This window comes from Bidens hawaiensis, unplaced genomic scaffold, assembly GCF_021521415.1.
Source record: "Bidens hawaiensis isolate Kalapana, Puna unplaced genomic scaffold, B.hawaiensis_p1.1 tig00061224_1, whole genome shotgun sequence".
Classification (NCBI taxonomy): domain Eukaryota; kingdom Viridiplantae; phylum Streptophyta; class Magnoliopsida; order Asterales; family Asteraceae; genus Bidens; species Bidens hawaiensis.
The window spans coordinates 1-54,471 of record NW_027501024.1 but is presented as its reverse complement, the minus strand read 5'-3'; the positions used below and the strand labels follow the sequence as shown (position 1 = coordinate 54,471).

The 54,471-nt window shown below is 35.9% G+C and overlaps 5 protein-coding genes across 5 annotated transcripts; 1 reads left to right on the top strand and 4 right to left on the bottom strand.

The window, feature by feature from the left end:
* Positions 1 to 18,853: 18,853 nt before the first annotated feature.
* On the bottom strand, positions 18,854 to 22,900 carry LOC143603315 (membrane-bound O-acyltransferase gup1-like). The gene is made up of 19 exons (XM_077080143.1): positions 22,882 to 22,900; positions 22,679 to 22,734; positions 22,387 to 22,568; positions 22,192 to 22,240; positions 21,996 to 22,099; positions 21,861 to 21,925; positions 21,153 to 21,223; positions 21,018 to 21,077; positions 20,815 to 20,928; positions 20,583 to 20,707; positions 20,437 to 20,488; positions 20,216 to 20,278; positions 19,998 to 20,107; positions 19,824 to 19,916; positions 19,660 to 19,741; positions 19,508 to 19,585; positions 19,323 to 19,398; positions 19,196 to 19,245; positions 18,854 to 19,075 (listed from the first exon to the last, which is right to left on the bottom strand). The coding sequence occupies exons 1-19, from the start codon at positions 22,898 to 22,900 to the stop codon at positions 19,028 to 19,030; spliced, it is 1,497 nt and encodes a 498-aa protein (XP_076936258.1). The 3' UTR covers positions 18,854 to 19,027.
* Positions 22,901 to 25,511: 2,611 nt separating this feature from the next.
* On the top strand, positions 25,512 to 28,204 carry LOC143603311 (magnesium-chelatase subunit ChlI, chloroplastic-like). Its single transcript, XM_077080138.1, has 3 exons — positions 25,512 to 25,624; positions 26,279 to 26,391; positions 27,093 to 28,204. Exons 1-3 carry the CDS (start codon positions 25,519 to 25,521, stop codon positions 28,140 to 28,142), a joined length of 1,269 nt encoding a protein of 422 aa, XP_076936253.1. The 5' UTR covers positions 25,512 to 25,518; the 3' UTR covers positions 28,143 to 28,204.
* A 46-nt stretch (positions 28,205 to 28,250) lies between these two features.
* On the bottom strand, positions 28,251 to 30,121 carry LOC143603312 (nudix hydrolase 22, chloroplastic-like). The gene is made up of 4 exons (XM_077080140.1): positions 29,858 to 30,121; positions 29,642 to 29,784; positions 29,164 to 29,283; positions 28,251 to 28,466 (listed from the first exon to the last, which is right to left on the bottom strand). Exons 1-4 carry the CDS (start codon positions 30,072 to 30,074, stop codon positions 28,257 to 28,259), a joined length of 690 nt encoding a protein of 229 aa, XP_076936255.1. The 5' UTR covers positions 30,075 to 30,121; the 3' UTR covers positions 28,251 to 28,256.
* An 11,376-nt stretch (positions 30,122 to 41,497) lies between these two features.
* LOC143603314 (uncharacterized) lies at positions 41,498 to 46,585 on the bottom strand. The gene is made up of 10 exons (XM_077080142.1): positions 46,125 to 46,585; positions 45,954 to 46,032; positions 45,093 to 45,187; positions 44,888 to 44,992; positions 44,700 to 44,779; positions 43,264 to 43,354; positions 43,086 to 43,193; positions 42,886 to 42,972; positions 42,742 to 42,810; positions 41,498 to 41,879 (listed from the first exon to the last, which is right to left on the bottom strand). The coding sequence occupies exons 1-10, from the start codon at positions 46,377 to 46,379 to the stop codon at positions 41,739 to 41,741; spliced, it is 1,110 nt and encodes a 369-aa protein (XP_076936257.1). The 5' UTR covers positions 46,380 to 46,585; the 3' UTR covers positions 41,498 to 41,738.
* A 5,478-nt stretch (positions 46,586 to 52,063) lies between these two features.
* LOC143603313 (protein IQ-DOMAIN 10-like) lies at positions 52,064 to 53,734 on the bottom strand. The gene is made up of 5 exons (XM_077080141.1): positions 53,644 to 53,734; positions 53,401 to 53,549; positions 53,000 to 53,234; positions 52,624 to 52,737; positions 52,064 to 52,538 (listed from the first exon to the last, which is right to left on the bottom strand). Exons 1-5 carry the CDS (start codon positions 53,716 to 53,718, stop codon positions 52,233 to 52,235), a joined length of 879 nt encoding a protein of 292 aa, XP_076936256.1. The 5' UTR covers positions 53,719 to 53,734; the 3' UTR covers positions 52,064 to 52,232.
* Between the last annotated feature and the right edge of the window lie 737 nt (positions 53,735 to 54,471).

Below are 54,471 nucleotides of genomic sequence, written 5' to 3'. Positions count from 1 at the left end.
TCAAGCCTCTCGAGTTAACAATGATTATTGTTGGTTCCTCTTTCCAAAGTAGGGTTTGTTCGCCAATCAAGCCAATAATAATCATGTCGCCGGTGCCTTTGATGAAAAGGAAGGGCTTCGTAATAATCAAGAGGTTGAAAAATATGGCATTAACATTAAAGAAAAATGCCACAAATAATCAAGTATCCGTCGTGTTTGATGACAACGCAAACCAAGGAGTTACGTCAACATTAAAGAAAATGCTGATAATAATTTGATGACGAAAATCAAGAATTTCATCACCATGTTGTTAATACCCCCCCCCCCCCCCCCCAAGCTTTTAATCCAAAAGCCATTCATAAAGGGAACCTCATTAACCAAGAAGGTCAACACAATGCTGTTAATGGCGACATGAAACAAAACGTGCATTCGGTCGCTAATAATCAACAGGAATGTAGCACCCCGGCTTAAGCGGAAACGCCCGAGTGTAACATACAGATTTTCGAAAAACACATGTGACAATATTATCATTAAATCATTCAAATCTCAAGTTCACAAGTTGTTCAAAAAAACAATTACAAAAGAAAGTTATAAAACAAACATCAACTTTGTTTATTATTTAGATAACCTAAATTCCAATGTCTTCATCCATGTCATCCTCTAATAATGGTGCATGTAGCATATTTATTGTAACATCCTACTTTTGATAACAATAAATAAAAGAATTTTGTTACTTAATGGTGTGTTATTATTCAGTTGAGTTAAATAATAATAATAATAATAGAGTGTGGGCTTGGACAATAAAAGATGGAATAATGGATGGTTATGGGCCTTTTGGTCCATAGGCTTAAGGGTATATATAAGCCCCCTTAAACCTTCCTAAAACCCTAAAATCCTCATTTCCACCAACTTTGCCTCCCCGCACACTCAAAAACACACATAGACACTTCTCTTCCATTACGGATCAGATTGAATCCAAACCAAGAAGGGTTTGTGTTAGATCTTCTTCATACAAGCAAGAAACACGTCCAAAATAATGTGTTGAATCAAAACCGTAGCTAGAAGTGAACCAAATAGGTACGTTTTAGATTAAAGGTTAAGTATTTGAGGAAGGTTTGCCCTATGATTTGATACTAAGGAAAACCGGGCCTTATTATGTAAGAAAAATGTAAACTTGAGCGTAATGTAAGGCCCCGTTACCGGTGCCTCACATTTGGACGTTGGATTTACTCATAAACACAGTTCTAACCATCAGAGTTAATTAAAACATTCGCGGAATAGTAAAACTTCAACCAAAATATATTACTTAGCATTCAAATCTCATCAAAATAAACATTCGAAGTAGTTTAAACATAAAACATTGTCTTTAAAATAACATAACACTTCCTTGAGATGCCAGTATCTTCAATTCCATGCCATGTGTTCCCCTCAAGCGAGCTGCCTCATCCTACTCACCTGCGTGCATACTAAAAGTCAGCTACGCTGAGTGAGTTCTAGTTAATCATACGACATACCATTCATGATTCCATACTTTCGTACATACTTCTTACTTTCATACTTTCGGTTATAATATACTTACTTACCTTATACTTTCTTCCTTTCCTATTCATACATTACGTTTTAAAGAGCATTATGCCCTATATCCTTCGCATATATTATTAGGGTATGCAACCCTTTAACCTTCGCATATATTATTAGGGTATGCAACCCTTTTAACCTTCGCATATATTATTAGGGTATGCAACCCTTTAACCTTCGCAGAGTTTGGGAGAGTCTGCAACCCTTTAACCTTCGCATATATTATTAGGGTATGCAACCCTCTAACCCTCTAACCTTCGTAGAGTTTAGAAGAGTCTGCAATCCTTTAACCTTCGCATATATTATTAGGGTATGCAACCCTTTAACCTTTCCATACCTTTCATTATCATCTCCATTATCACATCCATACATTTAATATCATGCATATCATAGTCGTACATACTTCCTTATTCACATACACATATCATACATACTACATTATACTTTCCTTAACAATACGTGCAATACCCGAAGGTCGTTCACGTACTGTCAAGCATACATTAATAACTATCAATATCATGCATACTACATTATACTTTTCCTAACAATACGTGCAATACCCGAAGGTCGTTTACGTACTGTCAAGCATACATTAATAACTATCAATATCATGCATACTACATTATACTTTTCTTAACAATACGTGCAATACCCGAAGGTCGTTCACGTACTTTCAAGCATACATTCATAACTATCACATTCGTCGTTAAGGCATACACTTACCATTTAAGGTAAGTGTATTAACATTCACATTGAGTATGCACACAGCCCCGAAAACATAACAAGGAAATGTGGCTAGAAACTCACCTGGATCCTGTTGCGTTCACCGTTAATTGTTATCCCTTCTTTAATTGAGCCCGGCTAACTTTTAAATATATATCTGTTAATTAACTGTATATTTATCTAAGTTGGTATTTTAATTAACCAACACTTTTCTAAGTTGGGCTTGTTGTCTAATTAATACACATGGGCTATCTAGTTAGATCAGGCTATTGATCACTCTAGCTTTTGGGCCTAGCCAGGCCCACAAACCACAACACTTCCCGAGTGGCCGAGAAATCTCGGGTGAGAACCCATGTGTTGACCGAGAACCCTTGGGTTAACAGAGAACACAAGGTCATCGAAGTCTCTAATTGACCGAGAACTCTTGGTCACCGAGAACTCCAATTGACCGAAAACTCATGTTGACCGAGTTCTCGCGTTGACCGAGAACCCATATGGAGGCTGAGGTCCGGGAACCCTTGTCTGATGCTTTCAGCACATATTTTCCTATCTTTAATTCCATTTTAGCTCAGTAACGGTTAATCGATCCATGATTACCCTTTTAATCACCTAAACCCCAAACCTCCTTAACCGTTTTACGCTCGTTATCAACCCATCATAAAGACTTAACCCTTTTCTAGCATAAAGCTTTAACCTTTATGGCTAAAATGTTCAAAACTAGATCTAGGGTTTATTTAAACGAGCCGTTCATAACCATGAGTTCGTTAAGTCCATTTTAATCTTCAAGTTTGCAACTTTACGATTTATATACACCCGATCTATCATCCTACTAATTTTCATGTAAATCCGTTCATGAAAAGTAAGTCTTTTTAACAAAAACGTACCTTTGAGGTTTTTGTATGAAATCACTCGAGATGCTCAAAACCATATCAAACGAACTCTGATTTGAGTGATTCAAGCCGCCACGGAACCATCTCGTCCCGATCTACAAACCCATCAGCTCACCTTCGCCAGAAACTGCCGCTACAGTCGCCGGAACAGCTGAACAGTTGTCGGAATCTTCACTTTTGAGCTGCTATGGTTTTGCTGATAAAATCGGACTTCCCGACATCTGATCGAAGATCTAATCGGTGGAAATCTTCATTTATATACCATGAACACTCTGTTAAAATTTGAGACCGATCCGACAGCTAGATCTCTGGGAACGTTGTGTCTTTGTAGGTGGTTTTCTCAAAAACGGGAATTGGGTTAAGTGTGTGTTTTGATGGTGTAGGCTATGGTGTAGAGATGTATGAAAATAGAAAGGATTAGGGTTTTAAGGGGTATTTATACTCCCTTAAGTCCATGGACCTTAGGCTCATCTTTCCTTTTTGGTCCATATTTAATTACATCTAATTAGCCTACTTATCCTTCCATCTTTATTTCTTTACTATTTTTCTAATAACCCAAGTAAACTTTTCGGTCTTAAATAAATAATATATAATTATTTATTCTTAGAAATTTTGGGATGTTACACGTAAACAAGTTGTTTGGAATGAAACGGGACAAACGGGTAACGTTTGGACCGGGTTAGTGCAAGGAAACAATGTGGTTAACGTCCTAGGCTCGTTTCTTATGCAAGACATGCAAAACAAGTCGAAAAGAAAGGCTGGATAGTGAAGGGAATAAAACCATATCCGAACAAAAAAAACAAGTAAACGAATCAAATGGACTAAGTAATCGAATCGAATTGGTAATTCGATTCGGTTAGAATTGCGATTCGATTAGAATGGTCATTCGATTAGAATGGTCACTCTATTAGAATGGTCACTCGATTAGAATGGTCATTCGATTAGAATTGTCATTCGATTAGAACTATCACTCGATTAGAATGGTCATTCGATTAGAACTGACATTCGATTAGAATTGTGACTCGATTAGATTGGTTCAAACTTCAGTTTTCTAATGTATTTTTAGTAATCGAATCGAATTGATAATTCGATTCGATTATAATTGCAATTAGATTAGAATGGTCACTTAATTAGAATGGTCATTCGATTAGAATGGGCATTCAATAAGAACTGACATTCGATTAGAATTGTGACTCGATTAGATTGGTTCAAACTTCAGTTTTCTGATGGATTTTTAGTAAAGACCTATTAACAAAGATAATTTTTTCCCAGGGGCTCTGCCCCTTGGACCCCACTAGGGGCTGCCGCCTCTAGAACTCTGTTACCAGGGGCGCTGCCCCCGGAACCCGTTAGCTAAGGGCTACACTAACCTAGAAGCACAAGACATAGTTATAGGTAGTTAATTAATATTTATAATTATTACACAGTTAGCCATGCACAGCTAAGGGTATTACAATTAACTCTGAGAAGCACAGGATACAGGTGAGTTTATAGCCCCATTTCCATGTTTTGTTTTCGGGGTTGTGTGCATACTCGATGTGATTAGTAAATACACATACCTTAAGTGGTAAGTGTATGTTATGTGATTGTATGATGAATGATGTATGAATGATATAGAAAAGTGTGTATGTAATTATATGAATGATAGTATGAAGAAATACATGTATGAAGGTATGATTAAATGGAAAGGAGGGACCGGACCCTTATAATATTTGAGAGGATAGGACCAGACTCTTATAATATCTGAGAGGATAGGACCAGACCCTTATAATATATGTGACGTTATAGGGCGAAAGGCTCTCTAAAACGTATTGTATGTATGTAAAGCAAAATAAAATATGAAACTATGAAAGTTAGAATGAATGTATATACTTATGTATTTACAAAATAAAGTAAAGCAGGTTATGTAAATAGTATATGAATGTATTGTATGTTGCTTGACTAATTAGAACTCACTCAGCGTAGCTGACTATTAGTATACAAGTAGGTGAATAGGTTAAGGCGGCTAGCTTGAAGACATATGGCATTGGACTGAAGAGGCTGGCATCTTTAGAAGAATGTTATGATGTTTAAATATGACCTTTTAAATTATGATAAAGACAAGAGTTGATTGTTATGAAAATATTTAAATGATTATGTAATATATGGTTGAAGTCTTATAATCCGCAAAACGTTTTATTTCACACTGATATTTAGAACTGTGTTTATGAGTAAATCCAACGTCCAAGTATAAAATAATGTCAACTAACTTAATAGTTGGTGAGCTCACACATTTTGATATAAATACATAAAAACCATACAATTCCATGAGACAAGTATAAAAATCGCGCAAGTAAGGTCCTTTCTAGTTGGTAACAACCAATGTACTCAGATAATGAGGTCATTTTCCACTCATAACAACATGCAACTGAGTGCAAAGGGAGGCGTATGATCATGCTTATTGAGGCTACCAGGATCAAGTAAGTTCGAGCAAGTAATCAAGTAAACACACAAGTCCATGTAATGAATTGTAGTTTGTAAAGGTAGTCGTAAATCCTTGAATTTATAAGGTACATATGCTACCCCCAAAAATAATAAAAAAAAAATGGGGGTGTGAGAAACTCACCTTTGAATTGGATGATAACTTGAAATAAAAATCCGAAAGCGCGTTAAAGGAAACCGAATGAACGAATCTCGCAAGCTAAAATGAGGAATACGAGAGTTACTAACTAATTAACAAGATTTTAAAGTTGGCATTATTGTTTATATATTTTATTATTAAAATATATACTTTTATTAATTTAAGGTATTTTAATATCTAACTTTAACAAAAGTTCAATGGTTTATTATTATGTATTATTTTATTTACGAGATTCATACTAAGTTTGAATATTATGATGTTTACGGAATTATGTTGTTAATGGTATATTTTATTTTGAAAGAACGAATTGGTTAACGAATTTCTAAAGTTTACAACGAGAATATATATAAATATATATATAATTTACGAGTTTTAACAAGCGTTATTGGGTTGGAGCTAAAAAATAATGTATAACAGTTTTAATTTATCTTAAAATAGTTTTATTTGATTTTTAATAATTTTACTTGATTTTTAATTAAAAAATAAAAAGGTTTTAGAAAATAATAACCAAAAATCTGCATTGATTTGAGTTCGAACCCGGGTCCCCGTGGCTACATACCAAGAGCGTAACCACTTGACCTACTTGTTTGGTGGTATAAAGATGGAAAATATATATGTAACATCCTACTTTCGGTTATATTAATAAAATAAAGTTCGTTTATTTTATAGCGGGACGTTATCGGTTTAGTTGAATAGAATACGAGATGGACTTGTGTTGGGTAAATGGATATGGGTTATGGACTTGGGTTATGGAGGAATGAAGGAAAGACCATGGGCTTAAGCCCATGATCAAAAATATATATACCCTTAATCCTCCATTTAATTCATTTACACATATCCCTTACCCCATCCAAAACACACACTTAAGATTCTCTCTCTAGTTCTCTCTCTCTCTAAACCGATATCAAGAAGGAAACCGAGAACCGACCCGAGGTAATGATAATATTTTATTGTTTGAGCTTAAATCCGTTAGATATAATCATGAAACGACGAGCCGACACCGTTAAACCGTTTAAGTCACGAGATCCAGGTGGATTTTGGTATAAAACGAACCTATGATGAGCTTAGGAGTCACCCTAGCTCGGATCTGGATTGAACGGGACGAAAAAACGGTGAAAAACGAGCTAAAACCCGTTTTTTCCGGCGAAATCGCGTTTTTTCCGGCGGCTTTCCGGCAAAGACGACGCCGGAATAGTGGTACGAGGATAAGGAATGTCAGGGAATGTTCTGACATTCCCTGACCTAACTCTAGTTCGCTATGGGGACTTAACGAATTGAAGGTGATTCGTTAGTTGATTCGCTTAAGGGAGCACAGCGAACTAGCTCTAGTTCGTCTATGATTCGTCTCTGATTCGTTAAGGGAAAAGGGTAACGAATTACCCTTGATTCGTTATGATTAGTTCGTTAAAAGAAATAACGAATTAGAAGGTCCAATTCGCTATATGGACTGATTCGTTAAGGAGTCCAGTTCGTTAAGGGTTCAATTCGTTATAAGAACCAGTTCGCTAGGATAATCCAATTCGCTATGAACCAATAACGAATTAGAAGTTTAACTGAATGACAATAACAGTCCCTGGACTTAGAAAAGAACGATTTAATTACAAAGAAGCCCTTGGACTTTAAGTAGCAAATTATTTAAGGATTCAAAACCCTAATGGAAAATGTGTTAAGGCAGTTAATGAAAATAAAATTTTTCTAAGCTGACCTGGCAGCTCGACCCCAGCCAGGGACTCTGCCCCTTGGACCCCGCTAGGGGCTGCCGCCCCTAGAACCCCGCTGCCAGGGGCGCTGCCCCCGGACCCCCGTTCGTTGAGGGTAATAACTAAACTAGAAAGGCGATATGTGTAGTGATAGTTTACTGAAACGTATAATTATTATACAGTTAGTCGTGCACAGCTCAAGAAGGGGATAACCGTAAACGGTGAACGCAACCGCATTGAGGTGAGTTTCTAGCCCCACTTCCTTGTTATGTTTTCGGGGCTGTGTGCATACTCGATGTGATAGTTAATACACTTATCTTAAGTGGTAAGTGTATGCCTTGTATGATTTATGTATGATGATTGTTTGACGGTGCGTGAACGATCTTCGGATATTGCATGTACCGTCAGGTGATAGTAAGGTATGATTGATAAGTATGATGAAAGATATGATGTATGTATGAATATATGATGTATGCATAATGTATGTATGTTATGATGATGGTACGTGAACGCTCTTCGGAGATTGCACGTATTGTCAAGGAAAGTATGTATGAACAGGTACGGTACAGTTACACGAAACAAAGGGACCAGACCCTAATAATATCTGTGATGTTAGGGACCAGACCCTAATAATATCTGTGATGTTAGGGACCAGACCCTTAAAATATCTGTGATGTCAGGGACCAGACCCTTATAATATATGTGAGGTTATAGGGCGAAAGGCTCTTTAAAACGTATGATTATGTATGTAAAGAAAGTATGAAGGTAAGAATGAAAGTATATGCACTTATGTGTGTATGAAAGAAAGTTAAGAGGTTAAGTATGAAATGTAAGAAGGTATTGTATGAGTATGTGATTAACTAGAACTCACTCAGCGTAGCTAACTTTTAGTATGCACGCAGGTGAGTAGAATGAGCAGGTAGCTTGAGGAGGACACATGGCAGAGTTGGATGAAGCTGGCATCTGAAGATTTTGCTATGATGTTTTATTTTAAAAGACCATGTTTGTTGTTAAATGACCATGAATGCTCGATAAGGTAAGAATTATGGTTATGGAATGTAATGGTTTGAATGTTTTTAATGTTCCGCGAATGTTTTAAGTAACTCTGATATTTAGAACTGCTTTTATGAGTAAATCCAACACGAAAGTAGGGCTACCTGTAACGGGGCCTTACAATATATATATATATATATATATATATATATATATATATATATATATATATATATATATATATGTTATTTCACATGTTCATCTTCTTCATTCGAAACCCCCGGATTTCATTAATTTAATTCATTCCATGTTAGGTTAATTTATGTTAGGGGTTTTGTTAGACGGGTTAAGATTATTTAAAACCATATAATAATTACCTTAAACGGTGTCGAAAAGATAATGGACGGAGGTTGGCTAGAGACGAACTAACACGAGCCAATTACAGATTATATAGTGAATATTAGAGGGATTAGATGGTTGGGATGAGTTTAGATTAAGGTTTGGGTCCTTTTTATACTACTAGTAGGAATGTAGGATGATTAATGCTCGTTCTGTGTTTTGAATAAAATTCTGCCGTTACCAGCTTGAAATCGTTATATTAAAGGTGATTAAAACGCCTTATTGACGATGATTAAAGCTTTGAAATGATAGTCTACAAGTTTTATGGGATTTATTGTGTTAAATCACGAGTATAACGGGATATTAAGGTTCGTCGGAGCCGTTTTCCGGACAAGCGACAGGAGAGGGGGGCGCTGCTGGGTTGGGAGTTGTTTTTTTATTAAAATAATATATTTTGAATAATTTACAATATGGCCTCTGGACTTTCAATATATATTAAAACTGAATTTATATTATATTTACACTTTAATCCTTTAACTTATAAATGTTATAAAAACTTGATATAATTTTGTATTTTTGGATTATTTGCATGTTATACTCGCATAGTTTGGAACCTGATTAGTTTATTAACTTTTAAAGCTCGGAGATTCGTTAATTGAACAAAACATAGTAGAAATGAACGGATAATAACTTTAAATCATCGTAATTGATATTAAATGATAAACGAAAAATAAGAATACATTGAAATGATAAAGCATGTCGTTTAATGAATACAAATACAAATACAAATACTGATACAAATTGACAAATGTCACAAGGATGGTGTTGCTAACGGGGTCTCCATTAATCAAGGGAATGTGGACGTGAATAACGCCAATGCTAATGGCGCAGTAGTAAACGGTGGGGTTGCAAATCAGAATCTGCCCCAGAATCTCGCGGTTACAAATCAAATTCCAGCCCAGAATCCCGCGGTTGCGAATCAATTTCTGGCCGTCGTCGACCTCTGCAAGTCAATGCAAAAATTAAATCTTCAACTCCTTAATTAGGCGCCTCCCGCCCCCAAGGCCCGGGATCCTCACTTTTGGGTTCCTTGGGTTCGGTATAGAGTTGTTTGTTGTCCGTATGTGTTCAAGAAATACTGTGTACATTAGTGTAAATGTGATTGTGCTTTTTTTTACTGTAAACAAGTTGAAGGTAGTCATTGAAGTTGGATAGTGTCTTGTAATTGTGTTTTCGGTCTTGAATGTAAATAAGTTAAAGGTAGTTAGTGTTGTTGTCATTGAAGTTGGTGTAAACATCACCTATATCCCAATTGGGAATCCGTTTCATCCTATAGCAGGATCCAATCGCATAACATGACACGTACAATAGATCAACGAGACAATAAATAGAACGATAATCGAATCAAATGATTGTTTGTGTATTGATAACAACCGAACGATTACAAGATCTCATACATGCATACATACGGTTAAGCGCGATTCGCCTCGATGTGCACCTCGAGGTGGCCTCTCATTTTAGAGAGATTTCGGCATGGTAGTGGTACACGTTGAAGAATGGCCAAAAATCTAAGCCCAATGAATAGGATCTGCCTATTTATAGACACATACCCCCCTTCGCTGACATCACTAGTGAATGGGGTGAACTTGTAAGCGAATGGTTTCTTATACACTGAATTCCTCAGCGAATGGGCTCTCTAGTTAGAGAAAGAGCCTTCATACGCTCTCTAGTTAGAGAAAGAGCCTGCATACACTGCAAACTCAGTGTATGGGCTCCATGTCTAGCGAATGGACTCCATTCTCTAAACAATCCTTAGAGGGGCGATGTTTACAACAATATGAAAATACTAAACTACCCCTAGTTTATTCGATCAGTTATTCACAACAAATCTTGCACTAACACCAATGATATACTTGTGCTTCATGTCATTTTTTATGTCTTCGTTCTCCTATTTCTATTTTCTCTGCTTATGTGAGTCCTTAAGCTTCGACTCAGTCAGCTGCAGCAACTACATGCGGGTTCTGGTGTAATCGCAGTTGCATTTGATCCGACTTGTGGCAGGTCTGTGATTGATATTTTGATTGTTTATTCCGTTATTGATTGTCTTTTCTCTTCACATTGTCCTTTTTTCTTGATATTGTGTTATATTTCTCAATACTGTGTTATATTATATTTTGTTCTACATTGTTCTACATTGATATTTTGATTGTTCTACATTGTTTGTTTATTTTTAGTCGTTTTTTTTAAATGGGAATGAGAGGGGAAGCATTTTACATTTTAATGTTTTTTTTGTTTTTTTACTTATATTATTGGTTATGATTTATTTATTTATGTTTTGAATTTCTTCTTGAAAGGTTTTTTGTGTGGTTACTAATCGTTCTCACACTTTATCTTCCATCTTGCATGTTCTCCCCTCCAACTCACCCTTCCCATTCTAGAAACTTCTAAGACCATTCAATTAAATTATAGATGACATAATGTGTTAGCGCCTAGAGTTTGAGAGAAAAAGACACTATGAAATTTTAGTTGTGAGAACTATTTAAATATGTTTGTACTCGTGTTCAATTAAAGTTAATGAAAGAACACTACATGCCTTCGGTTTGTATTTAAAGGTCTAGTTTGCCCATTCGTTGACTTATATTAGCGCCATACTATAAAAAATACATTATATGTAAGATTTTACAACTTCTAACGACTATATATTAGTAATAGATCGGTTATTTGTTAAGAAGCTAACGTCACTTTCTCTCAATCCTAACTCACTCACTCTTCATTACCATGGGGCATTGACAAAGCCACCAACGCCACCTCCGCGAACACCAACAGTTTGGAATTCTAGTCTCAATGCCATCCTTCCTAACCGATGTACATCCAAAAGGCCATCAACTTGCAAGAGATCCAACTATTTGCATGATTTCTAACTTCTTGATTCATGTGAACAGCTCCAGCTTCATAAAATGCTTCATCAATGGTGGTGGAATTCACGACTTGTTCATTGTTCAAGTAGAGACGAGAAATAAAGAGGTTAGTGTCGCACCCCAACTTAAGGCCTAAGAGTGTGACCAATAGTTGGTACTTATTTTTGTAACTATATCAAAGTTTTAAGGTGTAAAGCGGAAGTCTTGATATAAATATTGTGTGTCAAAAGTCGGGAATTAAATAATTGTTACGGTTAGAAAGGAGTTGAATGACAAAACCATAATTTACATTACTTTATAATATCAAACTTCAAAAGAGCCACCAGATCGTCTAACGGCTAGCTGCCATCTCCAAACATCCTATTTCTGATTACCTATAAAACAATTTTATATAATACGCCAACAACACATGCTAATGAAAATGCTGACTTTTAAAATATTTATGAATGCCTTTAGTTCATACTCAAAACAATCGGCGGCCCTCTAGACTGGAGCACCAATTCTATCACATTAGTCTAGCCCTCACAGCCCTATAGACTGGCTCAATGAGACAGGACCTGGTATCACGCGTGGAGGGGTATGCCTACCCTCTACCACATATGCAAGGATCCAAACATAAGTATAACTAGCCCAATTGCCAGCATAACTAAAGTTTTAGGGATTCATTACCCCATGTAAACTTAAATGGAAGAACAAAGATAAACGAACACAAGCGAACATGATTGATTAAACATATTTGAGCTATATATTATTTAAACGGGCCCCTTTTATGTTTATATTTCTATAAACATAACTACTTATGAATTTATGAATATTTTAATGAATATGAACGAATGTATATAAACAAACACAAATAAACAAACTTCCCGTCAAACGGTTCATGAACATCCATCGCGTTTATACATCGAAGGCCAATGGTTTATAGAAGAAATCAGAGCTCACTAAGGGTAATGTGGTAATTGTTACTTAACCAATCGGAGGTTAGGCGGTAATCTTAGATGGTTTAAATTGTTTGTTTGGTAAAGCAATTGAAGATAATGTTGTTTTCTATTCAATTTTGTGCTTATAGATAATCGTTCATACATCTTCAGAGTTGAATAAAGACCAATCGTGTTAGTTCGCTATTCCAATTCTTTGGTGTTCAATTTGTAACAAGTGGTATCAGAGCCCTCATTACGCTTCGATTCGATCTCGAAGAAGATGTTCGATTCACTACAGAACGACTGAAGAAGGTTTCAACTACCCTCGATCTTAAAATTTTTGACAATTCCGGGTCATGGAGGTTGAAGATACGAACATTGGTTGGATGCACTTGTTGGGCAAAATATTTACTTGAAGCCCTAACCGATAAAGAAAAGAAAATGTTTATGAAGAAATCAGATCATATTCATTTCTCTTGGTTATTGAGTATTACAAGAAGTTTCAAAAGAAATCACGACATCAAGTATTTGGTTCAAACTTGAAAATTTATACATTTCAGGGATGTTTGGGATTCCTTATTAAAACTCCTTATAACTTTTTAATAATTAACTAGTTAAAAAAATATAACTTATCAACTTATCAAAAGCAATCTATAACAAACAAAAAATATAATCAAATGGAGGATGAAGAAAATAAAATAAATGAGTTTCATCCCACATTGGTGGAGGAAGAAAAAATGGAATGCTTCCACTTTGGTAATAATAAGAAAATGAGTTCTTGTTCCACATCGCTAGATTACAAAACTAGTAAGCTATTTATAAGAAACAGAGCTCACATGATAATATTCTTATATGACAAGTCCCTCTTAGTGGTCCCAGCGAAGTGCGATCGGCGCAATGTGGCGTTTTGATGGCCGCTTTATTATTTTTGTGGAAAATTAATATTTTAAATATATTTTCATCGCGCTACGCGACAGCTTTAGATCAGCCTCGCCGTGATACGCGATGACGTGTAATTATCCAGAAACTTTTGTGGCTGTCGCGCTACACGGCGGGTCCTTAAGTAACTGGTGTGCTATAGGTATAGTATGAAAAAGATGTTAATTTTTTCAAAGGTTTGTTCACACAATGTTGAGTTTTAAATTATATAAATTATTATTATCTTAACTAAACCACACACAATAGGCAAGTGTACCCGTCGTGTATGTATTAAAGTATAGGTAAGAACCAAGTATCGATCCACGGATACACTTATAGAGTTTTACTACTAGATCGTTGTATTTATTTAACCGGGAGTGAAGATCATTTTGGTTTTGGTTTTGGTTTTGGTTTTGGTTTTGGTTTTGGTTTTGGTTTTGGTTTTAGTAAATGATTTTTAAGAAAAATAAATTAAAAGACAATGTTTTTAGGTTTTTATATTTCAAGGTAGAAAGAATATCAAAGAAAAAAGTGTATCATCTTGGTTAAAACTGCACTTAACTTGGTTTAATTGTTGATTGGTAAACATGTGATATTGAGCTTGCTATGGTGATTAAATGTGAGAATAACATCGTTAGTCACATTATTCCAGGATAATTAAAGAAAGAGATAACTCTTGACCCCTTTTAATAAAACGTCATTTTGTGTAAGCAATTGGTATTTGATAAAAATAAGTTAACTCGCTTTAAAGATGAGACAACCCCTTAAATTACTAAGTGAATTGTCCTTGATACTTTAGTAAAATAACCCTTGTATTATGCCTAAAATACCAATTAAGATTAGTTGAGTCTTAAAGGATTAACATTGAATTCCCAAGTATTAACCCGCACAACTCTTGAACAATTATAGAACTCATGTAATAACCATTGAATAGTTGCTTTAGATTGGTTATGTTGCACACTCACTTCACGAGTAATTAACCGATCTTAGTAGATGAACACCAACAATCCGTTTTCACAACATTATTGATAATTCTCATTCTAAAATGGTCAATCACTATTAATATTCCATTTGGTCCATTTCAATATTAAGATTTATGTTTTTTTCCCAACCAAGCCCTTACAAGAATGGAGATTTCTCGGCTTATCATCAAGCTCGGAATCTTGGAGGCTCTTTAAAAGTTTCTTAAGTTATTCCACAAACCCTCACATGAGTGGCAGTTCCCGGGCTTATCATCAAGCTCGGTATTTGGGGAGTTGATTTTAAGAATTCTTAATTTATCAACCAAGTCCTTACAAGAATAACGATTTCTCGACTTATCATCAAGTTTGGGTTTTGGTGTCTATTTTAAGGTTCGTCAAGGCTTCGCAAGACTAGCAATTTCTCGGCTTATCGTCAAGCTTAGCACTTGGGGTATCTTTTAAGAGTATTTTTACATTCCTCATCATGTGATAATTGTAGCACAACCATTAGTTATTAAAAACCAATCACATATTTTACTATCATTATTAAACTTTAATTAAGATTCATTATAAAACAAGATCATACTATGGAAGTTTAGCCACTAATAGACATAATGATATTTATCAAAGTAATATATACAAATATGATCAAATTGAAACAATCTAACCAATTGGATTGATGGGATTGATTCTCTTATTAATGGTGGTGAAAAGAAGTGGTTGGAGAGTATTGAATGCTCCTACAAGGGGTGTTCAAGTCCATTAAATGAAGGAGAAGAGCATTCAATTTATAGGCTGATCAGACCATCAAGACACGACCGTGTCGCCATTTTTGTCCTACTGTATTAGTTGTTCATGTCAGATCGTACAGCTCAAGGGTAACACGGTCATGTTAAGCAAGGCACGGCTGTGTTGAGTTCCACAACAGTCCAGACTCCTCCTGTTTTGTCATTTTCTCTTATGCTGAAGGCATGGCCGTGTTTTGGGAAGGTATGGACGTGTTTTTCTTCGGAACCTTCTATTTTGTCTTTTCTTATTGCTTTTGATAGCATGGGGCGTGTCTTGGTTACATGGTCATGTCTTAATTTCCGGATTTTTGTCTTTACTTTGTATGCTCTAGGCAAGTCCATGTCTTGATTCACCATAGGGTGTATTGAGTTAGTTTTCACTATTTATCTCCGTTTTTCTTTGTATTTCAGTCTGTTTTATTCCTTAGGACTATTTTTTACTTATAGATAGAAATTATAAACATTAGTGGTTATTTATTCTAATATAGTTTCTGAAATTACGCTTATTTGGGGATTGTTTTTGTGTTGAAAAGATGTATAAATTCTTATACATCAGTAACCCATCGCGATACGCAACGTGGAGGTTATGTTGACGAGACACGCTGGTGGCCAACCTACGGCTAACTCGGCAAAGCTATAAGCTCGTCGTGCTACACGACGGGTTCTAAAATCAGCTATAAATAGGTTGGAAATCATCCTTCTGTCGTCCAAAATCACATATCTCTCTTACATTCTTTTGTTATATTAAGAGTATTAGTATAATACCTCGAGTAGTCGTAACAATACCCTCGCCGGTCGAAAAAAGCTTTTATACATGGATCCAAAAGTTCTGCCTGAATAAGGTAAGACACCGTGTCATCGTCTAAAGTTTCTAATCTCGTGATTATCATTATGATTATCATATTATACTAATCTAGAGATACTACATTATGTTTAACCTAAGTGCTTAATACCAGGAAAGCCCTTTATTTGTAAACTTGCAGGTGTACAACTCACATTTGTATGGGACAAATGGTTTTCAATACTGTAATGATGATTTTTAAACTTATCAAACTCATGACAAATAGTCCAATGCTTTCAAAATAGTTTCAAAGAGTTTTAATTACATTACAGTGATTAAGTCTCTGTAGACTTACGGGATGATTACTACTGGTATTGTGGGGTTTTGTATTCAAGGCTTGCCTAATGGGTCATTTACAAATGAATGTTCTCACCAGTATTTTAGAGACACAGAAATGATATTTTTAAATATTTTTAAACATGTTTCAGGTGACTTTTAGAGACACAGGAATGATGTATGCGGGCATTTAGCTTAAATAAGTGGCTTGTCACTATAATAAAGAAATGTGTTTTGTAAATTAGAGTTTATCCCTATGAAACTTATGTTTGTATAGAAATGGGTTTTATTCCCGGTTTATGAAATAAGAACCATGATGTTTTTGTAACTCTGATAATTTTTCCTAAATGTGGCGGTCCTGATGAAATATAACGCTGCTAAATATATTTTAATAATGAATATCGATACCACCGCTCAATCTTCACGACTCTCCTCCCAGGGTATCGGGTCTGGGGTTGTAACACAATCCCAAACACCCTTTCATATGGCAACCAATAAGACACTTGTAGATAGAGGTGCACAAAAAACCTGTACCCGGAACCAGACTAAAAAAAACAGGAACCGGGTTTCCTTATACTCGGGTTACACTACCCATGCTTGATCCTACCCTTTGGGTACGGATAAGGTATGCATTTCAATACCCAATTTGTACCCGATAATACCCGAAAACCAAAACCGGTTCCATAGGAACCGGGTTTTCCAATATCCGAAACCGGGTTTTTCAATACCCGAAAGTACCATAAAAATACCGAAAAAATACTCCAAAAAAATGCAACCCCTTAAAAAACCCGAAAAATACCCAAAAGTAGGGTTTTTTTCGATACCTAGAAATAGGTTTCAAATACCCAGTTTTAGAATACTCAGTTCCATACTCGGAACCGGATATTAGAAAAACCCCGATTTATGCACCTCTACTTAAAGATCATACATGCGGATTCAACAAACTAGTCTCCGGATGATGAAGATCAGTTGATTATAATCTTTGCCTCGCTACCACAATCATATACGCATTTTGTAGATAACCTCATGTATGGTAGAGTCGGAAGAGGTTATTGCTTCCATGAACACAAAACAGTTCAGGAAAGGGCTGATGTACCAGATGATTGAGGAGATGAATTGTATGTCAAAAGATCATATCAAACAACTTTAAAGTACGAGATCGATCAAGAGGCGGTGTTATGAATGTAATTCGAAGAAGCACTTCAAGAAAGAAGAAAGGTGGAGAATTTAATTCATTGCATACGTTATTCCCACGCCATATAGGTTATTTGGACGCCATATGCGTCTCATATAGAGACTATATGAGCCGTATATGTGCAATATTTTGTCCTTTTGTGTTGGAGAGTGTCAAGTTATTTGGACACATTGTTTTATACCCTTTTATAAAAAGCATCTTTATTTTAAAATCCTTTCACAAGATTACTAAAATCTCGTTCGAGTGTGTTATATTCTATAACATCCATTTAAGATATATTTTGATAGTTTTATATAAAAATTGAAATTTAAACCTTAGATGACAATAAAACAACCACAAATAAGGTAAATCAAGCCACTAAAATGTGTGATCTGAAAGGATTTTGGTAGCATAACAGTACTTAATTGGGAGAATAGGCCAAAAGTTATGCCACACGCGTAACACGCATCCATGTGCATAATATGTCATCTAACATATGTATATCAAATCATAAGCTTGTGTATATAGTAACTCATGAATTTAATCTATAACTTAACCCAAATCATAAGACCAAAACGAAATTTACTTGAAACATATGTATGTGCAAAAATTTGGTGTTTCAAGTAGAAAATGTTGTATACTTCACCTACCAATGTTCTATAGCATTGTTCTATAGCATCATCACATAGCCGCTACTAAGCTGCTCTACAAGCAAGCCGAGTCAAGCCATATTCAACATAAGCTCAAAACTAGACTAGTCAACTTGGCTTCACTTAAAAGCTCTTAAGAGAGTTAGAGAGCTGAAAATTGAGCTCGAACTTAGCTCAGGTAAAACACGAGTTAGCTTGCAGCTCAACGAGCCAGCTTGAAATATCATGCATCAAGCTTTAACATCATTCTTCCCGCCACCTCCACCATCAACACCAACACTATCCAATGTATAAACAAATATAGCAGGTGAACCAGTAATGGCCCTGGCTATTTTTACCCGAGTCTATGACAGACTCTTAAAACCAGGCCCATTTTAATCCAAACCTATCTCGACTCAAAAGCCGACCCGACTCACAAACTTGCTACTCATACTTTCTAGGATATGGTATAGGGAATACCTAATGCCTGACTTCGCTCTAGCCCGGTACTTCCTACACATGCATACCAAGTATAATGATTTATACACCTAACATATCAAACTTAAAATACCTCAACCAGTTCAATGTTTTACAAAGTAAAGAACAAGCATGCAACTACCATCGATATTATCATTAACCTAATCATACTTTCAAATAAATCCCTAACACTGATCAACAAAATTCTGTATTCATCTAAATGGTGTCAGCAAATGAAAAGCCAAGACATGTCAACAAGTCAAAGACTCTTCGTATTTGGATCGAGATAATAGCCATGCGCTTCAACTCTGATGTGCCCTTTGCTTGGAATCCGATACATGGAACATAAGCTGCAATCGAACAAAGTTTTTTGATTAAATTATATTTTATAGCTCAAAAAATACCCCTGCCATACACCACGCAAACGAAATGACTAAAATACTCGTGCAAAAAAACGACTAAAATCGTACCTTTGTGCCGATATAAAACGTCACAAGCAAGCCAAATAGTGTAGGTAGTCCTATAATATAATGAAGTTTTTTGTCAACTGCACATAATAATAATTAGGAAAAATAAACGAGTAAGAAAGAGAAAAACCTTCGGCCTGAAGAAAGACTGACTTTAACCAACTTATGCCTGATGGTCCAATCACAAAGCCAACAAGGTTAGCCACCTGTCATATATAAAGTCCATAAAATTCAAAACTAATATAGTTATAAACATTCAAACTGGTATGAAAATTGTTACAAATCTAACAAAATAAAAACTATTAATGAACAAACCATCAGACAAGTGATTGTAATAGCACCGGCAACCGCACTAAGCTCGCGAAAAACAAACTCTTTAAAAACGTTATCAACCTGCAAAAACAATTTTTAAAATCAATGGTTGCAATTTGAATTCAACATTGAAACAATAAAATGCATTAGATGACCTTAAGAGAAGTTGCTGCTGATTTCACAATCATTTCTGGAATAAAAAATATGCATGTCAACCATGCCCATGAAAGAAGTTTCCTATACATAAAATTAACAATTAGAAGTGGGGCCCAAAAAGAGTGATAATATAAGGAACTGGAAAAACAAACAAAAAATATACCATTCAAGATCATGCCATATGGCAACAAATGTGAAGACAACCCACACGTTCAAAAGCTTCCTTTTCGATCCCCCTAAGGGAATGTACATGTACCTATGCTCATTTGTGTAGGGGAAAAAAAAAGTATGTCACTCTACTTGAAACGAAAAATAAATAAGTATTCAAAACTTGTACCTCACAAGCCATCTGTTAAATGAAGCATGCCAGTTTTTCCAAAAACTTTCTAAGTTGTAGCAGTTATTTATACAACGTGGCATATTCTCAGGGGCTTCAATACCACTTACCTAAGTTTTTCATATAACCAAGAAATGAATTAGCTAATAATTAATCGAGTCAAAACGAGTAAATAAAACATTAGAAGAAAAAAATATATGCTTTTTAAATGAATTTACCAGTGCCCAAAACCGGAAGTATCGCCAAATGAGGAAAAACTTGAGCCACATGAAGTTTAAAACCTGTCACAGTTAAATAAACTATTAAAGTCTCAAATCTCAATCTCAAATACTTTTCATAAATCTTAAAAGATCAAAACTACAGTTTCAAATAATATATAAATACATGCAAAGGTATTGTATTAAGTGAGAAAGTGAAATTAAGTACCATGAGCTCTCACCCCATATCCAACAATAAAGACTTCCATAGGTGATAACTGTTTCCAGATCCCACTAAATATCAAAATACACAGAACCAATTAAAAACAATACAAATTAAAGAATGACTATATACAATAGAATGATATTTTGTTATTTATAGACTTACCTAATGGCAAATGCATTGTAATAGAAGAAATGTGTCATAACTTCCATAAGAAACAGGCTAAGTACCCATCGAAAACCATACCAAACCACTTGTTTAACTGTATAACTCTTCTGAGGCGTATCCAGCTGTCACAAAAGATCCCACATTGGTGATATTATTGTTAAATTTTACTCAAATAAACATGATCTTGTCAAAACTACTTTCATGCCCTTAAAGTTGGATGACATAAAACCTGGGAGGCGAATGCGTTGAAGCTTATAATGGGTCCCGCAATATAAAGAGGTGCAAATAGCAAATAACATAGGTATATAGTATATGAGAACTTGTCAATCCCCACACTTCTCTCCTGAAAAAAGAAAAAATATATCTAGAACTAACTGATATTGATATAAAAGTAATAAAGCCACTGGTGTTATTAAAAGTAACTTTACTTGCCTGTAACACTCTGTAGCATGTTTTCCCAGAAGAACATGTGGTGCAGTGTCGATTGTGCTTCTGTAATTACCAGATTTTTAAATTTATTTGGAAAAATATATATAGTTTTCACAGCATATATATATAGATATATACCTCTTGATCAACATATGTGTTATGATCTGACCAATGGTAGTCATATCCAAAGCTTATCATACGCAATACGACTGTCATATAAAGAATGAAAGTAAATCTTGTGAGTTTATAAAAAGAAGCTAAAAAGTTAAAACTTCCAGTAACATGTACTAACACATCATATGAACACTGGCATGTAAACGAAACTGTTCGGCGAGAAGTTCGTTTATGTAATAAACGAACAGACAAGAACAAAAATATATGTTCATTTAGTTAAACGAACGAACATTAACACATATCTCTTTAGTTAATTAATGTTCATGAACATTCACATGTGTTATTTCATTTAAATTCCTTTATGTTCGCTCGTTCACGTTCATTTATTTTCTTTTAAATTTTTTTGGCACATTACACCTTAGTCTGGTTTTATTAACTTTTTGAGCCCAAGACATGTTCTTCACATTACTTTTAACTAGTTTTAGCTCAGTTATGTTAGTTCATGTACATTCTCGAATCTCAAACCGTTCGTTTATACTGTTCACAAACGAACATAAGCAAACAAGAGCATGTTCTTTTCTAAACGAACAAACATGAGCAAGAAAACACCGCTCATTTAATTGTTCGTGTTTGATCGTTTGTTCGGTTAAAGTTAAACGAACAAATACGGGCAATCTGTGTTCATGTCCATTCGGATCATTTACAAGCCTATATGAACGTAGCAAGTAATACCAAAGTTGAAGCAGATATGCCATCTGAAAGTGCCCCTAAATTTATCCAAGTAACCCCAACGGTTTCTGCATTTTCAAAATAAATTAATGCATTGTAAACTAATAATTCAGATTGACAACAAAGTTAGGGACCTACCCGAAACTGGCGAACGAGTATCCCTCATAAACGCGATTACAAAGAAGAAATGATAGGTTGAACACCCAAAGTACAAATGGAAAGTATTTTGCTCTTCCAAATATCTGCATCACAGAGATTAAACTTATTAACAGGCCTAGAAATTTGATATTAATAGAATGCGACAGTTACGTCATCAAGCTTGTATCTACTGTACCTTAACCAGAAGGAAATTGGCTGATGCAATTGAGAGGATAAAAAAGATGCTGTATTAATATTAAATATGTAAGATATAACCATGAGTTACTTACAGTTTTATAAGAATGAAATTACAAAACCATAAATATTTATAGATCCTTGATCTTAGGGGGAAAAAAACTATAAAAAAAAGAACATTAAAGTGAGGACGTACAATGCTCCGTGTAGATATGACAAATATGCCAATGAAATCACAAGCCAAACAATGGACATCCCTTCAGCTTTTAAGTTATAAAAAGCCCTCAAACCGTTAGCAATCAACGTAAAAAGCCCAAAAACAAAGGTTAAAATCGGTAAATTGCCGCGAAAATTTCTCCATTGTGCATCAGAGACGTCCTGCAATAGTTAAAAAAAGAAGAGATCATAAGATATGAAGTTGGCGTGTACTTGTTATTTTTGTCTCAAATGTTGTATATTATTAGCATCGATCAACAACGAAAACGTACATTAAGCAGACCAGATATGAATCCAGGGCGTAAACCATAAAGCTTGTTGTAGTTATCTATTATATGTCAAATCAAAGATGAATTAGGATGTAAAGAAAGGTACAACAAAGACAAAGAGGAGGTAAAAAGTTACCACGAGAGAGGTGTAGGGAACTGTGAATGATAATAATGTAGAAAATAAGTGCATAAAGAAGAAGAAATACAAGCTCCCGTTGCCGCCATGAGTTATTCATATCTTCCAACCAACAACTATGACCACTCTGCATTTAGATACCGATAGCTGGATCAATAATTCAAAATTACTGCAAGATTCATTACAGATGCCCTGATTACTAAAGTTAATTGCATTTTGAGATGTTATGTTAATGAACAAGCAACACTAATACAAAATTAGGGTTTGAATTGAAGAAATGAATTAGCTACCTACCTCGTTAATTTGAGTTGAGTTGAGTTGCTTAATGGATTTTCAGATCGCCGTAGCCGCCGATTAGATTTTGGTATAATTACTTTTTTTTAAAGGTTATTATTATTTATAATATAATTCATTTTTTTATAAATAAATTGTTTGAAAAATAGTTAATGTGAATGGTATTTTAGAATACCAATTAACCACCACCACTTTGTCACCGCCACCACACCCTCGAACTCGTGACATGAGGATTCACATACAACATGCGAACCACACAAGCCATGAATCCAAAGGTGTTACATGTTATTTTTTTTACAAGCTATAAACTTATAGTTTAATATTGTGTTTTTAGGAGTGATTCTTATTATTATTATATGCATTTTATTTTTGTGAAACCTTATCGGTGGTATTTTATTTTTTTTTGTTAGTTTTGGTCCGTATTGTACGTATCAAAAATCGACCGAAAACCAATTTTGTTTTATTTTAGTTATGGTATCGTAACGAACGTGACGGAAACCAACTGGATTAACGTAAACTCAGCGCGTTTTGTTTTAGTTATAGTACTGTCACTAACGTAACGAGAACCAACCGAATGTTTTTAGTTCCGCTACTTTATTGAATGTGACGGAATCTGGCTAAATTCACATAGACTAGTCACCTCAATATCCGGGATCGATAACAGTTGGGTTTTACCAACGATCGAGTTTTACTGACCGACGTCACCTCATTGGTCCATCTCAATATATATTTTTTGTTTTATTTTTTGTAATAGTTTTGGTAGAATAAGATGTACACGTAACCGAAATTGGCCGAATTCGTGTCGACTTACCGTCTCAACCCTTGAGACCAACAATATTTAGATTTTACCGCCGCTCGAGTTTTACCAACCTGTTCGGGCGCAACGCGCCAAGTAAAACACTAGTTTGTTATAAATTCTAATAATTAACTTGTTCGAATACCTTAAAATATGACCAAAATAGTTAACTGGGATCGATATTTGGTGAAAATGGGCCCGGATCTAGCTCCCATGGTGGCTGCCCTCATACTCTCTCAAGATGGCAGTGCCCCTAGGAACCTTTCATTCCTTACAATTAATAGGGTTTGACAATAACCATAATCGAATGGTCGATTATGGGTTGGTTTCGGTTAATTGTTCAATATATTAATTTTTTTCTTTTCTCCTAGTTGAAAATGATTTAGGTTTGGTGTTCCAAGATCAATTATAAAGTTTTAAGGCTAAAATATGCTTGTCCAAAACTTGGTGATAGTGTCTCATTATGTCATAAAAAGTTGCAACATAAACTTAACTGTTCAATGATAGAAATGGAGATATAAAAGATGAAAATATAGGTATAAATTTTTTTTAAAGTCGGTTAACGAAGACCCATTACTCGTTACTAGAAGCTGAATGTTTGGTTAATTAGCTTCACTTAGCCATAAACATCAAATTTGTTTACCTATAGTTAATTTCAACTAATTTTTTCAGTTAAAGGCTCGGTTTTCGATAGAATCAAACACAATTTAGTTATAAAAGAAAACTTAGGGCGCGTTCGTTTTACAAAATGGAATGAAATTATAATTGGAATTTGCATAGGATTTGGAATTGAAAGGAATTGGATTTGGAATCTGAACATTCCAATAGGAATTGGAATTGAAAGGAATTGAAATCTAATTCTATTCTTGATGTGTTTGTTTGACTGAATTGGAATCAGTTTTTTTACGAGGATAACGGCGGGAACATTTTAGTTTTTTTAGATTTTTTGTTTTTTATTTATATTTTCCGTCATGATTTTTTTATTATCTTTTGAATTTTTTATTCTATTAAGATAAAAAACCTCTAAAAAAGTACTCAAAAATAACAATAATAAATTCATAACTCAAAATATAATCAAAAACAAAAAAGTTAAAAAAAAAGTAAAATGCTTTATTCGTTGTCCTCGTTTAAAAAAACAAAAAAATATAAAAAAAAACTCGTGAATATCTATCCATGAATTCCTTTATACTTTAAAAGGATTTGGAATCCCTTTAAATAAAAGAATTTGAAGAAATTGAATTCCAATTTCAATTTCAATTCCAATTCGTTGACAACGAACACATCAAAATAGAATTGAGATTTCAATTCCAACAAAACAAACATACCATCTCATAAGATTTTAGTTTCAATTTATTTGAATTCTCACGAATTTTACGAAACAAGAGCCCTTAAATATTTAGTTTGGAGTGCATGTATGGATGACACGTTAGCAGTGTGTGGTGAAAATCAGAAGTTGTAATCCAGACCAATAAAATGAAATCTATCTTCTTCTTCATCTTATCCACATCAAAGTTTAACCCTAAAACCAACCCACTATTCAAACTCAACTCATCACTTGACCAAATGCCATTATTCACACTCATCTAGAACCTCGATCAATACCTCCATAGCATAACCATGGCTGGATTACTAGGAACCTCTTCTTCTTCTGCAACCTCACTGCTCATCTGTAGATCAGCTTCTTCTTCAAAGGCGTCCATTCGTGCTCTATCTTTTAATCCAGGTTTCGTTTCGTATTTTGTTCAATTTGGTAAAATGAACAACTGCTTTGGGTTTTTATTGCTGAAGAATTGTAGAAAAATGAGTATATGGAAAGGAAGGCTTGTGTCAACAAACTTTGATTATTATTATTATTATTATTATTATTATTAGAATTTTTTATGATTTGTGAACTCGTTAACCGAAAATTTGTGTCATTTGTTTAGGAGAGTAGATTGTTTTTTCGTTGGTTAGATAAAAATTAAGTTGTAAATTTAATAGCTCTTCAAGGAATAGAGTAGGGATAGAAAACGAACTGAACCCGAGATAGGAAAGCCTAACATCCAAAACATTTGAGACGGGTATTTGGGTATGGAATTAGTTTTAAAATTTTTGGTGGGTTTGGGACCGATATTGAATTAGGCGATACCCGTCTGACTGCCCAAAACCGGAAATCGAATAATAAGTAACTGAAATTATTAAAATTATAGAAGTGTTCTGCTTTCTGGTCTTTGGATTAGGAGTCTTCGTACAACCATTTCTTGAATATTTACCACTTTTTTCATTCACATTTTCACCTTGTGGCCGTATAAGCCAACACGAAGATGCGATTATGGCCTGAATTCGCTTAATCTTGGTAGAAATGAAATTTAATACTTGAACTTTGATGTGAATGCAGGGCAGAATCAAAGTAGGAAGCTTTATGGAGGCATTGGAGTTCCATTAAAGAAAGGAAGATCTCAGTTTTCGATCTCAAATGTTGCCACCGAAATCACCCCTGCTCAACAACAGGTACAATTATTCACCAAAACCATTTTGTTGGCCTTTGAAAGTTTCATTTACGCCTGTAGATGAACCAGTTGAACACGAACGGGGCATGCTCATGTTCGTTCATTTAACTTTAACCGAACAAATCATCAAACATGAACAGTTAAATGAACAAGGTTTTCTTGTTCGTGTTCGTTCGTTAAGGAAATGAGCATGGCAACGAACGGATACTATCATACAACTATACATAGATGAATGAATATAAACGAGAACATAACTAAGCAAACACCGATGGAAAGTAAACATGAATATAAATTTGTTGGGTCTGAAAAAATAATAAAACTGAACTAATTGTGGGTGGTGTTTTAAATTTAAAAAAGTAGACACGATTGTAACGGGCCTAACAAATTAAAAGGATACATAAATGAACAAACTTAAAAAGTTACGAACATAAATGAACGAACGAGACACGTGTTTATGCCCGTTCGCTTAACTAAATGAACAAAAAGTTTTGTTCATGTCCGTTCGTTTATTGAATAAACGCACATAAACGGACTTCACGCCGATTGATTCACGAATGGTTCAGTGAACATTAGGTTCATTTACAGGTCTAGTACTTTCATTTTACTTTCAACCCATTTGAGATAAAAACATAACCCAAATTGAACCAGTAAACGGGTCAAAATTGCCACGTATTTTACTGACAACATACTAATAAATACCAGGCTCAGAAGCTGTCAAAGGAAAACCAGAGGCCCGTTTACCCGTTTGCAGCAATAGTCGGGCAAGACGAGATGAAACTATGCCTTCTATTAAACGTCATCGACCCAAAAATTGGTGGTGTCATGATCATGGGGGACAGAGGAACCGGTAAATCCACAACTGTTCGATCACTTGTAGATCTACTTCCCGAAATCACAGTTGTTGCAGCTGACCCGTTCAACTCAGACCCGGAAGATCCAGAATCAATGGGGATGGAAGTAAGAGAGAAATTACTCAAAGGCGAAAAACTTCCAACCATAAAAACCAAAATTAACATGGTTGACCTCCCGTTAGGGGCCACCGAAGACCGTGTTTGTGGGACCATTGATATTGAAAAAGCTCTTACCGAAGGGGTCAAAGCGTTTGAGCCCGGTCTCCTTGCTAAAGCAAACCGAGGGATATTATATGTTGATGAAGTTAATCTTTTAGATGATCATTTAGTCGATGTTCTTCTTGATTCAGCTGCATCCGGATGGAACACAGTTGAAAGAGAAGGTATATCAATATCCCACCCAGCCCGTTTCATTCTTATCGGGTCGGGCAACCCGGAAGAAGGTGAACTCAGACCACAATTGCTTGATCGATTCGGTATGCATGCCCAAGTGGGTACGGTTCGTGAGGCCGAACTTCGGGTCAAGATCGTTGAAGAACGGGCCCGTTTTGATAAAAACCCGAAAGAGTTTCGTGAAACATATAACGCGGATCAAGGGAAACTTCAGGATCAAATCTCGTCTGCTAGAAGTCGGCTTTCTTCCGTGCAAATTGACCATGATCTTCGGGTCAAGATATCAAAAGTGTGTGCGGAATTGAACGTTGATGGGTTGCGGGGTGATATTGTAACGAACCGGGCTGCAAAAGCTTTAGCGGCTTTGAAGGGGAGAGATCAAGTGACACCTGAAGATATTGGTGTTGTGATTCCAAATTGTTTAAGACACAGATTAAGGAAGGATCCTTTGGAGTCGATTGATTCGGGCTTACTCGTCATGGAGAAATTCTACGAGGTCTTTAGCTGAACGGTGTCATTTTGACTGTGTTTGTGAAATTATGGGCTATAACCGATGAAATTACAATTTAATCATTATATAAGTTCATTTGAAATTACAATTGACCAATATGGTGCTGCAAATTTATAGTCTGCTCGGGTTTCTGTTCCATGATTTAGGCATCCTTGGTTGGAAATCTGGCGGTCGTTGGTAGAACAGGGTGGCAGCCGCTATCAAGATGGCAGCGGTCATGGCCCATATTGTGTAAACCTTGTTATTTGTTGCGTGATCGAAGTAGTGAAATAAGCCTTTTCCTGCTTGAAATTCTATCTCCTCTTGTCTTCTGTTTTTGTTCTGTGTCAAAACAATATGATGTTTAAGAATATAGTTTGTACATGTGATAAAACGGATTAACGGGTGGGTTAGTTGGGCTTACTGGTAGCTATGTAGTAGAAATCAAAACAGGCTAGGATAATTTGAAAGGCTATAAAAGAACATTAATAATTATAAGCATTAAATCAGATTATGAATAAAGGTATACTTATTAGGATTTACATATATAGTTGAAACCGACCAAACCATCTAGACTAAAGCAAGTGACTGGTTTGGCCTGTTTGAGATCCAAACGGGTTGGTTCATGGTTCGGTGTGGTTTAAAACTTGAAATAGTACTCCATATAACCTTTATAACCTTTATTATGTGTATATATATTTTTTATTTATTTTAGAATCTCTTGAATCGTCATTACCATTTGAATGTTTCTTAATACAAATTAGTGATTTTGAAAAAATAAATTGTTTAAACCGTCAAAACCTAACAATGGGATGGCCAGCCAGCTTAACCCAGCCAGTATGGCCGACTCACTAAACTTGGCCGGTTTGGGTACAAGTAACCATAGTTGGCTTTTATCGATATTGTTAATTTCAAATGGTTGATGTGTTAACTTTTATCAATTTTGTTACTTATAGTTATTTAACCTCTAAATGATTAAACAAAATCGTAATAAAGACTTGATTGTAACAAAGCTAAGAGAAGAACAAAGAGAACAAACCTTAAGAAACATTTCAAAAGGAGCATAAAATATCGATTCTACTTCTTCTGCGTTCAAAACCGGATTGAATGCTTGCTTATCCCATAGTATACCTATCACCGGATATACATTCACATTCCCCTGTCATGACAATCAAACAGTTACAAAACTTGTTTGGTAATCGGGCAGAATGAGAACGGGTATGTATTTTGAACCTAATTTCTAGGGATGACAATCGTATCAGATTGGGAGGTTGAATTATTGAACTTGAACAAGACCCATATATTTATTTGTGTAACCCAAACCGGGACACACATAAAATCCAGTACCCAAACACGACCCATTAATAATTGGGTTCGCAGATCAATCAGTTTAATAAAACAGGTTGACTCAACTTCTTAATTAAACGGACGAATCCAAACACGGCCCGTTTAACTAAACCGACCAATCCAAACATGACACGTTTCATTAAAACAGACTACATTCCACGTATTTTTACCTTGCTTGCAAACGGTTCAAGGACCGTAACAACATCCACAAGCTTAGGATCCAAACCAATCTCCTCCTGAGCCTCCCTCAACGCGGTACGAACATCATCCGTATCCCCTTCTTCCCTTCTACCTCCGGGCAACGACACATGTCCTGCAATACAAAATCCCATTTCAACTTCATTCAGGCATTTCATCAAACACTTGGTGTGCATAACTTTATTCACCAGTAAAAGACGATAAATTCGATGATCGTTTAGTTAAGATAACATATATATCATCATGTTCCTCAAACAGGCAAATTAGAACTGCAGCTCGGTTGGGTGTTTTGAATCTTGTGGGTTGTGTTGACTCGGTATTTGGAAGAGAGACATGTTTTGATTGACGAAACTGGTTAGACAAGTGTAGTAGTTTAGGTGATCTAGTGAAGTTATTGGAATCCATGAACAAGATTCAATTCAAACGTTAGAAATAATTTGTGGATGTTATGTTTGTTTTGATATTTGGTTCGAAGTTAAGTTTCGTGTACACGAAACTAAATTATTATTATTATTATTATTAGGATTATTATTGTGATGGTATTTCCATCACTTTGACCATCAACTAGTACGGTGATACCTCAACCCAATCAAATCCATCATTAGTGATGAATTTAGTGTGGTGATGGTGTGATGTGATGGTTTCAATTCTTTTTATAAAATAAATACTAAAACAAGGTTAAATTAAATAAAACAAGATTAAATAAATGTTACAAAGATAAATAAATTAAAAAAAACGACCAGAAAAAACCTACGGCCCTGTCCAGCCCCACTTGCGCATATCTCGCGTTTGCGTTGAAGTAAGATCGATCTAAAGGGTTCGTCAAGATGTTCGTGCGGTTGTAGGATGAATGTTAAATCGGCGTTTTTTTTTTGTTTTCATTCAAATGATTGATATACGTCTCGTCGCGTTTTAATTTCGAATCAAGAGCTAATTTCTTTCGCTCCTTTGCCTCGGTCATTTCCGCCAACTTAGCCGACTTGTATTCGGCGAAGTCTTCTGCCACCGCTTCATTTCCTAATCTTGACGATTCCCCACTTTTCTTGCGATGCGGCCGTGTGGGTGTGGGTGTGTCTTCGTCGGGATCGTCTCCGGGTTCCTCGTTCAAGTTCATGTTCGGCATGTTGCTTGACAAGCCGTCGGTAGACGTTGTGTAGTTCCCGGACTCGGAAGTTTTCGATCATTTTGAATAATATCCTTTCTTCCTTGGAGCAGTCGGTCCGTCCATGTCAACCACGGGAATCGGTTTCCACTTCGAGTGATGTCTCGCAACCTCCCACGCGTCCATGTGGGGAAAAGATTTATGTCGGAAAATCTTGACATAATCGCGCAAGGCGTCCTTTACGATAGTCGCCTCGCTCGCGCCGCTTTGTGGATTTCGGGCCAACAAAACATTTAGAAAAATATATATATATATCAAAATTGTAAAAATAAAGTAATAAATTATTAAAAAAAATAAACTAATAAATTTTAAAAAATAGTTACCAATTGGACGTAGCAAGCATTAAATTTTGTCATTTTTCTATTCAAATCTCCGCACTTGGAAGTCATTTGATCCATGTTTCGTTCGGTTTATCCGGGAAGTTTGCCGAAATGTTCAATAACACGTCTCCATAACACGTCTCGTTTTGGTTGGTTTGCGTATTTTTTTGTTTCGGAGGCGTGTAAGTAAGCCTTGGTCAAGGCGACCTCCTCCGCGGATGACCAAGGCCTCTTCACTGGGGTGCCATCCTCCTCCGCGGGTTCATCTTCAACCACATTGCCGTCTTCTTCAAAAAAAGCACGTGCAAATTGCTGTATAACATCGTTGTCGTCTAGGAGATCGACGAACATTTGAGACGGTTGAGTTTGAAACATCTGAAAAGCATTATTTGGATAATTTTGGGTAGAAAAGGTGTAATAAAAGGTTGGTTTTGATACGATTAAAAGATTGCGATTGGTTTTGGGACGATTGAAAAGATTGGTTTTGGGACGGTTGAAAATGTTGTGGATGATAAGGTTGCTGTTGGGAAGGTTGTTGTTGGCAATGTTTTCAGACCCGGCCCGGACGTCAACCCGGACGTCTTACCGGGTCAAAGGTCGGACCGACCCGGGAAGGCGGACCAGTGTTTGACCCGGATAACGTCATAAATAATATATATATATATATATATATATAACTATACTTATAAAATTAAGAATAATAAATAAATAATAAATTAAAAATGGATATTAAGAGAGAAACGTGTAAACTGTAATTTTTTAAACTATAAATAAATAAAAAGGGTTGAAATATACACCTAAAATAAAGGTTATAAAAGCTAATTATGTAAATTGGCTTTAACCTAGATCTAGAAAGCGCCGTTCTCTTCTTCACAAATCCAACTTCAACCAATTTTCATCTCATCTCACACCTTAGGTAATTTTAATAAGTGAATCGTCTCACCATATTCATCTCCATCTCCTTTGCACCCCTAAGTCTTTTTCTTATTCTCATCCCGCTTATTTTTAGACTCGTCAGATGCAATTGCAGCCGGAATTGTCGCTGGTATATGTCAAATTGCAACCGGATTCGTCGCCGGAACATGTCAGATATTTGCAACGTTGATTATAATGTTAGATTTTACACACTTTACCGGTTCACCCGGCGGTTCACCGGGTCCGGGCCAACCTCAAACCGCCCGAACCGGCCGGGTTTTTAGAAAACGGGCTAAATGCGTGAACCGGACCGGTGTTCATAGCGGGTCCCGGGTTTCAAAACACTGGTTGTTGGAAAGGTTGGGTTGTGTCGGGTTCATCTTGTAGTCGGAATCTCGTCGGATCGCCTAGATTTTGTCGAACCTTTGGTCGGGTTTGGGTTTTCTTTGAACCCAAGCCAGGTTTCTAGAAACCTCCATTGGTGTGATGTTAGAATGTTGTTTGTAGTAGAAGATTTGAGTTGGATTTGAGTTAAATTTGAAGATGGATTTGAGTTATTTATATAGGTTAAATAATCTTTTTTTAATTTTACTCAACCCCAACGGTCAACCCCAACGGTCAACCCAACGGTAGCATTTCTTGATTCTCACAACGTGATGGCCATAACAGTCAGACCCCCATCACGCGTGATGGGGGACCGGCAACGGTATTCGTGGTGGTATAACTCGTGATGGGGTGGCCATCACGGACCACCCCGTCCCCCTTAATAATCCCACCTGAGTTATTTCCTTCTGGCAGTTCCACATTTTCCATGTTTTGTTTTATGATCCCCCGTTAAAAATATTTAACGGGGTTAACTTTTTGCTGATGTGGCTAGATGAGTTGGCACACACACACCCCAAAATTCTTACATGGCTTTTCAGATCGCGCACACTCGCCCCCCCAAAAAAAACACATGGTTGCTACGACGTCGTTTTGCACCTCACCGTTTCACACCGGAATATCCTCTAACTACCATCGGACAACTCTACCGTCTTCAACCTCTATCCTGACCTTCACCAGCCGCTCACCTACCTCTCTCCGGTTATCAATACACCGTCCGGCGGTGGTTGCGTCAGCTTCCAACGCCGAAAAGTCGAGAAACCAGCGGTTTCGAATTGTGGGTTAATAAAATCAAAGAAAGAAAGAAAAAACGCCATGTAGGATTTTTAGAAAGCTAACTCATCTAGCCACATCAGCAAAAAGTTAACCCTGTTAATTATTTTTAACGGGGTATCATAAAACAAAAAACAATGAAAAGGTGGAACTGCCAGAGAAAGATAACTCAGGTGAGATTATTATTGACCAACTCATTAAAGATGAGATTATTTTAATCCAATAATCCTTATTATTATTATTATTATTATTATTATTATGGTGTAGTTTGTTAGTGATTTGTGATTCAAAGTAACATATCTTTTGTTATAAACAAGACGAAGACGAACCCCCACGTTCTGCCACAGGGTAGTTAGTGATCGGGACTTTGATCGGTATTAGTTTGGTTTGTTATAATACGTTTCAGCTACCCGAATAAATTTTTTCTTTAAGGATTATGGTCATTGATTAAGACTTGGGATATTGGTGCTCCTTGATGGTGTTTTTGGATGAGTTAGGCTAGACGTTGGTTGACAACCTGTCTCATAAAATCTTACTAGGGTATTGGGGGTAGTTCCAAACGCTATTAAAAAAAGTTAGTTATTTGGTTAAATAAAAAATTGGTTTTAAATAATCTCCTATATTATATGCAATTAGCAGTCTCAACTTAATATTTGGATGGTGGTGATTCCAACTAAAAGTGTATTTGTTGAGACTAACAGACAGTCCTGGAGTTCTGTTAGTCACAGATCATTGTAAACAAATAACCGTCATCAACCAAGTGTTAAGTTAAAACTGTTATTGGTCAATAGAGTATAATTTGAGTTATCCTAAACCAATAATCCTTAGTTAAATGTATAACCTATCATAATGTAAACTACCACAAATATCTAGTAAGATTCATTGTAGCCAACTTACAAATTTCATTTCCTCACATTCTTTTTAAATTTGGGTAAGGTTAGATTTCTAACGCACCACACAGGTTCATCAAGAATCGCCTCTACCATCCGCCGTCGCCTATGTAATCATCACACCAACACCAAGAAATCGTTAAAACGTTCTTATTTAAGTCGTCCTTGTTACTCTCTGCTATGCTTTGATTTATATCTTGGGACATTCGGTATTCGTCACACCCTCTCTCTCTTTCCTTAGATCTTACTTTGCACCCAAACAAGAAGTTAGTCGCCTCTTCAGCTCCTAGCCTCCTACCAAGTCATTAATTGTTTTCGGATTACTTAAACATGACATTTTTTTATGATAGTTGATGAAAAGAAAACAAATTACAAAAATAAATACAAATGCATTAGTTTATATAAGTTAGTAGAAATGATTCATTTGATATTTTTAAAGAGATATTGATTTTTAATACTCCAAACTTTCACTCGTTAGTAGATATCACTGTCAACTTTTGATTTGTTACCCACCACTCCCAACTTTTACCTTATTTGTTTTTTACACTTTCGAACTTAACGAACCTTAACTCCGTTAGTTTTTTGCTGACGTGGCATTGTTCTTGCTGATATGGCATTGTTTTTGCTGACGTGACACTTTTTAATAAAAAAACAAATAATAATCATCGTCACCACCCCTACCCCCACTTTGTCTCCATCTTCTTCCACTCCCCCAACCACCATATTCAAAACACATTGCCACCTCTATCATGCCGGCAAGCTACCACCACAGACCACCAAGAAGGGCATGCTCTCTGCAGCCGCTAGAAGACTATCAATCTTTCATCGTGTCCACCTCACCTCGCTACCAAACTCGCAGGCACCTTCTCCACCAAGTAAACCCTAGCTCCGACGAAATCCATGGTGGCGGAGAAGTTAACGAAACCTGACCGGCTGATTTCGATTCCAAGAGCAAGAGTTATTGTGTACATGACGACAGGTTGATTTTGATTCCACAGGCTCCATCAAACAATGGTGGAGCAACTATGGTTTGTTACCAAAACCCTTTGTTGATGGAACCACCGATGCTGATAGTAACTTTAAACTCTTGGAAAATACCATATTTACTTTTAGGTTAAAATGTCAACTTTGAAAATAGAAGGACCCAAAATAATTTAATAATAAATATGGTAAAGAAATAATATATATGAATTATATTAAGTTAAAAGAATTCATATTAAAGAAATAGAGGAAAGAATTTCATCTCACATGGAAAGGATGAAGAAAATAAAATTTCTTTCCATGGGTATAAATAAGGAAGATAAATTCCATCCCACATGGAAAGTGAGATAAATTTGGAAGCTCTTTAAAAGAGATAGAGTTTCCATAGTAATATTCTTTTATGCTTAGCATGCACCAAATGGTTCTAGCGGAGGGTGCGGAGCACCCGATGCTCACGGGCTCTGACGAGGACGATAGCGAAGGCGAAGGGCGTTGGGCGCAATGTGGCACGCTTTGCACTTCGCACGCTCACATCGTCGAGAGTCGCCTTATTGTTTTTGGAAAGTGGAAGCGAGGCCAAGAAGTGACAAAATATAAAAGTATAAGGACTAAAGTGAAAATTCTTGATTTCAAGATCCATCACGATATGCGATGGATTAACGAGATAACCCATCACGCTACGCGATGGGTACATCACATTGCCCCAGGATAGGCGGTGTCGCGATACGCGATCGCCCAACCTTTTGGGTCATCGCGATACGCGATGACCAGGCGAAGTAATCGTGACACGTGTCCAGCCAGGTGGTACCACGTGTCAACACGCGGCATGTCTACTAGGTGACCAATCAGGCTTAGTGGGCGGCGTCGCGATAGGCGATGGCCGAACCTAAAGTTCCATCGCGATACGCGATGGAATATTATATTCAGTGGCAGTTAACAGATCCATTCACTTGTCTTTATATAAATAGGGGTATCGGGCTCTGCTTTATGCATCCCAAAATCTCATTCCACATTCACTTGTCTCGAAATACGTGCTACGATCCCGCCGTCCCGACGATCCGTTCTCGAAGTACGTGCAAGTGTTGAAGTCTTGTTTGTTTGTATTCTCAAGTAACCACGAACAAGTAGAAGTGTTGCCCGTGTCAAGCTTAGGCATTTCCTATAAATTAGCCATACAAGGTAGGGGTACTACCCGATTATTTTATTATATATGGCTTAGACCTTAATCGGGGGTATAGTCTATACCATGGTAAGATAAAATATTATTTTTTATAATTATAAAGATTTTATAATGTTTCTTAACAAAGAAGAAACTTAGTATATACGTTTCTTCATGAAGTAGAAACATAATGTTTTATGAATTAATGTTTTGGACTAAAGATCCATGTATAAAGAAATATTTATCAAGGTAATGATTATGCAAATACTCTAAAGGTCTAAAGCTAGATCGTTGATCTAGTATTTATACTTGGTTATTCTCGTACTATAGGTCCGAGGTAACTTCAAAACAATATCAGTGAAAGCGCTAATCAAAACAAAGGTGAATACGCTCATATCTATAAAACTCTTTAATCGAGTCATTTGCTCAGAAACCAAAGTTTACATGGGATAATATATCCCTAAAACTTTAGTATCTGCTGACAATTGAGCTAGTTATACTTGTGTTTGGATCCTACATATGTGAGTAGAGGGTAGGCATACCCCACCACGCGTGGTACCATGTCCTCGTCTCGTTGAGCCAGTCTATAGGGCTGGACTAATGTGATATAATTGGTACTCCGGTCTAGAGGGTCGCTGATTGTTTCGAGTATGAACTAGAGGTTTTCATAAATGTTTTAGCGTCAACATGTTCACCAGCATGTGTTGCTGACGTATTTTATAAACTGTTTTACAGGTAATCAAGAGTAAACGTTTGGAGTTGGAGTTTAGCCGTTAGACGATCTGATGGCTCATGAAGTTTTAATATTAAAATATTGTAAATTATGGTTTTTATCTTCAACTTTTTTGTAACAAACTAGCGGGTGTTAAATTCCTGTCTTTTGGAATATATTAATATATAAATCATAACTTCCGCTTTACAACCTTAAACTCTGATATATTAAAAAACAGGTACCAACTATTGGTCACACGCCTAGGCCCTAAGTTGGGGTGTGACAGTAATCTTAATCATGGTTTCAACGACATATCTAGAGAAAGATGATGAAGGTTTTCAGGTGGGGGGGGGGGGGGGGGGTTATTGAACGGCGATTTGCTGATGGTGGTGGGTGGAGACGGCGGCAGTTGTAGATGGTGAAGAAGGGATGGGCCAGCCGTGGTAGTGATGGTTTCCATCTGTGGTGGTTTTATGCTATGTAGTTGTTTACGACAGTCTTCATCGGAGAATGTTGTTATGGCAGTAGTGAAAAGACAAAAGGGAGATAGGGAGGTGGGGTTGGGTATATTTTTTAATCATTTATATATATTAAAATGTTTTTACTTTTTCCCAAATGACTTTTAAATTTTTTTAAAATGGGTATCTTCCATGTATGCATGCCACCTCAAGCATAAAATGTCCATATCAGCATTTTCATTGACGGAGTTAGGGTCCATTAAGTTTAAGAATGCCAGAAACAAATAGAGTGTAAGTTGGGAGTGGTGGTTAACAAATCAAAAGTTGGGTGGTATCTAACAACAGGTAAAAGTTAAAGAGTATTAGACCATCCGTACTCGGTGAGTTTTGCACGCGTTTTAGGGTATAACGCCGGGGGTACACCTCCCCCCCTCACCCCCGGCGTTTTGTGAATTTTTTTTGGAAGCGTTTTATATGTAACATTGAAATTGGCTCAAAAATCGAAAAATGTTACCGTTGGAAAGTTTGGATTAACAAAAAAAACTTTTTAATTAAACTCTACACTATAAAAACCAACCTAAACCTCATTTTTTAACACTACTCTTCTACTTCTCTACCAAATATACCACAATTATTTCTACTACAATACTACCAAAATGTTTCCGAATAACAACCAAAATGTTCTCGGTTTCGGTCAATTTTTCCGTCAAGTCAACGCAAGCATCCAAAATCCACAACCGAACCCATCTACCGCCCCGATGCCAACCGTCCCCGTCCCTCAATACCCATATCCGTTCGAAGCGCATATGGTCGCGTACATGGCATTTCTAGGAACCCCTTTACCAAATACGGTGCCCGGTTTCCAAAACCCAACCACAAACATTATTGCCGGTTCGGGTTCCCAACCCAACGACGAGTTCGTGCCGGAGACACAACCCGTCCCGGAGACCGTAGGCTGTTCGAGCCAACGCGGACGTCCAAGGAAACACGCAAAGAGCCCGCCGACGAAGCTCGGGCTAAAAAGACGGTGATACCGTGGAGTATCGACAAGTGCGTACTATGTGCTCGTGCTTGGTGCGCGATATTGGAAAGATGCCAAGTGCGGTAGGTTTTTAAATATATATATATATTTTTAAATTTCTTAGAACAAACATTGAACTTGTAATGTTTTTATTTTTTTTAGCGAACTATCGAAAAACGGGGGTATATTGGCACAAAATTAAAGAGTTGTTCCACGCACTTGGCGGGGACTCGCGTTGAGAAAAAGATTCCTTGCTGTCGAAATGGGGCGACATAAACACCAAAAGCATGGGTTTCCATACGGTTTTTCTCTCGGATGAATCGAACGAGGAGTAGCGGTGTCTCGGACGCGGAAGTCATGGAAAACGCGTTGACAGAGTATCAACATGAGGTCTCGGGGGTCTTCAATTACTTTAGCATTTGGAAAGATTACTTGAGGTTTAACCCAAAATAGGGCCAGGTTATGGATGACAAACCCGAAGGTGGTCCGCGTAAAAAAAGTCTAAAACATCGTCTTTGGTTGATCCAGACACGCCCCGTCCCGACGCTCGAAATTTCAACGTAAGCGATAATGAAGCCGGGAATCCTTATGAGAATATTACCGAGATGCCTCGACCGGGGGGTAGGAGAAGCAAGAGAAAAGGAAAGGGAAAGGGGAAAGGGGCCGCGTCGTCGTCGGCAACGGGTTCGAATGTCGAAATGGAATGTCATTTTAAAGAAATGAACGTTCGACTCAAAGATATACAAGAACTTGGAGCTAAACGTCTTCAAGTAAATTTGGCCCCGTCGAAGTAATTAAAAGGAATGAATTGGATAACGACATCGAGGTTCTAACAAAGGAGTTATCTGAAGACGACCCGAAAGTCCAATCTCTAAAAGCAATTCGGCAAAAGAAAATTTTTGAAAAATACATGTAGTCTTATTAATTTAGTTTTTATTGTATTTTTAAATTTTTAATGTAATTTTTTTTAATTTTAATGTAGGTTTTTAATTTTATATATATTATTTAAATGAATTATTTATTTAAAAAAACAAAAACAATTAATGGTGACTTGATGTCACGTGTCGCATAATGTCTGGGGATGAGACTTTATGACTACTCCATGTTTTGTATAAAAACATAACTCTGACTATGCGCCACGTGGCGTATAATGCCTGGAGGTGGGGCTTTAGTGAGGTGGGGCTTTATGACTACTCATAGTTTTAAAACCAATATTCCTATTTTAAAGTGGTGATTTTAGTGTTACCCGCAACTACAATAGTACATGTAACACCCTTGGCAAACACAACATCGTCCCACTCTTAGGCAAATCCCACATTGGCCGTGGACAAGAGGCATCCTTGGTTCATAAGTAAATGTCATGCCTCTTCAATCACCAACGCGTTTTGGGCTTAATTGGCTGTGGAGCACATGAAAACTCCACGGTTAAGCGTGATTAGGTGGAAGTAGTACTAGGATGGGTGACCTCTTGGGAAGTCTCCATCTGGGCAACCAAAAACAAATCCGTGAGCTCTTCGTGGACAGAACAGACAATATTGATGGTACGAGGGGCCGGATGTTACAACACAATTTTACATGTAGCAGGAAAAAGAAAATGTATTTTCTTAATTTGGGTACAACCAAAACAAAACTGACACAAGGCTAATTATGACATCCACACTTGTGAACTATGCAGTTAATATCGGCGATATGTCGGTGATATATCGCCGATATATCGGTTATCGGACCTCTGCTATAATATCAGTGCAAAATATCGGTTATATTATCGGTCCCGATATTATCGGCGATAATGACCTATATATCGCCGATATTTGGCTTCAATAATATCGGTTATATCACCGAGTTTCTCGGTTGAGACATTTTTTTTGGTTTTACACTTTTACTTACCTAGTTCTTTGATATAACTATGTTTTCTCCAACAAGGTGTTACTTGGCGACCAAATATTGACCTTATAGGGATTTACGACAGAAATTCCCGACGTCGCCGCTGCAATTTCTGCCGGAAATGATGAAGTAACCGGCGCCGGAATGGTTAAAGGTGGAAGAGAGCGGCGCTGCAATCCTGTGAACGTGATCTTTAAGTTTTAGGTTAAAAGAAAAGTTTAATATTTGAAATTTAAGCCCTCTCTTTTAACCAAGTTGACATAAAAGGTGTAAATCAGTTTGTGTATATAACAATTAACCCCCCTTTATTTTTACTAGTTTACATTTTAGTCTTTAAACTTATAAGTTTATAAATATCATCATCATCATCGTACTCAGTATATCCCACCAATAGCAATGCTATGGTAGGGTCTGAGAAGGGTAAGATGTAGACAGCCTTACCTCTATCCCATAGGGATAGAGAGGCTGCTTCCGGTGAGACCCCCGGCTCGATAGTAGTTTTGCATCAAGCCTTGGACATAAGGCACATAGCACTCAATCATCGGGACACCGGCTGATCGGTGCATGTGCCCTTGTCTTTCGGCTATCAACGCCACCACATGATGCCTGATTAACCTTCCGCCACTTTTAACGTTATTTTCACGAGATTAGTAAAATAACGTCAAAATTAGTGCAATTTTACTTTTGCCCACCCGAGGGTTCACACATATATACATTATATGCGCGCACCGCAAGCAGGGCGTAGTTTATAAATATAAAGTATAAAATTAGCATTATATGCTTATAAAAAGTATATATATGTAAATTTATACATGATACTAAAATACCAATATATCACCATGAAAACCGATATCTCATGTATCGGTTCTTGGCCGATATCCGATATTTTTCCGCATTAACTGCATAGCTTGTAAATAGAAGACAGCATCAAGATCTGACGTATGATTGTTTTTGTTTCTCAGACTCTATACGAGACCCTACTCAAATGCCTAATATCAAAGACTACTCATTAAATGACAACAGTACAGTAAGTTATGCAACACATGCTGATGTAAATAACTATATCAAGCTAACTATTGAAACCAACTAAATCATGTGAATAGTAATACTTTTATACTATTCAACATTATTTAAAAGCAAAAAAACTACAAAGCTAAAGTCAAATGCCACAATATATACAATAGTAAATCTTACTAGTTTGATATATTCTAAGATGATGATTCTAGTATGTTACACACACCAAATGTGTAAAAATAGCAACATTTGTTTTATTAATTTGGGTACAAATAAACAAAACTGGCACTGAGCTAACTGCTTATGAAATCCAAACTTGCAAATAGAAAACAGTATCAGAGGAGTAAGAAACTTTTCTTAAAAGTGTTTTTACATCTTCATATATCATTCATTGGGAATCATTGATCCTTCGTTAAGTCACTCTTGCTTTTACCTTTTTTCATCTTTGCTTTGACTCGCGATTTTAGTACAAGAGTCTGCACTGTGTTTGCAAAATTCCCTACTGCCATTATTATCAGAAGGATTCCACAAGTAACCACCTGCCAACATGCATTTCCCATCATTCAACTTTACCATCATCACACCATCAAAAACTACACGGGCCGGATTGAGTTAGGCTGACCCACCAACAGTTTTTGAGTGGATCAAAAACTGCACTCATTGACCCGTTTTAACTTTGGGGCATTTACATATTTCCCCTTCCTAACATCCTTAATTACATATTTCCCCAATACTAAAAAATAATTACATATTTCCCCTTTCTAACACATAAAAAGGGGAAATATGTAATTGATTTTTGGGGTTGGGGATATATGTAATTAAGGGTATTTAGCAAGGGGAAATATGTAAAAATTCCTTTAACTTTTACCTAATCTTATTTAAACCCAATTGACCATTTTTAAGATAACACCAATCAAACTAACCCACATGAATAGTCTAAGATTCCATCGACCCGTCTAACTTGTATATAATCTTTTTAAGCCCATTTGACCACGTTTGAGATAAAACATCACCCAAACGGGCCCACATGAAAGGTCGAAATTTCATTGACCCGTTTAACTTTTACATAATCTTTCAAACCAATTAGACTACGTTTGAAATAACACCACCAATACAGGCCCAGATGAAAGGTCAAGAATTCATTGATCCGTTTATTATTTGCGTAATCTTTTTTTAGCCCATTTGATCACGTTTGAGATATCACCACATAAATAGGCAAAAATTCCATTGGCCTGTTTCAATTTTTATATAATCTTTTTTTACCCATTTGATAAGGTTTGAGATAACATTAACACCACCCAAACGGGCTCACCAATCTTTTTTAAACCATTTGACCATGTTTGAGATAAAACTCCAACCAAACAGGCTCACATTAAAGGTCGAAAATTGTGAGTTTCTTACCTGCCATTCAGAAACAACACCAGCCACTGCAGTTTGTAGCAATAACACGCCCACGTATGCTTCAAAAGCCTGTAATAAGTAAACAAACAGTTAATCTTTAACTATAAAATAATGAATAATAAAACTAATCGTGAATTAAATCACCTGCAAGACAAAAAGTATGGGTAGTAACAGCCATAGTTGACCTTTGACTCCAGCAGTTTCACCCCACACAACATCCATTCTTCTAGCCTACAATCAAAAGTCGAAACAAATACTTCAAAATAATCCAGTGACAACTTTAATGACTTTTTATTGGTACATTAATATTGGAAACTAAAGATTTATAAGACAGGTAAACACACCTTTCCGAGTGCAATACGTGTATATAGTCTTTGCCTTTGATATCTGTTTTGTAAAAGCATTGCCACTCCTTGCATAATTGCCCATCTTAAAAACAATTGTATACCTTTCTGCAAATTGGTTGCATGCACACATGAATATTTGGTTCAAAAATATATATAAATAAACACAATATTATACCTGCTTCTGGGCACAGTCCGGTTGCTTTTCTATTTCCCACGTGAGGCTGATGAGTGCCATACCCATAGCACAATAGTGATGGTATATCCACCTGCACCATCACAAACCCTCATGCATCACTTATCCCCAATCAATCATATTGTTCACAATGCATGACAAACAAAGTATGGTTTTAGTCCCTATGGTTTGCCCAAAATAACCCTTTTAGTCCAAATTCTAATTTGGCTTTTTCAGTAAAATTGTGTCTAATTTGGCTTTTTCAATTGTGTCTCAATCAACTACAGTCCTTATAACATCATCCAACTTTTCTGTTATTTTTTTCTAAAAAAGACCAAAATACCCTGATTGTTGACAATAGTTAACAGAACTACTGAATGATGTTAGAAGCTTGATATTAATTGAAACGGTAATGAAACCAAAGTGACTGAAAAAGCCAAATTAGAACTTTTGGACTAAAAGGGTTGTTTTGAGCAAACCACAGGGACTGAAACCATACTTTACTCAAAACTATATTAGGTCATGTAGCTCCAAACAGATTGAAACGGGTTATGGTTGAAATGAGTCTGTTTTACGGGTCAAATAGGCCAGGCTTGGCTGGGTTGACCCACGGACACTTTCTAGTCCATTTTTTGTGATTTTGTTAATAGATAACACATTAATTGTGGCTAGGAAAACAATATTCTTATAAATAATCAGTTAGATCTTGTAATAAAAGAGACAACAGGTGACTTTTATTCCATTTTCATTAAATTTCTTAATTTAGCCAGTAACCTGCTCATAGATAAATGGATCGAAACTAATAGGCGTGTAAGCGGACCGGACATTCAGTGAACTGTTCGTGAACCATTTGGTGGGAAGTTCGTACAATAAAGAAACAGACATGAACAACTTTTTTGTCCATTTAGTTAAAACAAACAAACATGAACACACCTCATTCCTTCATTTATATTCGCGAACGTTCCTTTATTTAAGTCCGTTTATCTTCTTTTGCACAGGTTCATTTATGTTCGTTGGTGTACGTTTCTTTAAGTTTGTTCGGGTACATATTCATCTAAATTTTTAGGCTCATTACAATTTAGTTTAGTTTTATAATTTCCACTGTCTAGCTTTAATAAATATTTAGGCCAAACAAATGGTCATTTTGACTTTTAGTTGGTGTTCCCTTTGCTAACTTCATTCACCTATGTTCAGTTATTTTCGTTCGTCTATACTATTAACAAACGAACACAAAAACACTCATTTTCTTAACGAACGAACACGAACCAGAAAACCCTGTTCTCTTAACTGTTTTTGTTCAATCGTTTGTTCGGTTAAAGTTAAATGAACAAGAGCACGACATGCTGTGTCCATGTTCGTTTAGTTCGTTTACATGCCTAGAAACTAGTATGCATGACATTCTTTGCAGAATTAAAGGTTAACAGAACATAAACAAATACCATGGGCGAATATCACTTCCATTAACTCTCAAAATATTCTCTCTTAAAGCTAATGCTGTATAAAGAAAGAGCAACCATGCCTGAAAAGGGCATACTCGTCATTCTCTTGTAACAAGTTTATTCATTTATGTATATTATTATAAAAAAAAATGAACATAATAATTGCATACGGAAAAGAATATGTCTACCTGGTAAATCTGTACAGGTAATGCAGGAAAACATCCACCCCAAATTTTTGATCTTAGCATTAGTAGCAACAATGGGAAAAACAAAAACAGATATGCAGTTCTATCCTGCCAATAGTTTATAAAATAATATTAGAAGTGGTCACATTATCCAAACAAGATAAGCAAATTGCATGCTAATATAGATGCAAAATCAATAAATTTTTACCCTGAAACTATAATATTCCTCTTTCACTTTCAATTGAACATCTTTTCGGTTAGCACGAACGTTTATGGGACCAAGAAACATCCTCAAGAAACGTCCTGCAGGTTACAACAGACGGTCAACGAACAGAATTGAATACTCCACTCTACATTCTGAACAAAGATATACTATAATTTCTACATTCTTGCTAATAGCCATCAGTTATGATCAATAACATGATTCTTGACATAATTATGATCTAAGGACGTCATATAATCAAGTATCATTCATGAAATTAAAGTCAGGGACTAGTTTGGCGATCTCTGCATCAGTAAGTGCTAAATCAATAGGAGGTCTAAATGGTTAAAGAGACTCTAGGTGCTGAGTCAATGAGTATGCCAATGTGGTGGTGGGTCTAGGAGGTGGTGTGTGAGTGGCAGACTGAGAGTTATGAATACATGTGAAGGGGCAATGGGGTAAAAGTTCCATTCAGCATCATTTTTAAGCTTATTTGGTAGGAGTCTTGCTGACCGATTCGAAAGTGGCATTCCGGTGAACCAAACAGACTTAGGGGTTGTTTGGCAATCTAGTGCTGACTCATTAAGAGGTCTGACTGATTAACACTGAATGATTCAGCGTGTATTTGAAACTTGACCATAAAGAGGCTCCATGAGTCATTAAGAGGTGTACCCAAACACGCTCTCCCTCTGACCAATTCAGATTAAGAGGCTACCAAAACAGACCAGGATCTTCTAGACTTTTAAGGTACATTCCGGAGTCAAACGAATATGAAATTCACAATTTGCTACAAAACTAACTCATTTTATTTTACAAATTCACAATTATTTTAGAAATTAATTTATTTAACCAGTAAAAGCAACAGACCATGTGATTTGCAGGGAAGAAAAGTAGCAGCATCTCCTTCACTCAATGTATAACTAGCTCTACTCAACTCCTCAGTCAACTGTAAACAAACATGCACAGTTAACTGTTTATTTATTTTCAATAAAACAAATGCCCTAATAATTAATCCAGCCCTAATTGAATAAAAACTACCTTCTCAGCCTGTTTAGCATCCAAACTGCCTTTCTTAACGGACGAATCAACAAACGATCGGAGCATTTTAATATTGGAATCGAGAGCTATGGCTCGTTGGCGTAACGAAGCATCCTCCTGCGAGTTTCTAGCAATTAACGCCGATGCTGATTCCTGCAACTCCTTACTCTGTTCCACAACCCTACTCACTTCTTCCACGACGTTTCTCTCCGGCGAACTCTTACCGCCGCTGTCCGTGGCGGCGGATTCTCCCATATTGTACAGATCGAATAATAATATGTGACTGTGTGGTTAATATACAACACAATTATCAATTATATGTGTGGTGTTTTTGTAATTGACTAGATAGATAGACAAAAGGTGACGGTGACGGTGAGATTTTCCGGCGGCGACACGGTGGATATGGATATTGATCTGGTTAATGTATGCGGGAGCTTGTATCCACGTGCACATCCAGTTCTTGTTAAGACACGGTGGATATGGATATTGACTGTGTGTTTTGGTAATTGACCATAAAGTTTCACATACCGGGCTTATGTGCCACGTGACGCCTAGTGAGAGCTATGGTTTTGTATAAAAACATGCTGTAGTCATAACTCTCTACATCCAGGAGTTATGCGTCACATGGCGCCCAGTCACTTTTACAGTTTTGTTTTTTTTTTTTAATTTTTAATAAGAATAATCAAATAACAATTATATTTTATTAAATAAATATTACAAGAAAATAAAAAAAACTAGTCGTCGTTGTTGTCGTCGTCGTCGTCTTCGCCCTCTTCGTCTTCTTCGCCTTCTTCGTCGTCGTCGTCATTTTCATCGTCTTCGCCATCGTCGTCGTTGTCTTCATCATCGTCTTCATTGTTGCCCTCGTTTGAATCCTAGCGTCCCTCGAGCGTCAGGCTTTTGCTTAAAGTAATCAAACTCACGCTCCAAATCATTGGTGATGCGCATAAATAAATTTTTAGACATCCGAAAACGACGCCTAAAGGTCTTCGGGTTCTTGTATCTCGGCGTGTCGCAGAAGTAATCTGCCATCAACCGGTTGTTGGCTTCGGCACGATCTCGTTCGATATATGCTCTTGTTGAAACGGGGGGTGGAGAGCTAATCGCACCCGTAACGGAACTCATATACTGTGTCGCGAGCATAATCGCACTCGTAACCGCATGTTCCTCCTCCACGTCCTCGGCTTGTTGGCCGGGCCCGAAAAACTGTTTATATATAGATGGAGGATCCATATATAGTGAATTTTGTGTAAATGAATTATAGAGTTGTAGAGTTAAAAGAGAAGTTTTATAAATTTGATGAGTTTTGATTGGGAATTAGTTGGTTTAATATATAAAGAAATAATTTTTTTTTATTCTCAACGGTTATATATATAACGGTAATATTTTTTTGATTTGTGTGTCATTTGCGCGTTTTGTATACAACGCACCAAAAAACAACATCACATAACACGGGGGGGGGGTGTACCTCCGCGTTTTCAACCCATAACGCAAACATAACATTTGCAGTACACATGGTCTAAATAAGTTACTTACCTCACCTATAAGTTGCTTGCTATAGACTTTTAGTGTTATAAAACTATAAAATATCAAATATATACATAGAACATAATCAGCCGGGATAACAACGGGTCGGGTTTGATCGGATTCAGGTATTTCTAAACTCATATCATACTTGATTGTGAAAGTCCATCTTAAACCTAGCGTATGTTTGGCAAAACTAGATGGTAGTTGTAGATGGAAACTGATGTCTGGTAACGTATTGATTTTGATTGGTAATTACCTGTCGGGTTTTCTATCGGGTTCTGATAAAATACCTATTAATATATTTGGTTCAAAACTCGTCGGGTTTTGACATAATATAACTAATCAATTACAAACTAATGTTTACCACAAAATTAAAATGTCTATATAATTGTCATAAATAAGTTTCGACAAATAATATATTTTGATTCGGGTACGTTGGGTATATAATCGAATAATTTGGTCTAAGTTATCGAGTAATCGGGTATATTAGATTTCTCAAACCCGTGAAAAATTTCAAAACTAATTTAAAATTCGTTTCAAACCCTAATGGACCGGGTATTACTCATTCCAATTATGCCAGGTTTCGTTCGAGTTTCATTGTTATCCCTAAATATAATCAAACTTAAATCTTTTTAAACAGAGTGACTCGTATTTTATGTAAATATAAAAATCAATCGAAATTTATTATTAATCATTCGATTGTTATACAGCTTTTTATGATATGAACATTTAAATATTAAGATATTACTAAAATATGCAAACCTAAAAAAAACTTGGTTATTTTGTTCTTCAATGTTAACTATTATTTCACGTTAAATTTAGAATAAATAGTCATTACAAAGTAATTAAGATAGATTTATGTTTTTATTCAAAGAGCTTAATTTTAGAATAATTGAACATTTATAAAAGAAATCCATTAAAATAGAGTAGATATGTGAATAAAAAAAAGAGTAATGATAAAAACTTGAAACGATATAGCTAGAAAAAAAATACGAGTGATTTTAGTGAAAATCGAAAACGTGTTAACTATTGGACGAAAAAAATCAATTTTTATATACAAATTAATAAAAATAAACTTTTATATAGATTTTTTTGTTAAGTTTTGGAATTCACTTATATTTATGGCATAATGTACCTAACTTGGTTTGTAAGTTAAAGAAAAGAAAAAAAATAAAATTTTACTGGAATTATTTGGGTTTTAAGTTTTTAACATTCTATGTAAAATTATAGCTTTTTTTTAATAAGATCGATGACTAGAAAAAAAAGTTATATATATGTTTCCTAGCTCAGAATTAAAAAGATCATGCATACAAACTCATGATTATGTCTAAATTATATTACTTAAAAAAAGACTTTTTTTTAATCTAAATTACGAGCATAGCACGTTCAATTTATACTTGGAAAAGTTAATACTAGGATTGCAAAAAGGTAAAATAAATTAAACAATTACTAATGTATCTAAACTATTAAAAAAATTAGTAAAAAAGGTGTTAGATGTGTTGTTTCACCATAAATAATTTTAAAAAACATAAGCATACAAAAATGCATTAGTTGTACCAAAAGAAGCCGATCATGATGACTTTGAATATCATTTCAAACGTACGGGTGATAGTAATTATAAGTAGTAAAATAAATAATATTATAACTTTAGATGGAGGATTTGAGATAAAAAAATAATATTATAACTGATAGTGTGAGATCTATCTTTATATTGAAGAAAAGAATAACTTATATATAAGAAAAGAATGGGGAAGGTTCATGTACATTTTAGTCTTAACATGAGAACAGGTAGATGAAGACGAGTCTTTGACCACCTCAAGTAGATGAGCAAAAGAATCAAACCCATATTGGCATTTCTCATTTTCCAGATCGACTAAAATTATGCGAGGTTGAAGTTTCTCCCAAATGCTTTTGCTACTCTAGCCCTCTGGGATGTTGGTGAAGTAATACTTAGAGGTGATTCTACGAACCTGATCAGCATCTTCCTTCCTCATGTCTTCAGCCCCGGGGTTGTTATCTTGTTCAACAACTGAAATCTACCACTCTCCTTTTTTTCCAACACAATACTATACTATTTCTTTTCGTTCAATCAATTTGCAATTTTACTCTCATACTATTTTTTTGTTCTATCGTATATATGTATAATAACTTTTGTACATTAATCAACTTCTTTTTTTAGCAGCACCATCACCATGTCTAAAAAACCACTAGAAAAAAGAGAACAAGCACCCAAAAAAAATATCATTCAATTCACATATTACCCATTCAGTTATACACACTATCATTCCTCCTATCCTCTTGAGACAGATAACTCTTTGAATGGCTTCAAATCCAAAGGTAACTAAAAGCTTTAACTTTCCTCACTACATTTGCAAGGGAAATCGACTTTTGATTAAAAACCAAATTGTTTCGGGGGCTCCAAATGCACCACAAAGTTGTTCAAATGATAGTGTTTGTTACCATTGTCACTTTCTTTCACGCCTTCAAAAGCTTGTGTACCTCCAACGCGTACCTAGTGCAAAAGCAAAGATCGAGGGGATACAAATAAATGTTCACTCGTTTCACCATAATCGCCACACACTTTACACATCACCGATTGAACATTAATATTTCTTTTAGCTAGCGATATTAGAGTAGGTAGTCTGAGTCTTTTCAATTCCCCTGCCACGCAAGGATCCCACCGTCTTTGGTGCCCAATTATTCCAATTAAACACGTATATCAGTGGCACACAACTTAAATTTTATATGCATGATTTAATACTTTTAACCGAAAATTCACCATTTGTATCCATAATCCACGAACTACCTATCCACCCATGGCCCAAAGGACATTGATGAATCACACCCATAAGTTGATCCATTTCCATCAACCTCAATCGGCAAAGAAGGGAGCCTAGACCAGACCCAACGGCCTAGAACACCGCTTGGCTCCACAAAAACCCAAACTGCAATATAACATGACTTGAATCTCTCGATGGCAAACAACCAAGGAAAGGTAATCAATGACAATTTTGAACCCGTCTAAGCATCAATCTAGAACACGATACATTCACCAAGCCCAACTACACCTTTTATGTTACTACCGAGATCCAAGCCCATACCCTTCAAGGTCAACCAAGATCTCAAAGACCTGTTTCCACGGGACCGGGTTAGAAACCATAGCAAGGATAACATTCCATGTTCTTAACGAGTGATGAATAGCCCTGATGACCACAACCCATCCTTATCTACTTTGGACCTACACCACCATTTTATAAGCATAGCTGAAAAAATAAGGTTTATACGGGTAATTTTTTATTTCTCGTATAAAAACACCTCAAAATTCATGGCATTTTGTTTATCCCATAATATCACTTCATCAACTATCGTAAAGTAAAATTATAAGTTTTAAAGTATCAACATGTGAGAGATTATTAGGGCAGTTTTAACTTTTAAATAATTGATTTGAAACAATTTTTGGGTGTTTTTATCTAATTTATAATACAAATGAGTATGTATTTATCTTTATTCCAAAAATTTAGGTTGTATATGCATGTCAACTAGTTTTGGCAATGTCTGGTCGAATTTAAAATTGCTAAATCTGTTAATACATAATAATCGAGTACAAGACAAAGCATCCAAAACAATGCGTTAAGGTCAGCCACTTTTACAACTATATTTGTTTCATTAATTTAATGTATGCTCACAACTAAAATAGCATCTTCATCGTTAGACATTTCAAACGTTCACAAATATGTATAAGATACCAAATGCTACTGTCAAATATTTTTAATAACTCGTAAGATTTTATTAGAAGTGAAGTAACTGGATAAAAATATAAAGTCATTTTTAGTCCCAGTATTTAAAAAACATAAAGGATAATTTCTGTAATTTTGTCTATGTTTTTATATGGTTTTAATCAAAACGAAGTAGTTTTGACGGGTTTCGCATGTAAGCTTACATGCCTAACAACCCCATATTCACTTTCCCATAACTAATAACATGATGAATTATTAGTTACTCAATATGAAGAGATAGGGTACCCCGAATATCATATGGATCAGCATATGTGCCAACCCAACAGTTTAGATCCCGCCAAAGACTATATCCGTACGTCACACTATTAGCAGGCATTTTGTAATGCATTCTTGCGTGATCTCAGCCTCTCAGATCTATGGCCTAATCCGTGCTCTGGCCTCTAGACCAATCAAATACGAGAAGTCGCCATCAAAAACGATTATTCTCAACAAAAGTGGTCACCACTTAGAGTGTCATTTACCTGCATCAAGTATAAATAAACAACCTCCGATCAAGGTACGATCATCTTCTACATATTTCACTTCACACTTCGCTTCATATCACTTTACCCACATGATCTACTATAAAACTTTGATGTTCTTCAACCACATGCATATTAATGCAACCTTTTAACTTTTATAAGTTCAATCCAAAAGCCATTATTATATTTACTTACAACATAAATTACAAACAAGTCAATAGTACAATGCAAGATAACCATAAAAATCACTCCACACCAATAAAATTCAAATATTTCAACACTTTTGACTAATCTATTATTGCACCATATATAAATGATTCAAGTTATATTGATATCTGCTTTTCGGGCTTTGTTTTCACACCCTCACCTTTTGCTGGTGCCCCGAATGATAACCTTCGGCTAAGCGATGGCTTCGTCCCAACAGGCGAACTTTTCTGTGAGTTTGACTTTTTCGTTGACGGTGATTTCTTACTTGTTGGACTGTTGACTTTCTTTGGAGTTGACCCGACTACTTCTCGGCTTTCCCATGGCCGAGCAGCAATCCATCTCTCCATCCAACTCCAACCCCAATCATATGTTGCAAGTTTGGAATCATTTGCGCCTAAATTGTTGTTAGAATGTGCCCTCCACTGCATATTTACAAAGGGTCAACGGGTTCAAACTACTAAAAGAAAGTCAAAGGTCAACGAGTAAAAGAATGTGATTTGAGTTTACCTGATGAGAGAACGCGTATGCAATTGCCCGCTCACGCTTTATTGTGGCCTCTTCTCTTTGTTTTGCCCGTGCAAGAGCCTCGGTCATCGTGTGATGGCTGCCTTTCCACTCCACCTGCAATCAGTTTTGACCATAACGTTGGTCAACTCTGGTAAAGACACTACCAATGATACCTAAATGTTAAACAAATAACATCCAGCTTAACATTCTTTTCTACTTTATTTACATATCCCATAGTTAGTTCAGACATATTAAATCTTCTTTCTTATTTCTTTGTTACAAAGTTTTTGACATTTTTTTCTGCTCTTTCACTCAAATTATTAAAAAAGTCAATATCTTTGACTTAGTTAGGTCAAATAGTCAGAATTCATGTTACCTCGAGATCACGAGCCTTGGCATCAAGCCTCAACTGATTTTCAAGCTTCTTTTGCTTGTTTCCTTTGTCTTCTATCATAGCAAGCCTACTAGTTCTTACCTGTGCTTGTATTCTACTCCATGATTGAAGATTTCTTAACGTATTCGAGGTTTGCCTTTTTCCATAATTGCCCTCCATAAGCATCTGCAATCTTACTATCCGTTCGAATTGCAGTAAAACTTTCTTGCCTGAAAAATTTTCAAACACAAGTGTAATCATCCAAACTTTCAAAAACAAAAAGTTTGACTTTCGATGTGTAGTTGACCAGCTTTCCCATGAAGGGTAATTTATACTTTTACCATGCAAAAAGTCAAACACCTGTATTAAACCAAGCCAAAAGTCAAACAGTCATATGTTACATTCCCCTGAATGCAGTTTGAATCCGTGTTGCCGCTTTATCTTCAGTAAGCCGACCAACAACCTCATGACGTCGATTAGTAACATTATTAATCGGTTCTTCTGTTACACAGGATTTTATAATATATCCATTTGTTTCAAGTGGTGAAAAATGCTGTAAAAAGTTACAAGTGTTACAAAAAAAACATGTAGATATGTAGGTATCAAATGATGAGCTTCTTTATACTAATATGTATCCGTTTGCATACCTTTGTTTTGTTTGATTTCAATTTCCTTGCTTTATTTAAGGTGATTATATTCTTCAACCAATCACCAGATCCCATCCTTGATGCTACACCAACAATATTATACAGAATGCTCATATATTAATTAACTTCCAAGATAATATCATTCTATACAAAACTAATAAAAAAATTATCCAAATCAACAAGTTAACAAATTATACAAAAATTCAACAGTTTCATGTTTACTTGAAACTTCACAAATATAAATAATCGTCAGAAAACTGTTTTTTTTTTTTTTAATTCAGATGATAATAAAACCATTTATATGCAACAAAATCACTAAATTCACAAACATGTTGTGAAATATCTTAAAAGTCAACGAGTCATAGTGCAGTATAAGTAAGTGAAATCAAACATATAAACATGAATGAAAACATGGGTATTGAAAACAAGAGTGACATACCAGATGAGAACAAACTACTTCAAATATGGGATATGAATACTTAAAATCAAAATGAGTGAAATCAAGTAGAGTGTTTGTTTGTTGCAAATGAGTAATAATATTAATAGGAAGGGGAAACTGAAAAGAGACAAAAGGGTGTGGATAATGGTCCCACCATGGTTCAACTGCCTCTTTAACACATTTATTTTGTTTCATGAAATTTGGGCGTTTCTACTTTAAGATATTATTTTACAAAAATGGGTTGGTGGTTGAGTCATGAACTTAAAAATCGACCATGAGTCCATGACTATTACTATTTTTTTTTCTAAGTAATCTCTTTAATATTTTTTAACGATTTTTAATATCAAATAAATAACACAATAATAATATAACTCGAAGCATGCAAGTCT

Excerpts from the sequence above, each read along its gene's own strand:
- LOC143603314 (XM_077080142.1), bottom strand. The coding sequence starts at position 46,379 with ATGGGAGAATCCGCCGCCACGGACAGCGGCGGTAAGAGTTCGCCGGAG. Across the intron at positions 44,993-45,092 it reads AGGAATATTATAGTTTCAGG|GATAGAACTGCATATCTGTT; the intron begins GTAAAAATTTAT and ends AACTATTGGCAG. Across the intron at positions 42,973-43,085 it reads CACGTATTGCACTCGGAAAG|GCTAGAAGAATGGATGTTGT; the intron begins GTGTGTTTACCT and ends TTTTGATTGTAG.
- LOC143603312 (XM_077080140.1), bottom strand. The coding sequence starts at position 30,074 with ATGGATTCCAATAACTTCACTAGATCACCTAAACTACTACACTTGTCT. Across the intron at positions 29,785-29,857 it reads GAATTTATCGTCTTTTACTG|GACATGTGTCGTTGCCCGGA; the intron begins GTGAATAAAGTT and ends TTTGTATTGCAG. Across the intron at positions 29,284-29,641 it reads TTGAACCGTTTGCAAGCAAG|GGGAATGTGAATGTATATCC; the intron begins GTAAAAATACGT and ends TTGTCATGACAG.
- LOC143603315 (XM_077080143.1), bottom strand. Across the intron at positions 22,569-22,678 it reads TCATATCTGGTCTGCTTAAT|GACGTCTCTGATGCACAATG; the intron begins GTACGTTTTCGT and ends TAACTATTGCAG. Across the intron at positions 19,076-19,195 it reads CGTTTTATATCGGCACAAAG|CTTATGTTCCATGTATCGGA; the intron begins GTACGATTTTAG and ends GTTCGATTGCAG.
- LOC143603311 (XM_077080138.1), top strand. The coding sequence starts at position 25,519 with ATGGCTGGATTACTAGGAACCTCTTCTTCTTCTGCAACCTCACTGCTC. Across the intron at positions 25,625-26,278 it reads TGCTCTATCTTTTAATCCAG|GGCAGAATCAAAGTAGGAAG; the intron begins GTTTCGTTTCGT and ends ATGTGAATGCAG. Across the intron at positions 26,392-27,092 it reads TCACCCCTGCTCAACAACAG|GCTCAGAAGCTGTCAAAGGA; the intron begins GTACAATTATTC and ends AATAAATACCAG.
- LOC143603313 (XM_077080141.1), bottom strand. The coding sequence starts at position 53,718 with ATGGGATCTGGTGATTGGTTGAAGAATATAATCACCTTAAATAAAGCA. Across the intron at positions 53,550-53,643 it reads TGAAATCAAACAAAACAAAG|CATTTTTCACCACTTGAAAC; the intron begins GTATGCAAACGG and ends AACTTTTTACAG. Across the intron at positions 52,539-52,623 it reads CATACGCGTTCTCTCATCAG|TGGAGGGCACATTCTAACAA; the intron begins GTAAACTCAAAT and ends GTAAATATGCAG.